The sequence below is a fragment of the Salvelinus alpinus genome, chromosome 12 (assembly GCF_045679555.1).
Source record: "Salvelinus alpinus chromosome 12, SLU_Salpinus.1, whole genome shotgun sequence".
Classification (NCBI taxonomy): domain Eukaryota; kingdom Metazoa; phylum Chordata; class Actinopteri; order Salmoniformes; family Salmonidae; genus Salvelinus; species Salvelinus alpinus.
In genome coordinates this window covers 15,254,687-15,326,775 of record NC_092097.1, presented here as the reverse complement: position 1 = coordinate 15,326,775, position 72,089 = coordinate 15,254,687, and the positions used below count along the sequence as shown (strand labels likewise).

General features: G+C 43.4%; 2 protein-coding genes across 2 annotated transcripts; one reads left to right on the top strand and one right to left on the bottom strand.

Moving 5' to 3' along the window:
• Positions 1 to 34,767: 34,767 nt before the first annotated feature.
• Positions 34,768 to 38,467, bottom strand: LOC139535594 (protein snail homolog Sna-like). Its single transcript, XM_071335165.1, has 3 exons — positions 38,173 to 38,467; positions 37,074 to 37,586; positions 34,768 to 36,304 (listed from the first exon to the last, which is right to left on the bottom strand). Exons 1-3 carry the CDS (start codon positions 38,246 to 38,248, stop codon positions 36,117 to 36,119), a joined length of 777 nt encoding a protein of 258 aa, XP_071191266.1. The 5' UTR covers positions 38,249 to 38,467; the 3' UTR covers positions 34,768 to 36,116.
• A 4,990-nt stretch (positions 38,468 to 43,457) lies between these two features.
• On the top strand, positions 43,458 to 48,785 carry LOC139535593 (tumor protein p53-inducible nuclear protein 2-like). The gene is made up of 4 exons (XM_071335164.1): positions 43,458 to 43,714; positions 47,281 to 47,565; positions 47,669 to 47,795; positions 47,955 to 48,785. The coding sequence occupies exons 2-4, from the start codon at positions 47,451 to 47,453 to the stop codon at positions 48,211 to 48,213; spliced, it is 501 nt and encodes a 166-aa protein (XP_071191265.1). The 5' UTR covers positions 43,458 to 43,714; positions 47,281 to 47,450; the 3' UTR covers positions 48,214 to 48,785.
• The last annotated feature ends 23,304 nt before the right edge of the window (positions 48,786 to 72,089 follow it).

Below are 72,089 nucleotides of genomic sequence, written 5' to 3'. Positions count from 1 at the left end.
CGATGAGAATGGGGGCGTCCTTGGTCCTCCTTTTCCTGTAGTCCACAATCATTTCCTTTGTCTTGATCACGTTGAGGGAGAGGTTGCTATCCTGGCACCACACGCCCAGGTCACTGACCTTCTTCCTATAGGCTGTCTTGTCATTGTCGGTGATCAGGCCTCTACCACTGTTGTGTAGTCAGCAAACTTAATGATGGTGTTGGAGTTGTGCTTGGCCATCCATTCATGGGTGAACAGGGAGTTCAGGAGGCGACTGAGCACGCACCCCTGAGGGGCCCCCTGTGTTGAGGATCAGCGTGGCAGATGTGTTGTTACCTACCCTTACCACCTGGGGGTGGCACATCAGGAAGTCCAGGATCCAGTTGCAGAGGGAGGTGTTTAGTCCCAGGGTCCTTAGCTTAGTGATGAGCTTTGAGGGCACTATGGTGTTGAACACTGAGTTGTAGTCAATGAATAGCATTCTCACGTAGGTGTTCCTTTTGTCCAGGTGGGAAAGGGCAGTGTGGAGGGCAATAGAGATTGCATTATCTGTGGATCTGTTGGGGCGGTATGCAAATCGGAGTGGGTCTCGGGTTTCTGGGATAATGGTGTTGATGTGAGACATGACCAGCTTTTCAAAGCACTTCATGGCTGCAGACGTGAGTGCTATGGGTCTGTAGTCATTTAGACAGGTTACATTAGTGTTCTTGGGCACAGGGTGGTCTGCTTGAAACATGTTGGTATTACAGACTTAGTCAGGGACAGGTTGAAAATGTCAGTACACGTCCTGGTAATCCGTCTGGCCTTGCGGCCTTGTGAAATTTGACCTGTTTAAAGGTCTTACTCACATTGGCTACGGAGAGCGTGATCACACAGTCATCCAGAACAGCTGATGCTCTCATGCATGCTTCAGTGTTGCTTGCCTCGAATTGAGCATAGAAGTAATTTAGGCTTGTGTCACTGGGCAGCTCGCGGCTGTGCTTTCCTTTTGTAGTCTGTAATATTTTGCAATCCCTACCACATCCGACGAGCGTCGGAGCCGGTGTAGTACGATTCAATTCCCCTCTCTTCCCCTTTTCTGTTGGCGAGGAGATTACAAATTCCAAACCCTTACTTTTCCATTCTAGATAACCCAAACCTAATGGCAGAGACACTGAGGTGGCCGTCCATTTTCTACTGTACATTTCATCGCCTGATAATTTTTCTGTAATCGTCCAGTGATTGCCTACAAAAGCTGACAGCAACTGTAGAAGCTCAAGTCTAGCCATCAATTATCAGAGAGGAGACACAAAGATGCGTCACACAGGCCAAAACCTCAATGATTCCTCTGTGAAAGCTCCCTCCATGCCCCCTCCTAGTCAACAGCTATAGCCCACACAGACAATAATATGAGCTAATCAGTCTTTTAGCAACTCGTTTGGATGAGATACCTCTGCCATTACCCCCTGGCTCCAAACAATGGTATGTCTTTCATTGTGCTAAGTCTCGGTTTCTGTCTGTGCGCCTGCCCCTGCCTGGGGTATGGACGCCCTCAGCTGTCTTTCTATTTCCAGAGCATGGAGGCATACCTCAGCCTCGCCGGGCTATCAGAGACAATGGGCATGCTGCCTTATCCAAACACAGCCCCGCAGACAATCTGACGCACTCCAGGATCCCACTGAGAGCCTGTTCCAGCCTCCAGCCCCCCCCCCCCCCCCCCCCATTAAGCACAGAGACTGACTAGAGGGGTTAACAAGGCAACACAAACACAAAAGCTGTTAAGTTATCTGTGGACACTAAACGGTCCAAAACAAGGAGTAGTCCACTGAGCCCAGTAGTCCACAATTTAGTTATTTTCAACTTTTCTTGTGTATTTCGGGCATAAATATGAAAATACCAAAAGATGCCTTTCCATAATATTGGAGATATCTTGATTTATTATTACGCTCCATTTAGTATGATATGTTACGTTTCATATGGTATGTATTCATTTGTGGATTGTCCATCACCCATTTCGTAATATATGTTACAAATTGGCTAAATGTACAATATGTTATGAACTTGCAAAATGTTTGATATGTCATAAATTCTAGCTAGGTGGCTAACGTTAGCTAGGCTAGGGGTTAGGGTTAAGGTTAGAGTTACGTTTAGGAGTTAGGATAAAGGGTTAAGGTTAATGTTAGGGGAAGGGTTAGCTAAAAGGGTTAAGGTTAGTGTTAGGGGAAGGGTTAGCTAAAAGGGTTAAGGTTAGTGTTAGGTGAAGGGTTAGCTAAAATGGTTATGGTTAGGGGAAGGGTTAGCTAACATGCTAAGTAGTTGCAAAGTAGCTAAAAAATAGTAAGTAGTTGAAAAGTTGCTAAAGTACTGAAGTTGTCCATGATGACATTCGAACTCGCAACCTTTGGGTTGCTAGACATTCGCGTTACACATCCACCCTACTTTTGTTTTTGCCATAAGTAACACCTGTCTTATGTAACCATACCAAACGTAACATATCATACTACCGTCAGTGTCACGGATTTACATTTATTATGTTACGTCTAGTCTATGAGACCAGGCTGTAAAGAAATGTTCTATACTGTGGGCCTTGGGTTTAGTTGCTCTGCATGGCCTAAAATAGAATTGGAGGTCATTTGTCTGGCTGCTTGTGAGAGCAGCATTATGTGACCCACGACATCTCATTGTCAGCGTAGACATATCTTAACCTAATTTACAAGCAGAAAGGCGTACCTTTGGGGACCTTGGGGGTCCTTTTAAAGATGCCCATGCGGTACCGGTGGCTACACAGGCTTGAGACAGTGATTTGGCCCCTGTGACATTTTGATATGAGATATGAAAGCTCCGGTGACAATGAGAGGCATGCCCGTGGGCCAGTGTCAGACCATACACCAACAGGAATGTGTGACTGATGCACAGGTTCTCTTTCACAGTTTACACTACATGTATCAAACTCATTCCACAGATGTCTGAGTGTCTGCGGGTTTTCACTCCTCCCTTGTACTTGATTGATCAATTTAGGTCACTGATTGTTTAGGTCTTAATTGAAAGGAAACAACAAGAACCAGCAGACAGTATGGAATGAAATGGAATGAGTTTGACACCCCTGGTTTACACAGTCCTCAAGCGCTGACCTATTTCTGCATACACACACACATATCCCACAAGACAACAGCACCTGTCTCCCATGGCAACTGTTTCACTGCCCAGATCCACTGTTTATACCTGGTTCTAACATGCATCCTTTGTCCTGATCTTGTCCACATTCTGTTTGTGCCCACGTTTTTAAACAGGTGTAAACGATTAAATGATGCATTGTGATCTGATCGTGATCAGATCACATTTCCGGAGGCAGTCAGACACACAATGTGTAGATGGATCTGGGCAGTGAAACTATTGAAATGTTCATTATCCTGCCCTCTGCAATAATTGACAGGCGGCACCATTGACTTATGGCATTAATATGTGTCTTAAAATAAATAAATAAATACATATTATTTTCAAAGAATGCCTGTCAAGTAATTTGCATACAGGGCGGGACGAGGAAAACTGGTCACAATGCTGACACAGTGCACTAATAAGAGATACATTTTACTACCATGTGTAGATGCTATGGCTTCAATATGGGCACAATCAGAAGGTGGCTAAGATCAGGACAAAGGACCAGTGGCAACCTGTCATTCAGGGCAGGTAGGGCAGAGCCACCTGTTTTGAGCCCCACCTTTCTAGAAAAAACAAATTATAAAAAAATAATCATAATTTGGGGGGAGATGCCTGTTTTGCATGTTATTTTGGCATTCATACATGTTACATATCAGTTTGCAAACAATAAATAAAAATTAAGATTGAGTTAATAAAGTTGCATACAAACATGGTCTCTTTTTTACTTTCTTGAGTAAGGCAGCTCCAAACTGCAGGTGTTTCAGTCTAGCTCAGCGCTTTCTGTGGTGGTGGGGCAATGGAAAATACGGAGCGTAGGGGTTGGTAATTTTTTCTAGTTGCGCCGTGATTGGCTCAGTGTTCTGTCACCCATGGTGACAGTGCGTCACCGCCAAATCTAAGGGTAGAGCTTGAACATTCAAGTCCCTTGGGTGCTGCCATAGAGTTACATTAGAAGTGCCCATCCAAGAAGGCGCAAGGTCATTGGCCACAGATAAAAGGATGTCAAATCACATTATCTAACATAGCTTTGATTGGACTGATCATGTCAACATCATACTTTCAAAATCTTAGCTAGCAAGCTAGTATGCAGTCATCATCATGAATCAAGTCGACAATCTACTGGCAAATCCTTTTCAATCATTTTCATATGCCTAGTTAAATAAAGGTTAAATAAAATAAATAAATAAAAATAACTAAACATGATAATAAATTATAGATAAAACGTATCAGTGCTCATCGGCAATTGGACATAAACATTACACAACAAGTTGGAAATTGCTATTCAACAATGAGTGGTTTGGAAGGAATTAGTGGCTAACTGCAAGCATTGCAAAGCAATGACTAGCTTGCTATTCAGTGGATTGGGTGTGTGGACCCATGTCTGGGTTTAAGGGTCTCTTTTCCAAGCTTAAAATTATAAACATTCAACATTGGCCATGCTGTCAATCCAGCATGATTTATGCCACGTGCTCAAAACAATCAGAACTGGGAAATCTGATTTCAGTGAGTTCAAGACAACTTCGAACTCGAGAAAAAAAAATAAGCTCCGACTGGGAAAATACGTTTTGAACAGTCATCCAACTCTGAATTGTAAGTCGGGAACTCAAGCCTCTTTCTAGAGGTCCGACCCGAAGATCACTGACATCATCATGATTAAACCTTGTTTTTTTCACAGTTCCCAGTTGTCTTGAAAGCACCATAAATCCAGAGGATGCCAGACTTTGATGACAAAGTTTGATGACAAATTTTGCCCGCTCATCGTTCCGTTATGCCATAGTTTGTACATCTCAACTGTCAGTAGAAACCACATTTGTTTAAGCAAGTTAGGCATATCAGCTATGCTTTTTTTTAGCAACATCTCTTATCACAATTATGGAATAGATGGAAAATATGAGCTATTTTGGAGGTTGATTGATATGCTACACTTTACAGTAATTAGGGTTTTGTAAAATTCCCTGGTTTTCCAGAAATCCTGTTTGGAGGATTCCAGGGTTCCCTACTAACAAAAAGTACGGGAAACTTCCAGCCAGGATTTCAGGAAAATCTGGGAATTTTGGAAAGGCTAATGGAATTTTGCAACCCTAATAGTAATCTATCTAAAATGACTAAAAACACCAAATGTCTGACAGATTGACACCTGTCATGTCAGTGGTCTAGCCAGTAGGGGGCACCTTAACACAACCTATTTTAATACTCTTCGTAAAAGTATTTATCTTCAACACGCAATCTGTAGATTCTATTCGATTAGATAGATTGAAATTGTACGTTAAACATCATAGCATAGTTGAAATATATGTGTTGCGTAGAAACACATAGTGGGTGGCCAGCAGAGATAGATGGGATGGGCTGAGGGAAGCTGAGGGTTGGTATGTGGAATTGAAGACAAGTGGGAGTGGAGTTGCTGTGTGAGAGAGAGAATGATGGTCAAAAGATAAAGGGGGAAAAAAAGTCAAAATAAAACATAATAAAAGTACATTTGAATGACACTAAGTGGCAGTGTTTTTACAACTAATGTCGGTTTGCCTGAGGCTGATGCCGTGCAGGTGTTTGCACACACTCTCATTCAAATAAACACATACAAGAACACACACATACATGTAATAGTGCCAGACATGCACACAAACATATACAGTTGGCATTGCTGTTATGATTTCAGTTGTCCTTGATGTCCTTTTTTTTAAATTAATTAATAATTTTTTATTTATTTTGCATTGTTGTTTGCTGTTTTCTTCTGTCTTTTCCTTTTTTTCTCTTTAGTTCATTCTCTTGGTTGTTGGTGCATTTGGGGGTTCTTGGGGGTGGGGAATGGAATTAACTGTATTTTCTTTTTTTTATCTTCCGGGGGGGGGGGACTGTGTGAGGGGTCTCAAATGGTTGAGGGACAGCTATTGCGTAACTGTGGGGGGATCTTGGAGGGTTCGGGTTTCACAAGATTGTGATCATGAAAAAGGAAACTATGACATATATTTTATATCACTATCATGCACATGCACCCTCACACATAAGGATGGCTCTGTTGCGGAAAGACTGATACATGTTTGATAGTGTCTTGATGCTGTATTGTTTGTCCTTCATGTTCTAATACTTTAATGTCACCCCTTACTTGTGTTTTTTGTAGTAAATAATAAAAATAATAAAAAATAAACTATTTTATTCTGTCAATGATCACAACAATATTCTGCTTCCATGGTTCTGTGAAAGAAGTCATCTTCTGTGAGTGGTAAATGGCTAATCTACGCTATACCTAAGCTATACTCTTGTTATATATTCTGGCTGTTCTGTGTGTTGTCCTAGTAGCAGGTGAAGTGAGTCCTGGGGGAAAGGGAAAGTCCTGCCCCACATCCCCCTGCTGGCATCCTGAGAAGTGCTACTTCCCGGCAGCAGGCCTGACACTTGAACAGCTGAGACCAGTGTGTCTCAATTCTCCCCCCCCCCCCCCCACACTCAATATAGCACACAATACCACATTATATTATCCTTTATAAAAAGTGAAGGTAAATTGTTTTCTTGATTGACAGTAAAGATTAGTATCCTGCACAAGGAGAACATTGAATTACTTATTTTACCTGTTGAGGTTGAGAGCATGATGCCTTGAAATGTGAGAGAGAGACAACTAGATCCAAAAGGTATTCTTTTAATATGATTTGTCAAACTTGTATTTGAATGAATAACCATACAGTCTAACAGAAGAGTTCTGAATGCAGCCAGCCACATGACAAGTCAGCAGAAAGAAAAGCAGGAAACTGACTCAATACTAATCTTGAGCAATGCTGCCCTCTACTGCAACAGTGGGCTAACCACATAATGATTTTTATACACACCACCCATCCATCCATCCACCCATCCACCCACCTGCTCGTCGAACATCTCATCCCAAAATCTCATCCTGAAATATGGAGTTGGTCCCCCCTTTGCTGCTATAACAGCCTCCACTCTTTTGTGAAGGCTTTCCACTAGATGTTGGAACATTGCTGCGGGGACTTGCTTCCATTCATCCACAAGATCATCAGTGAGGTCGGGTACTGATGTTGGGTGACTAGGCCTGGCTCGCAGTCGGCGTTCCAATTCATCCTAAATGTGTTCAATGGGGTTGAGGTCAGAGCTCTTTGCAGGCCAGTCAAGTTCTTCCACACCAATCTCGACAAACATTTCTATATGGACCTCGCCTTGTGCACGGGGGCATTGTCATGCTGAAACAGGAAAGGACCTTCCTCAAACTGTTGCCACAAAGTTGGAAGCACAGAATCATCTAGAATGTCATTGTATGCTGTATCGTTAAGATTTCCCTTCACTGGAACTAAGGGGCCTAGCACAAACCATAAAAAAACAGCCCCAGACCATTATTCCTCCTCCACCAAACGTTACAGTTGGCGCTATGCATTGCTGCTCGGCTATTGAAACCCATTTCATGAAGCTCCCGACGACCAGTTCTTGTGCTGACTTTGCTTCCAGAAGCAGTTTGGAACTCGGTAGTGAGTGTTGCAATACGAGGACAGACAATTTTGACATGCTACGTGCTTCAGGACTTGGCAGTCCCGTTCTGTGAGCTTGTGTGGCCTACCACTTTGCGGCTGAGCCGTTGTTGCTCCTAAACATTTCCACTTCATAATAACAGCACTTACAGTCGACTGGGGCAGCTCTAGCTGGGAAGAAATTTGACAAACTGACTCGTTGGAAAGGTGGCATCCCATGGCGATGCTACGTTGAAAGTCACGGAGTTCTTCAGTAAGGCCATTCGACTGCCAATGTGTGTCTATGGAGATTTCATGGCTGTGTGCTCAATTTTATACACCTGTCAGCAAAGGGTGTGGCTGAAATAGCTGAATCCACTCATTTGAAAGGGTGTCCGCATACTTTTGGCCATGTAGTGTATGTTAATGTCATATATTTGACATTTCCTTCAACGGGCAGCACTGTCTGACAAAAAATAACCCTAACCCAATTCAAGCCTAACCCAGCTATCACGTAATGAATGCTTGTTTCCTTTGAAGTAGGGTCTGTTTGAAAGGTCTAAAATGAACAGCTTGGTGTGAGTTTTTTTTTTAAACAGCATGGCATGCTAGCTCCATCCTGGTGGTGCAGTGGACTAATTCCATGGATAAAGAACAGAAGATTACAGGTTTGAATCTCACTGACGGCGTGCAACAATAATTTAAAAAAAATGTGTTTGCATGATTAATTCCTAAGCAAATGAATTCCCATGTGTTCTATCTGTGCTTGGAGTTCAACAGTTAACCTAAGCCAGCAGTCTTGTTAAAACATTCAGTGAAAGTTTTTTAGGAACTTTTTCAAAAACCTCAAAATGACCTATTATTTCCGTCGTTCTCAGGACATTAATAAAACCTCCCAGAAAAACTTTTATGGAACCATAGTAAAACGTTCTGAGAACCTCCCTGCAACTAAAAATGTAATCTTCCCAGAACATTTAAAAAACATTCAGTTTTACCGGTCAGGGCTAACTTCATCATTAGAACCTTCGTTGGAGCATCGTTAAATCTCTGAGCTGTTTCCCAAAACCATCGTTATCAACATTGCACTTGAAAATGCTCGGAATCTATCGCCTGCCTCAGACCACTCTTAGAACAGCTAAGTGCATTGTTAGATGCTTTTCTGCCCTCCCGAGTCACTTTATACACAGAAGATCTTCGCTAAACATTGAATAACATGGTTTATCACCCTCTGTAACCACCAATAACTTCAAAACAAAGTTGACTACAAATACAAAGTTGCCAATGTCTCTCTGCAATTGGTACAAACAATCAACGTTTAAAAATATAAAAACTGAGATGACTGCATTGAAATATATATACAGTAGGCTATAGGCCTATTTAATCATATTGAAATACATTTAAAGTTCAATCAATTCAGCTGTCATTTAGTTCATTACTATAGGGTAAGCATTATAATAAGCCGCCTCAATATTTGCAGCCATAGGTTATAATATCCTTATAGGAGCTGATCCATCATCAGTACTGTGCAATAATTCGAATGTTAAGGTAAGATTTTAATGAAGAAAGCTGACCCGAGAGGAGCGATCCTATCAGAATCGACACATGCCTCAATGACACACTTAGCAAACGTTCTCTCTGCATGGTGTTTTGGGAAACGTATGTCACATCTTCGGCCGTTGTAGGAAAGATGCGTTGTTAAAACACTCGTAAGCCTAAGTTCCATCGTTATCGGGAAACAGGGCCCAGGAAACGTATGGCTTCGTTCCCAGAAACAATGGAAAATCAAAACGTGCATTCCCCCAACTTCCAAGGAACCAAATGTGCTAGCTGGGAGCCCGGACCCTAACTAACACTAGCTTCATATCCACACCCAGGTTCAAACCTAACCTAAACTCTAGCTTCAAGTCCACACCCCAGTTCAACCCTAACCCTAGCCATAACCCTAACCCTAATCTTGGCTTGACCCTAGCCTTATGTTCAACCCTGGCCCTAGCCCCTTCAATTTTACATTTACATTTTAGTCATTTGGCTGACGTTCTTATCCAGAGCGACTTACAGAAGCCATTAGGGTTAAGTGCCTTGCTCAAGGGCACACTGACAGATTGTTCACCTAGTCCACATAGTCGGCTCTAAGTTTCGGTTACTGGCCCAACGCTCTTAACAGCTAGGCTACCTGCCGCCCAATCCAAATAGGGTTCACCTACCACCGAATTCTCTGACTGTAATGATGAAGTGTTGTGGCAGTATGTTGCTTTTGCCAGCAGAGGGATCCACACGGTGTTGCAAACAGCAGTGTTACCAGGTTTCACGTTAATCTATTGATAAACCAGATTTACAAAACCCTGCTTCTGCTCCTATTACAGAACTTGTGAAAATTGTGTTGTCAATGTGTTCTTATAAAACCCTACATTAAAAACAGGCACCCAGTCCATTTTATCCCACACTAGTAACATGCCAAGCTTGTGTGCAGAGAACAACTACATGTGGGTGAAATTATCATACTACGTGTGTGGTTGATGAACTACACAAATGTATCTGATAAAACTGACCAGTTCTATTAATGGCCACTCTTGGAAATAGTAATTCCACTGGTGTTTTCTTTCAATAGGTTTCTGTTGGGCTGTCATTTGGACAGGAAGAGTTTATCTGATAGGAAGTGGAAGTAGGAGCGTCCCCCCACCACTGTAGTCCTTTAGCTTCCCCATCCTGTAGCTGGGATTCTCTGAGCCAGGAACACCCCCTGCTCTCCAGGGTATGGCTGCCTGCTTGTATTTTGGTAATCGTCATCCTCAATGACCTGCTGCCCCGATCCTGGCGCCAGGAGTCTCTGTGCCTCCCACCCGTTCCCCGCCACCCCTGACCCCCTGGATAATTCAGACCAGCTGTTGCAAGGTGCCTTGACCACCCCCACCTCTGTCCACTCACACTTGCCATTTCCATAGCCCTCGGTTCATCAGGAAAATGCTTGCTGTGCTTTTGGAGGCCCTGACTTTGCATGAGGTCTCAGCAATACATACAGGAAATCAGATTAAACCAAAATCCTTATTTCCCATCTTACTGTGCACATTATACTCTTCTGTACATTTCCCCTCAAAATACGTTTCATTTGTCTTTGACCTGCACTGCACCCATTTTACGATCTCTGATCTTAAATTAGTATTATTGTAAAAAAGAATACAGAGCAGAGTATCTGTACAGTGTTTTTGGAGTCTTCATTGGAGTCACATGAAGAGCATGTGCACCATCAATAAACAAGTGATAGTAGGAATACTGTGTGGAGAATTACTGCTGTGGAATGTAAAGAGGCAAGCAAAACTGAAAGAGAAGTCTTCAACGTGCCGCAGATAACTTTCCTCCCGTAAGGAATTTGTGAAGGGAAACAGGAAGTGTGTGTACGTACACTTTTGGTGTATTATTTTCACTTTGCGTTTTTGGCATTTAGGGTCTCTGTTTACTGGAGGTGCATGTCTGTCTCAGTCCTAACCACAGTGGGACTGTGCTGGGAGACATTGGGGAACCCTGAGCTTTTGATCCCCCTCCCTACTGCTGTGTGTGTGTTGAGGGGGGGGGGGGGGGGTCTCACGGTGCTGCAATGTTTCGTGTTGGAAGTTGGTTGAGAGACGGGGGCAGGATGGAGGGGGTGGGGGATCGCTACAAAGGCTTGCTCTGGTAGAACTATGTAGAAGAAGTTCAGTTTGCAATGGGATTTCCTGTCTTTTCCCTGCCAGCCCCCCCACCTTTCCACCTCAATATCTCTCTTTCTTTCAGAGATGGAAACTAATCACAGAGTATTTCACCAAACTGTGATGGATGAGGTGACATATTTCACGTAATAAAAGGTACATCAGGGATTCTCAGTTGACGGTTGTTGGGTACTTACAAACAAACCAGTGCAATCCAGTTTCCATTTATTTATTTATTCAATTTCCATTGAGGATTTCCACCAAAATGTTGAGACTGATTGGTTTGACTGTGACGGGACTGATGCATTTCTCATTTGTGTCTGGTGCGTCTCTCGCTGACATATTATCTAGTTGAATTATGTTATCTGAGCTGACTTCACATCCAGATGGGAAATAAATCAATACAATCTGAAGGGGGACTTGTCAAGTTGGATCAGTCGACCTACACTACATTATTACTCATGTTAAACCTAGCGCCAGAGAGGACAGGTGCTTCCACATTTGGTCCCACAGACAGACATATCGTGTTGGTGTCAAAGAGGGGGTGGGGGGGACACTAGAGTGTAAAACACCCCCCTCCTTCACCTTGCCCCTGCCCCATGCTTTGATCTTAGGTGTAAGTGGCGGAGCTGTGGGGCATGTATCACCCATTAGTGTTCCGGTGAGAGTGGCAGTAGCCCAGCCAGGGAGACCAGCCCAGCCTAGCTCTGGGAATATTGCTTAAGCCATGTGGGGAGGGAGTCTGTGAAAGGCCTGCCAACTGTGTTCCTGCAAAAACAACAAAAACACAGAGCCATGAGGTAGGGGGGAATTGGGCCCTGGGCTGTGGGAAAGAGAGGCGGGGAGAGAGCAACACAACGGGAATATACACTGACTATCTAGTGTTTCCTATTCCAATCAAATAAAATTACATTTTATTTGTCACATGCACCACATACAACAGGTGTAGGTAGACCTTACAGTGAAATGCTTACTTAGAAGCCCTTAACCAACAATGCAGTTTTAAGAAAAATAAGTGTTAAGTAAAAAATAGATAAGTAAAAAATAAAAATAACAAATAGTTGGAGCAGCAACTAAATACCAGTAGTGAGGCTATATACACGGGGTACTAGTACAGAGTCAATGTGAGGGGGCACCGGTTAGTCAAGGTAATTGAGGTAATATGTACATGTACTGTAGGTAGAGTTGAAGTGACTATGCATAGATAATAACCAGAGAGTAGCAGCAGCGTAAAAGAGGGAGTGAGGGGGGAACAATGCAAATAGTCTGGGTAGCCATTTGAATAGCTGTTCAGAAGTCTTATGACTCGGGGATAGAAACTGTCTTAACCTTTTGGACCTAGACTTGGCGCTCCGGTACCGCTTGCCGTGAGGTAGCAGAGAGAACAGTCTATGACTTGGGTGGCTGGAGTCTTTGACCATTTTTAGTTCCTTCCTCTGACACCGCCTGTTATAGAGGTCCTGGATGGCAGGAAGCTTGGCCCCAGTGATGTACTGGGCCGTAAGCACGACCGTCTGTAGTGCCTTGCGGTTGGAGGCCGAGTAGTTGCCATACCAGGCAGTGATGCAACCAGTCAGGATGCTCTCGATGGTGCAGCTGTAGAACTTTTTGATGATCTGAGGACCCATGCCAGGTCTCTGACCTCCTCCCTTAAGGCTGTATCATCGTTGTTGGTGATCAGGCCTACCACTGTTGTGTCATTGGCAAACTTAATGATGGTGTTGGAGTCATGCTTGGCCATGCAGTCATGGGTGAACAGGGAGTTCAGGAGGGGACTGAGCACGCACCCCCGAGGGGCCCCCGTGTTGAGGATCAGTGTGGCAGATGTATTGTTACCTACCCTTACCACCTGAGGTTGTTTGAGTTTTTCTCATCTGATTTTTTTATACTCATGTAAACTATCGGTGATAATACAGTTCAATACAATAGACACAACCATTTAAAGGTACAATTGCCACCACTCACTGTTTTGAGTGAGGGGAAAATTAAGTACAGGTGTAGAGGATCCACTGTGAACACGTCAAAGCTCATGGACCGTGTCAGTTCCTCCAAGTCCCTCACGCACGATTGGGCCATCCCCATGGTCAGCACAGATCTTTCCGTGATCTACAGACAGGAATCTCAGAACATTAAAGCCAATTTCCCTGAAAGCACATTTTCTATGTTTTCCTAGTTTTCAGGCTTCGACCACATTCTTGGGATTTCAGTGTTACTTCCCATATCCTAAGGCCCAATCGGGTGGCAAATCTCTCAGCGCTCTCTCTGGATAGATTGCTTTCTCTCGGGTTGAGAAATAACAAGCTTCAGAGTAATGACTTAACAAGCTACAGTGTAATGGCTTCAACATGTGCGAGTGCAAGTGTGCATGTGTGTATGCGCTCGTGTGCATAATGTGAGTGTGTCTCCTCATTCCTCTGCGTGTGAAGAATTCTATTTGATCCAATTGTACTTTGTTTGACAGCTGTGCCGACCAAACCTCTTGAGCGTTATAGCAAAATGTAGATTTCCGCCTAAATAGACATACCCAAAAGTCATTATTTTTCATTAGATGGCCATAAACAATAACTAGAAATGCTGCATAGTTCTGGTATTCACCTTTTCAGGTATTTTTTGAAATATATAAATAGCTGAGTTGTTCTCACTTGTGAGGAAACAAGCTCAAGTACATAGTGCAAATGTTATGAAAAAAAAAAAAAAAACATAATTTCTTTCCTATTCAACAAAGATAGCACTTGAAATGCTCTCTATATATAGTAACAAAGAGGGTTGGGGAGCTACTGATGTTTTCTTTAACCTTTATTTAACTAGGCAAGTCAGTTAAGAACAAATACTTATTTTACAATGACAGACTACCAGGGAACAAGGTTACCTGCCCTGTTCAGGCAGCAGAATGTCACATTTTTACCTTGTCAGAGCAGGGATTTGATCCCGCAACCTTCTGGTTACTGGCCCAACACTCTAACCACTAGGTTACCTGCCACCCGAGCTACATGTAACGGATTACAAAAAAACTAGAACTAATCTGATACATTTCCAGAAAAAAATGTGTTATTGGATAACAGATACTTTTGAAAAACTAGATGATCACTTCCAGGATTACTGTTAAATTTAGAAGGGATGTTTGTGAGAAATTAAATCTTTCTGTTTTCCCAATAAAAAAAGGTGAAAGTTTAAGTTTGATTGGCCTGAGTGAGTCTGACCACAAGTCAGAGACCACCCAAAAACTATTTTGGCATTTGTTTCATTAGCCAATTGTTGATATAGTGCCAAAATGTTTTGCATGTCAGCAATCAAGTTTTCAAGCTATATATAACTTTCAAAATACAGAAATAGTGCTGGTATCATACTATCATACGTATTTCTGTATTTTGAAAGTTATATATCTAGAAAATGGATCGCTGACATCCGCTCTGTATAGAGCGGATCCCAGTAATAAAATATTGAGAAAGTTAATCCTTTATAAACTGGTATTATGTAAAAAACTTATTACAGTATTATCAAATATTATATTTAGAAATGAATGTGAATTTATGTGCAGTTACTAAAAAATATCCTTAGAGAAGTGGTATTATGCTCCACATACTTTAAGCAAAATTATATTTAAAAAGACCATGAGTAGGGCTTTTATTTGTGATGATTAAAAAATGATCAAGATATCAAAGTGTTACCAACAAAAACGTAAACAAACAGGCCTATAGCAAATTCAGCATATGACATACATTTTTCACATGCAAATAGCACTTTTTGTTAGTGCTCAAAGCATGCCATTCAGTCCTCCATGACAAAACAATCATGAACAACAGAGTAGGCTAATAAGCCCTTCGTTTTTAGGTTATGCTCAGGTAAAATAATTTTGGGTAAGCTATATTTCCATATTTCCAAGTCCTGTTCTTGAAGATCAAGGGGTATTAAATGAATTGGTTTGACTGGGTCAGAGACTGTTTTTTTGGGTAATCCAAACCGCTCGAGTTTGGGTAATCCAAAAATGACGTTACTGATTACAATTTTTGACAGGTAACTAGTAATTGTAACGGATTACATTTAGAAAGTAACCTACAGAACCCTGCAATGAAATTATAAACAACTTACTATAAGATTTCAACTTTATTATAACTGTAAAATAAATACGATCATATTTAGTGACAGTACAAATTTGGCCACATTTCATATAACCGACGACAGAGCATTTTCTGCCAAGTCTCCTCTGAGCGATGTAGAGACACCATTCGAATGTCTACTGACTTGTTACAACTTCTGATTTACACACAAAGTGATTTGATTTCGTCCCTTTGTCATCAAGAGAAAGTGGTCGTGTTTCCATTCTCAAAAATTATTTCTTATAATGTTTTATGTTGAGAGCTCTAAATCCACCTGGGAATATCCCTGCTAGATGAGGCCACACTTGCTGAAATCGCTAGACTGTCCCCTTTCATATGCCATCCTCCAGGCTGGGCTTTGTTGATCAGAGGGAGAGCAAATCGATTCACATTCAGATCGATTCACATTCAGAAAATGTGACATCTCACTCCCTATGCAATGATGGGGTGTGAAACCTGACACTTCAACCAGACAGATGGGGCTTTCTGGCGCTATAAGGCACTGGATCCTGCAACATTCACAGAGCGTTTTGAGTGTCTTGGGGGGAATGGGAAGAGTGTTTGATGGCTTGTGATGAAATATGACAGCTGTGGATTGGTCAGCGTTTGTTTGACTATCTGTAAAAGCGTTTTGAATTTATGCATCTGTTCCACCGCTCCAGCCCTTCAGCTGTTGCCAGTCTTAACTCTCTTTGATCTCTTCTGATTCTCCAGTTGGGAGGAGGTGCTCCGGCAACTTACAGTTAAATGGAACAGTGACAGACTGTGCACATGTTCCCACCGAACTCATCTCTCTATGATGAGAGCCCACTCATACTGGAGTGGGCTCTGGATCTGAGCAAGTACTTCATGCACCTGTGGGGCTGTTCATGGGACAGAGGCAGTGGTACAAGATGGACAGCTTCCTAAGTGAACCTATCAATTCCACTCTATCAATAAAATGCTCAATTGTATTGACACATGTACTCTCCTACATACAGAAATCTGTGTTTTGGCAAGTTATTACTTACACCCATGGTTGTCATGAAGTCAAATTCTAGGTCAAATGAATGCTTCATGTCAGTAATAATGTACCAAAACAGTATATTTCTCAACACACTCTCTCTAGTTGCTTACGCTCAATCTGACAAGTCCTGACAAGAGGACAAACATTTACATTGTTCTTTCACAATAATCTCCCATTGCCTCCAGCAACTGTTCAACATCCCCTTGCACCTACTCTGGGAAAATACACTCAGGTGCATTCCTCACATGGCTCGAGACCTTGGAATTAGAAGGTTCTATCTGACATTTTGGTCAAAATTCAGTTGTTTACATAGTTGCTCTATAGAAGGTCTTTCACATATGAGATCTGTCCGATTCTCACACATTTCTGGGTTTCCAATGAAAAAATAAATGCATGTAAGGGGATGTACTTGAGTCATAAAAACATCAAAAAACAGCTCTGAGATGTGGGAATTCAATAACCCTCTGTATCTCAACACTATATTTTGCAGGTAGAACCTTAGAATTCCAAGTCATTGATTATGCATATCATAGATTATGGCCCTCTTTTGCAATTATTTATATATATTTGTCACCACTTTTGCAGACGCATGCCCATAACCTCTGTTCTTTCTGTCCAAAATAAATGAATAAAGGCACCTTGGAGCATCTTTAAGGCCCATTGGAGAGGCATCTCTGTTTTTCTCTTGTTTTATGTCAATCCGAAAACCTCCATGGAAGGAGTATTTCACCAAAAATACAGACACATGGATAACTACCAAGTCGTTGGCTTACTCTGGGAATCAGAGACCAGAAAAATATATCAGTTTACTCCAGTGGCAGTCAGTGCCGTTTAAGAGGAGGATTCTTTTTTTGTTCATGAGCATGGCCTTATTTCTATTACAGCATATTGGATGTCATTCATATTCCGTTCACCCAGTTCAATGTAACAGCGATAGGTTTAGGCTACTACATGATACTCTAATTTTCCCTCTACCCATCATCAGGTTGCTACAACCTAGCCTATGAACGAAAGTTTAGGTGAAACATAGGTGAACACAGGTCAAGAGACAAATTTGAGGGGACAGACAGTGACATTCAATACCAACTTGCATGCTTTTGCCTGCATCTAGTTGATATAGGGTGTGATCATTGGTCCAACAGTTGCAAACAAGACTTTCTATTGGACAAATTCAGCTATGTTTTACCCATTTTGTTCCATTTGCTTCCGTTTAAGAAACTTTTTTCAACAGAATCAGCGGAATGAATACACCACTGATCACGCATAAACACTGTTCACTTTCAAAGCAGCCAAGTTGTATTCCTTCTTGCATCTCTCCTCCTCTCACCTCTTCCCTTCGCTTGTGGACTTGCACAATGCACAACACATCAGCTGTAAGTGAGCAGGATACAAAACCTTTCCAAGCCAAACCGCAACACACAGACTACATCGTTATCCCCATATTAGCTAAAGTAATGTCATAGTCAGCATACACATAGCACTAACATAAAATACATAAAACACATAGAAAAACACATAAAACACATAAAACACATAAAACACATAAAACACATAGAACTAACGCGTTAGTAAACCCGCTACAATCATACAGTAACTTTACAGTGTTAGTCTGTAAGCAGTAACACCGGTGGGCCCCGGTGACAATAAATTAGTAATACCAAAAGCTTACCTTGACTTGGAAGAGTTCCAGTGTTGTGTTGGAAAGTCATAGCCAGCTAGCTAACATAACATCCCTCTGTTTGAGCAGGGTGTTTCAGTAGGCTAAACTAGCTGCATTTGCTAGATAAGTAACTGAAACTGAAAAAAATGACAATCTCTCTATTTCTCTCTTACTTCTCCGTCATTTTGTAAGAAATTAATTTGTTCAAAACTGTTCAACTATTGTCTTTCTCTCTCTTTGAGTCAACTACTCACCACATTTTATACACTGAAGTGCTAGCTAGCTGTAGCTTATGCTTTCAGTAATAGATTAACTATCTGATCCTTTGATTGGGTGGACAATATGTCAGTTCATGCTGCAAGAGCTCTGATAGGTTTGAGGACGTCCTCCAGAAGTTGTCATAATTACTGTGTAAGTCTGTGGAAGTGGGTGAGAACCATGAGCCTCCAAGGTTTTGTATTGAAGTCAATGTACCCAGAAGAGGACAGAAGCTAGCTGTCCTCCGGCTACACCGAGGTGCTATCCTACAGAGTGCTGTTGAGGCTACTGTAGACCTTCTTCTTTGTGTTTTAATCAATTATTTTGTGACGTGATTATATTTAGTATAGTTTTATCTAATAAGGATAACTTTTTTAAATGTTTTACAATTTAAATGTTTATGAAATTCACTGAGGAGGATGGTCCTCCCCTTCTTCCTCTGAGGAGCCTCCACTGATTTACTCATCTAAAGCTAAGCTTTAGCCATGTTGCTAGTTATCCAAGGGATATTGTTGTAAGTGGAGATCATGCCTACATAGTTATTGTATGAGTGATGGCTTACCAGCCAATCACGTGAGAGTTGTTCAGTTATATTTGTTGCGTGCTGGTTTAAGGGTCAAATTCTGACTGTACGTAATGCCCCAGCACCAAACCAAGCTAGTTCTCGTGTTGGAGCTAGTTGGTCTAAATGCATTGTATTATTTAGAAGTTGGTAATAAAACACCCAAAGAGAGAAGCTTGTTGTGGCCTTCTTTCCACGCCTCCAAGCAATGAGGAGTTGATCACTGATCTAACTCCAGGAGTTGACAACGGTCCAGGATCACTGATCTAACTACAGAACAGAAGCTAGCTACCATTAGCCAACAACTGTAGTAAAGCCAATAGGAGATGGCTGGTCAACTCCACAGAGCACATACAACAATGTCATGTATTTGTCATTTTAGGGAACTATTACTTGAACAAATGTATGGTGAACATGAATTAATGTGTTTGATGACGTGGTTTGAAGTTAGGAAGGATATTATCTTTATTGAATCATTAAATGGCTTTACTTTTCTAATAAAATGAAACAGAACCTTTTGGTTTAACCCAGATCGACATCTGCGATTTACAGGGTTCTATCTGCGATTGCATTCCCCTAAAAACACATTTACAAATGTCCCAGGATTTTAAGTACCTTTAAGGTTATGAAAGAGGAATTCCCTACAGTTTTCAGTACTGGCATGTGAAAACTTTGATGCTCAATACCTCACATCTAGACAGCGCAGATATAACCTATCCAAGGTCAAGAAAAATTAAGTTGCGAATACCAGTTTGTAGAGTAGACTGCAGAGCCTAGTCTTGACAGACTGCTTTAAACAGATTTTGAACAGTTCCTTGAGATGTAAAGGCTGGATGAAGAGTTTCAATTAATTTGCATCAAGTTAAGAATAGAAAGCTCCATGATATAAAAAACAAAAACATGTAAATATATTTCACTTCCTTGGATGTTGATTTACATCTTCCTGAGTTCGCCATTGTTTACTTTATATCAATAACATTGGTTAGAACAGGGGTCTCCAACAGGTCAATCGCGAGCTACCAGCCAAACATTTCAGAAGCTACATGACATTTTCAAGTGTTCCATCGCAAACTGTCATAAACAAATGTAACAATTATCAGACACCCCAAGCTCCCAGCTACTATCTAATCAACCCAACTTTGGCATGATCCCACCCCTGGTTGGTCACTATTGGCTTAAAAAGCCAAACCTAACACAATATCTGCCAACTAATTTCAAGCAATATTGCCCCTGTCTGTCTGTGTGGTGCACGCGTTTGTTATCACTTCCGTGTGTAACCATTTTGTGGGTTGACAGAAATACTTTCCACAAAACCTTCTCAATAAAATGTTAACTGCAGAGTAGGCTTACCTTGCAGAAGTATATCATGAGTAAGTATATCATTTGTATGTAAATGTAAATCTCGGTGGGGCAAACTGGCATTTTTTGTTGATGTTGGTGCATGCCAGCCACCAAAGCCCCTACACAACACAATGCTAAACAATACATTAATTACACTATAATGGTGACAAACGGTGCCCAAAAACTGTTAGGGCCCACATAAAGCTGTCCCAACAGCAGAGCTTTCTTTTCAGCACAATGGAGTGAATCCTTACCACCGCTACACCTGGCTGTCAGTGGAGCCTTGTCTGGCAGCGAAACAGTTAATTCAGCCTCATTTACTGCCTTTTTAAAAAACATAGCTGATATGGCTGACTTGCTTAAACAAATGTGGTTTCTACTGACAATTGAGATGTACAAACTATAGCATAAGGGAACGAATAAGCGAATAAGAGGCAATCCATAATTTCAATTAAGACATTCATGAGCGAGTTAGGATGGACGTAGTCAATATAACTATTTGTTCAGCACTTTTGAAATGTACAGCGACAGAATTCAAAACAATGGCCATTCTTACAGTATTCTCCCTGTACACCAGGTCAGAACCGTAGGATAAATAAAGGGGCATTTAAGCAGACAATTAAAGCTGTTACAATATTCAATGATTACATTTCTCTAAAATAGGCTACATGTGCACCACCAACTCAGAAAAGTAGGCTAAGTTATGAGAAGGAAAGGGACAAAATTATTAGGGTGAGGCACATGGGCTACTAATAGCTTACTACACAACAAACACTTAGTATTACTTTCTTAGCTGCGGTATACATATCCTCATAGCATATTACATAATTTATGCAGCAGCATACAAGACATTTTTGGACTGACCTTGTTGTGCTGTGCTCACTTGAACAGGAAGATGGTGAGGCGGGCCATTTGCAAGTAGATTGTTGACTTGATTCATGATGATTCATGCTGATGACTGCTTGTCTAGCTTGCTAGCTAAGATTTTGAAAGCATAATGTTGACATGATCAGTCCAATCAAAGCTATGGTAGATATAACGTGATTTGACGTCATTTTATCTGTGGTCAATGACTTTGAGCCTTCTTGGGTGGGCACTTCTAATGTATATCTATGGCAGCACCCAAGGGGCTTGAATTTTCAAGCTCTCCCCGTAGATTTTGTGGTGACATGGTGTCCCAATGAGTGGCAGAACACTGAGCCAATCACGGCGCAACTAGAGAACATTACCAACCACTACGCTCCGTATTTTCCGCTGTCTGCCCCACCACAGAAAGCACTGAGCTAGGCTGAAACACCTGCATTTTAGAGCTAACTTACTCAAGAAAGTAAAAAAAAAAAAGACCATTTATTTTTATTAACTCAAAGATAATTTTTTTTACATTGTTTGCAAACTGATATGTGACACGTATTAATGCAAAAAATAACATACAAAACAGGCAACAAGAAAATGTTTAGCTACATTTTTTAGTAGCTAAACAGGTGGGGTTCAAAACTAAATGATGGGTCTCCACTGAATATTTATTATTGCAAACTTTGCCATGAAATGAGCCGCAGCAGTACAGAACCATCGCTAGACGGCACATTCTTCACTTGCTAGATGCACAATTAAAGTGCCAGATGTGCAATTAAAGGGGAATTACACTGAAAAATCAACCATTTTTTTTACATTTTTTTAAAATTCTGATGTGATTTAAGATTTGGAATGGACTCAGAACATCAAATTTGGTTGTTTCTCTATGAACAGTTGTAATTTTGAGAGTGATCAACAAAACTAAAACTAAAACGAGGAAAATTCAACTGAGAAATAATTTGGAAAATATAAAACAGAATTTGTTAACCACCTAGAGTTGTTTATATTTTAACCATTATTTTACAAGGTATATTGACAGCAACCATTCTCCTGTACACTAAGGACTAGGGGAAGAGTTGCAGGGGGAGAAGAAAAGAAGGATGTGCCTATTTGAAAGTTAGAAACAAAATGAGTAGCTCACAATGTTTCATTAACTCTCATGCTAGAAAAGGTTGGTGTAACGTGGGTTAGAACAACAGAAGCGGCACTCCTAGTGGCCGGTGATTTTAATGCATGAAAACTGAAATCCGTTTTAATTCATATCTACCAGCATGTCACCTGTGCAAATTGAGGCGAAAAAAATGTAGATCACCTTCACTCCACACATAGAGAAACATACAAAGCTTTCTCTTGCCCTCCATTTGGCAAATCTGACCATAACTCTATCTTCCTGATTCCTGCTTACAAGCAAAACCTCAAACAGGAAATGGTCTGATGAAGTGGACGCTAAGCTACAGGACTATTTCGCTAGCACAGACTGGAATATGTTCTGAGACTCATCCAATGGTATTTAGGAGTTCACATCAGTCACCAGCTTCATTAATAAGTGCATTGACGACGCCATCCCCACAGTGCCCGTACGTACATATCCCAACCAAAACCAAAAACTATGGATTACAGGCAACATCCGCACTGAGCTAAAGGCTAGAGCTTCTGCTTTCAAGGAGCAGGACACTAACCTGAACCCTTATAAGAAATCCTGCTACGCTCTCCAATGAACCATCAAACAGACAAAACGTCAATATAGGACTAATATCGAATCCTACTACACCACCTCTGACACTCATCAGATGTGGCAGGGCTTGCAAAGTGACAGAAGCCTACCAGACAAGGTAAATGCCTTCTATGCTCGCTTCAAGGCAAGCAAAACTGAATCATGCATGAAAGCACCAGCGGTTCTGGACAACTGTGTGATCATGCTCTCTGTAGCCGATGTGAGTAAGACCTTTAAACAGGTTAACATTCACAAGGTCGCAGGGCCAGACAGTTTACCAGGGCGTGTACTCAGAGCATGCGCTGACCAGCTGACAAGTGTCTTCACTGACATTTTCAACCTCTCCCTGACCCAGTCTGTAATACGTACATGTTTCAAGCAGACCACCATAGTTCATGTGCCCAAGAACGCCAAGGTAACCTCACATCTGTAGCCATGAAATGCTTAGAAAGGCTGGTCATGACTCACAACACCATCATCCCCAACCTAGTCTCAGAGCATTTCGTATTAATCTGTACATAAATCTGAGAAACTCCATTTAGTATGATATGTTTTACGTTTCGTATCGTATGTATTCATTTGTGGATTTCCATCAGCTACTACGTTTTATGTGATACGTATTACAATTTCTATTATACTTTACGAATTTGCAAAATGTACAATATGTTACGTATTTGCAAAACGTACTATATGTTACGAATTTGCTAAATGTATGATATATTACAAATTCTAGCTAGGTGGCTAGCTGGCTTACTTAACTAGGCTATGGGTTAGGGATTAGGGTTAAGTTCAGGAGTTAGGTTAAAGGGTTATGGTTAGGGAAAGAGTTAGCTAAAAGGATTAGTGTTAGGTGAAGGGTTAGGTAAAAGGGTTATGGTTAGGGGAAGGGTTAGCTAACATGCTAAGTAGTTGCAAAGTAGCTATAAAGTAGTAAGTAGTTGAAAAGTTGCTAAAATACTAAAGTTGTCCATGATGAGATTCAAGCTCGCAACCTTTGGGTTGCTAGACGTTCACGTTATACATCGACCAGGGTTGGGTAGGTTACTTTCTAAATGTAATCAGTTACAGTTAGTAGTTACCTGTCCAAAATTGTATTCAGTAACATATCTTTTGGATTACCCAAACTCAGTAAAGTAATCTGATTACATTCAGTTACTTTTAGATTACTTTCCCCGTAAGAAGAATTAGAAGAAGACAAAAATGTATGTTACCAATTGAACGACATCTATTGCAGGATAAATCAATGTTAAAGTTTGCATAGCTGGCCATGTACGGATGTTACATTTTACCTTATGGGTTGGTTATGTAGGCTTCTTCTAACCTATCGCTTTCTACTACATATAATAATACGATTCAATTATATCTTTACATTAAAAACCAAAGTCTATCAGAATTCCAGTCATTCCAATAAATGTTATACCCCTTGATCTTCAAGAATAGAACTTGGAAATATGGAAGTATAGATTAACCCAAAAAAATTCCTGAGCATAACCCCAAACCTAAGGGTTTATTAGCCAGCCCTACTCTGTTGTTTATTATTTTGTTGTCATGGAGGACTGATTGGGCTCATTGATTGGAGTATAAAATAAATGCTGCGCTCATGGAATGGCATGCTTTGAGCACTACTGAAAAGTGCTATTTACATGTGAAAAATGAATGCCATATGCTGCATTTGCTATAGGCCTATTGTTAACTTTTTTGTTGTTGACACTGTGATATCTTGATAATATGCAGCTGTTTAAAGGGCAAATCCACAGATGAAACAATAACAAAATGGCCACCCCGCCTCTGTTTTGGTAAAAAGCTGAGGGATGGGCCTGGAAAAATGTAACCACTCTCAGATTAATAGACAGAGCTATGGATGGAAGGACTGAGCAACCATGATATCAACATTATTATTTTAACCATGTTATGAGGCTAAACAGTGTTTGTTTACATTTACAATGTTTACAAACATTGGAGAAAAACAAGTTTATATTTTGGGATCCCATGGAGTGTGACAGTTGAACTGAGTTCATGAGGCATTTCTAAGTTATATTCTTCAAGAATCAATGGATATACACCAATGTTCAAAAATTTGGGGTCACTTAGAAATGTCCTTGTTTTTTAAAGAAAATCTCATTTTTTGTCCATTAAAATAACATCAAATTGATCAGAAATACAGTGTAGACATTGTTAATATTGTAAATTAATATTGTAGCTGGAAACGGCAGATTTTTCATGGAATATCTACATAGGCGTACAGAGGCCCATTATCAGCAACCATCACTACTGTGTTCCAACGGCACGTTGTGTTAGCTAATCCAAGTTTATAATTTTAAAAGGCTAATTTATCATTAGAAAACCCTTTTGCAATTATGTTAGCACAACTGAAAACTGTTGTCCTGATTAAAGAAGCAATAAAACTGGCCTTCTTTAGACTAGTTGAGTATCTTGAGCATCAGCATTTGTGGGTTTGATTACAAGCTCAAAATGTCCAGAAACAAAGAACTTTCTTCCGAAACTCGTCAGTCTATTCTTGTTCTGAGAAATGAAGGCTATTCCATGTGAGGAATTGCCAAGAAACTGAAGATCTCGTACAACGCTGTGTACTACTCCCTTCACAGAACAGCACAAACTGGCTCTAACCAGAATAGAAAGAGGAGTGGGAGACCCCAGTGCACAACTGAGCAAGAGGACAAGTACATTAGAGAGTTTTCTAATGATCAATTAGCCTTTTAAAATGATAAACTTGGATTAGCTAACATAATGTGCCATTGGAACACAGGAGTGATGGTTGCTGATAATGGGCCTCTGTACCCCTATGTAGATATTCCATGACAAATCAGCCGTTTCCAGCGACAATAGTCATTTACAACATTAACAATGTCTACACTGTATTTTTTTATGGACAAAAAACGTCCTTTTCTTTCAAAAACAAGGGCATTTCTAAGTGACCCCAAACTTTTGAACAGTAGTTTTGAACAGTAGTGTATATAAGTCCAAAAATGGATGTAGCAACTAAAGATTGCCCCTTTAAGTCAATCGAAAGTGTGCGAGTTTGAGCATGTGTCCATTAGGCCTATGGATTTTTTATTTTATTAGCATTAATTAGATTGAGCAATAAAAGCCCTAGTTTTATTCCATAGGCTGGGATCTGCTCTATGCAGCTGTTGCAAGAGCACATTTTTCACTGGCTGTACACTGGTTTCAAAAACAATGATTGATAGGCAGCTTAAACTTGTTGAATTCAACCATTATTGAGTTCAAATACACATTTAGATTGGTGAACAGCCATGCACAACAACCACAATCTGTAAGGCGCAAATAGCTAAATGAGAGAGCAGCAGTGTGATTCACATCAACGCGCTATGTAGATATCAATAATAAGTGATATCCATATCGCCATGAACTACACCACTGTTGTCATCCTTACCTTCAAACGTTTATTCAAGTTGGATAATCTTTGGATGCCGACAGCAGTCGCACCATTGGAAGACATAGCTTGGACTGTAGCCTACAAAAGCCTATTCCTGCTCTTCTCCCTCGATCCATCAAACACATTTGGTGTGTCATCATAGTGGTTGGTCTCTGACTTGTGGTCAGACTCGCTCAGGTGGAACAAACTTAAACTTGCGCCTTGTTTCAATGCTGATTTAAATGTCATTGAGAAAACAGAGAAGTGTCAAATACTTTTTCCCCCCGCAAACCTCCTTTATGATTTTTAAAGTAATCCTCAAAGTAATCATCTAGCTTTTCAAAAGTATCTGTAATCTGATTACAACATTTTGGATGGTAACCAGTGGTGGAAAAAGTACCCAACTGTCATACTTGAGTAAAAGTAAAGATACCTTAATAGAAAATGACCAAAAGTAAAAGTCATCCAGTAAAATTCAACTTGAGTAAAAGTTTAAAAGTATTTGGTTTAAAATATACTTAAGTATCAAAAGTAAAAGTATAAATAATTTCAAATTCCATCCAAACCAGATGGCACCATTTTCTTGTTTTTCTAATTTATGGAAAGCCAGGGGCACACTCCAACACTCAGACATCATTTACAAACAAAGCACTTGTGTTTAGTGAGTCCGCCAGATCAGAGGCAGTAGGGATGACCACACACACCACAAGTGTGTGAATTTGACTAATTTCCTGTCCTGCAAAGCATTCAAAATGTAACGAGTACTTTAGGGTGTCAAGGAAAATATTTTTCTTAAGGAATGTAGTGAAGTAAAAGTAAAAGTAGTCCAAAATATAAATAGTAAAGTAAAGTACAAAAACTAGTAGTACTTTAAAGTATGTTTTACTTAAGTACTTTACACCACTGCTGGTAATGTAACGGATTACAGTTAACGTTTTTTGTAATCCCTTACATGTAACGAATTACATGTAATCACTCCCCAACACTGACGCCGATACATCCACCCCCACCAACTACCCTACTTTCATTTTTGCCTAAAGTAACCATCTGTCTTATGTAACCATACCAAGAGTAACATATCATATTCATTTGAGTGTTCATTGACTACAGTTTAGCGTTCCATAACATAGTGTCCTCTGAGCCGAGCTCATAACTAAGCTAAGGACTCTGGGATTGAACACCTACCTCTGCGTGGCTGCACACGTCTCAAACACCATCATTAAGTTTGCAGAAGACGTGATGGTGTTAGGCCTGATCACGACAAAGATTAGACAGCCTATAGGGAGGAGGTCAGAGACCTGGCAGTGTGGTGCCAGGACAACAACCTCTCCCTCAATACAAAGGAATACAAAGGAGCTGATAGTAGACTACAGGAAACGGAGGGCAGAGCTCACCCCCATTCACATCGACAGGGCTGTAGTGGAGCAGGTCAAGAGCTTGAAGTTCCTCGGTGTCCACATGACTAAGGATTTATCATGGTCCAAACAAACCAACACAATTGTGAAGAGGTAACGACAATACCTCTTCCCCATCAGGAGGCTTAAAAGATTTGGCATGTGCCCTCAGATCCTCAAAAAGTTCTACTACAGCTGCACCATTGAGAGCAACTTGACTGGCTGCATCACGCCGTTGTATAGCAAAGGCTTGGCATTCGTCCGCAAGGCGCTACAGAGGGTAAGGTGTACGTCACAGTACATCACTGGGGCCGAGCTCCCTGCCATCCAGGACCTCTATACCAGACAGTGTCAGAGGAAGAACCTAAAAATTGTCAAACTCTAGCCACCCAAGTCATAGACTGTTCTCTCTGCTACTGCACGGCAAGCGGTACCGATGCACCAAGTCTGAAACCAACAGGACCCTGAATAGCTTCTACCCCCAAGTCATAAGACTACTAAATAGTTAGTCCAGGTAACTATAATGGTTCAGGTGGCTACTATCCTGAACAAAAACATTAACATGCAACAATTTCAAATATTTTACTGAGTTACAGTTCACATGAGGAAATCAGTCAATTGAAATAAATAAATTAGACCCTAATCTTTGGATTTCACATTAACGGGCAGAGGTGCAGCCATAGGTGGGCCTTGGAGGTCATAGGCCCACATACGTGGCAGCCAGGCCCAACCACTGGGGAGCAAGGCCCAACCACTGGGGAGCCAGGCCCAACCACTGGGGAGCCAGGCCCAACCACTGGGGAGCAAGGCCCAACCACTGGGGAGCAAGGCCCAACCACTGGGGAGCAAGGCCCAACCACTGGGGAGCCAGGCCCAACCACTGGGGAGCCAGGCCCAACCACTGGGGAGCCAGGCCCAACCACTGGGGAGCCAGGCCCAACCACTGGGGAGCCAGGCCCAACCACTGGGGAGCCAGGCCCAACCACTGGGGAGCAAGGCCCAACCACTGGGGAGCAAGGCCCAACCACTGGGGAGCCAGGCCCAACCACTGGGGAGCCAGGCCCAACCACTGGGGAGCCAGGCCCAACCACTGGGGAGCAAGGCCCAACCACTGGGGAGCCAGGCCCAACCACTGGGGAGCCAGGCCCAACCACTGGGGAGCAAGGCCCAACCACTGGGGAGCCAGGCCCAACCACTGGGGAGCCAGGCCCAACCACTGGGGAGCAAGGCCCAACCACTGGGGAGCCAGGCCCAACCACTGGGGAGCCAGGCCCAACCACTGGGGAGCCAGGCCCAACCACTGGGGAGCAAGGCCCAACCACTGGGGAGCCAGGCCCAACCACTGGGGAGCCAGGCCCAACCACTGGGGAGCAAGGCCCAACCACTGGGGAGCCAGGCCCAACCACTGGGGAGCCAGGCCCAACCACTGGGGAGCCAGGCCCAACCACTGGGGAGCCAGGCCCAACCACTGGGGAGCCAGGCCCAACCACTGGGGAGCAAGGCCCAACCACTGGGGAGCCAGGCCCAACCACTGGGGAGCAAGGCCCAACCACTGGGGAGCAAGGCCCAACCACTGGGGAGCCAGGCCCAACCACTGGGGAGCCAGGCCCAACCACTGGGGAGCCAGGCCCAACCACTGGGGAGCAAGGCCCAACCACTGGGGAGCCAGGCCCAACCACTGGGGAGCCAGGCCCAACCACTGGGGAGCCAGGCCCAACCACTGGGGAGCCAGGCCCAACCACTGGGGAGCCAGGCCCAACCACTGGGGAGCCAGGCCCAACCACTGGGGAGCCAGGCCCAACCACTGGGGAGCCAGGCCCAACCACTGGGGAGCAAGGCCCAACCACTGGGGAGCCAGGCCCAACCACTGGGGAGCAAGGCCCAACCACTGGGGAGCCAGGCCCAACCACTGGGGAGCCAGGCCCAACCACTGGGGAGCAAGGCCCAACCACTGGGGAGCCAGGCCCAACCACTGGGGAGCCAGGCCCAACCACTGGGGAGCCAGGCCCAACCACTGGGGAGCAAGGCCCAACCACTGGGGAGCCAGGCCCAACCACTGGGGAGCCAGGCCCAACCACTGGGGAGCAAGGCCCAACCACTGGGGAGCCAGGCCCAACCACTGGGGAGCCAGGCCCAACCACTGGGGAGCCAGGCCCAACCACTGGGGAGCCAGGCCCAACCACTGGGGAGCCAGGCCCAACCACTGGGGAGCCAGGCCCAACCACTGGGGAGCCAGGCCCAACCACTGGGGAGCAAGGCCCAACCACTGGGGAGCCAGGCCCAACCACTGGGGAGCAAGGCCCAACCACTGGGGAGCCAGGCCCAACCACTGGGGAGCCAGGCCCAACCACTGGGGAGCCAGGCCCAACCACTGGGGAGCCAGGCCCAACCACTGGGGAGCCAGGCCCAACCACTGGGGAGCAAGGCCCAACCACTGGGGAGCCAGGCCCAACCACTGGGGAGCAAGGCCCAACCACTGGGGAGCAAGGCCCAGTCAATCAGAAGGAGTTTTTCCCCACAAAAGGGCTTTATTACAGACAGGAATACTCCTCAGCTGCCCCCCCCCCCCCCCTCAGACGATCCCACAGGTGTAGAAGCCGGATGAGGAAGTCCTGGACTGGCGTGGGCTGCGGTTGTGAGGCCGGTTGGATGTACTGACAAATTCTCTAAAACGACGTTGGAGGTAGCTTATGGTAGAGAAATTAACATTGAATTCTCTGGCAACAGCTCTGGTGGACATTCCTGCAGTCAGCATGCCAATTGCACACTCCCTCAAAACTTGAGACATCTGTGGCATTGTGTTGTGTGACAAAACTGCACAGGTGTCCTTTAATTGTTCCCAGTACAAGGTGCACCTGTGCAATGGTCATGCTATTTAATCAGCTGCTTGGCAAAGAAGAAATGCTCACTAACAGGGAGTTAAACATATTTTTACACAAAATTTAGGAAAAACATACTTTATGTGCATATGGAACATTTCAGGTATTTTTTTTCAGCTCATGAAACATGGGACCAACACTACATGTTTATATTTTTGTTTTGTGTATTGACCCTTTATTCACAAACTTTTTTGACTCATCACATATGCTGCTGATACTGTTTACTACCTGTCACTTTATTCCTAGTTACAGTATACATACACTGAACAAAAATGAACTGTAACTTAGTCAAATCTTTGAAATTGTTGCATGTTGCGTTTATATTTTTGTTCACTGTACATATATACCTCAATTACATTGTACCCCTGCACATCGACTCGGTACTGGCACCCCTTGTATATAGCCAAGTTATCATTAATCATTGTGTATATATTATTACTTCTATTATTATGTGTTTTCCTTTTCTATTATTTCTGTATTTTCTTTCTATCTGCATTTTTGGGAAGTGCTTGGTTTGAGTAAGCATTTCACTGTTAGTCCACACCTGTTTACGAAGCATGTGACAAATAACATTTGATTTCATACTGTCTGTGTAGTAGATGTGAAACTCCCTAGTAGCATGTTGGCTGGAGTACATCAGTGGCATCACCCTGAGATCTAATGCCAACCGTTGATCAAGGAGTTGATCAAGGACCGAATCATCTCTTAAAATCAAAAATCAAATCAAATCTTGCTCTGTTACCTAAGGCAGTTGGCTTTGAGTTACAAGTGTTGCTATATAGAATGTTACTAGTTCGATCCCTGTTCGGGGCAGAACCAAATGCACTCTGTTACATCTGCACTGTTCAGAGCATTTAGCCCTTTCTATGACTATGCAGTCAGGATTTCATCATTCTTGATTCTTCATAGAGAGTACAGTTAGAGTATCCTGACCCCTTAGTGAAATCTGACATGAGATAGGTTGTCAATTTCCCCGGTCAAACCAAGCATTTGTCCTGTAACTAAAATTTTAATTTAAAGCTCACATGGGGGAGAAGCAGACAGTCAGCGGACGTGACCTTTTTTCTACAGTAGTTATTTTTTGTCCACTTTTCTCGACATCCTTTCTCCTTTCAATCGCCAAAATCACTTTCTCTCTCGCCCGTGGATCACATGTTTCTTTGGTTGCCTTCCACTGAAATTCTGGAAAAACGTATCATTTTGGGAACTGAAGAAAGTGACTATTGATAAGGGATAATGGGTCCATTTATTGCAAAAGTTAAGGTTTAAGTCTTTGGACATGGAAAAGGGGGGAAATTAAAAAAGAATTTAAAAAAATTACTGGTTCAAGTGAGGCTGAACAGGCAATGAAAACTTCCCTTTTGGATATAATTCAATAATTGTTCGGCAATATTAGTTATGTACACAAACTCTCTCACCCTCAATCTTTCTCCCTTCTCCCTCTCCCTGAGTGTGTTTGGAGAAGAGGATGGTAAAGGAATTGATGGAGTTAGGTCAAGATGCTCACTGAAGATCCCTTGTTTCCTGTCCTGGCCTAAAAGGCTGGGTTTATTTTTCCCAGAGTGGGACGGGACAACCCTCCTCCCCAATCTCACAAGCATCAGTGTGAGGCAATGCCCAGGAGGGAGAGAAAGAGAGAGGGAGAGGGCTTAGGCGCCATCCGTCCTTCCACCTCTCCCCCTCTCCTTGCTTCTCACTGGCACAGAGTCCACAGCAACACATGTCTCTGATCAAGTGCAGCCTGCGTCATCAGTTAGTAAACTCCAGACTCCAGGAAAACAGAGAGCACATTCATCCACGGCGACCCTGTGACTGAGTGTGTGATTCATTACTCTTTAATATGCACCCCCCCTCCCCCCCAACCACTCAACCACCTCTCCAATCCTGGCCTCAGGCAGACTCCAAACCCTGATGAAATCCATCATTAGGCATACTTGTGGTGTTACTGTTGTTGGGTTCTTTATTTACCAGATGCAGTGGTTGTCCTTGGCCTATTTGCAGACAGAGGAGACTTAACAGGCTAGATTTTTACATCTGGGTGAGTTCGTTGGTCTGAGCTTCCTCTCCACAGGCAACAGGCAGAGAGGAGACTATTATGAAGACTTTATATAGGATACGAGGGTGGGGGACGAGAGGTGCTTAGAGAGCTACTCAGGAGGAGATTATAACTTTATTGCAAGTAAAACACACCCTAGTTAATTTTAAAAAGACAATCAACAGAAAATATTTCAATGATACTTTACATTTCTCCTGAGAACTACTACTTTTAGTCTGTTCCCTCTGCTGTTGAGTTTATATTTCTCAGCACGGCACCACATTGAAAAAACAGCGTAACGGCTCCCTGAAATCAGCGTACTTCACTGCTGTGTAGGAAAACATGCAGAGAAGATAACCACAGACGGGGACCGGCGCCTGAAGGAAAGCCCCGTAGGAATCCACAAGTCTGGAACTTAGCAGCACACAGTGTAAAACTGCGGGTTGGCAGCGGGGTGGCCGGGGAGCGCTACCCCCAAGCCCTCTGTGTCATCTGCGCAGGATGAGTCGTGTTTATGGGAGGCTGACAGCTCCTTCCTGTATCCCAGGCCCTGAGCCCACTGTGAGCCCTGGCTGCTGCTGCACTGAAGGCCGCTGTCTCTCTCCCCCTGACTGGGACTGGGCCTGGGAGCGGGTGTGGGTGGGACAGTGGAGAACAGTGGGGGGATGGGATATGGTGTAGTGGCAGTAAGCAGTGAGGGTTAGCGCTTGAGCTCCTCGGCTCCTAGCCTGTCTTTTTTGGGTGAAGTAGGCCAATGTAAACTCCCATTTCCTGCCGGCCTGTCTCTGAGGAGGAGAGCTGAGCCTCCTGTGAAGAGAGAGAGAGAGCTGCTGCTCTGCAGGGACACTTCACGCTCAACACATATATGTACATAAATAGATATACAGCCAGAGGCAGGGAGAGAGAGAGAAGAATACACAAACCCAGTGGGGCTCTGGAATGTTAAACACTTAATGGCATAAATAGCAGCCCCTTTGGTAAATTACAATGAGTGTTCTGGCACTGGGAAGCGTGCAGCAGGAAAAAGTTCTCACATTTCAGAACCAGGCATTCTAATCTCCCAAAGGAGTGAGTGGGGGAGCAAGTACTGTTTTAATTTCCCCCAAAAAGATTCATATATACACTAACTTGGAGTGTGGTGAGGGTTATGATATGTTGGGGGTTCAACTGGTGGCTGGATTTCAAAAGGGTAGGCCTACTATATAAGCTTTGTGGCAAGAAAGAAGTTCAACTACAGAGACATTATTCATACAGCAGAATGAGTGATTCCAATGTAGTATTAATAAGTTAACTAGAGAGCATAATCTGACTCAAACCGTTACTCACTTCAACTTGCAATGCTATGTGATTTTATTAGCCGAGCCGACACCCTCGCCTGAGGACACGCTAACAATTTACATCATAAAACCACTCTGAATTAATTCCAAGCAGCTGGAACTTAATATGCCTGCTGTATAAGAACATCCAGGTCAAAGGTGCAATGGTAACAACCAAATGACTGAACTATTAATCCATCTCCCAGACCTGTCACTCCATATCGGTCCATATCGGACTCTTTGTTAGCTCACAGCAGTATGACCAAATGTCTAGAGCTCGCCACAGAAGTCTTATCTCCTGCTCAATGACTATTTCCCTGACTGAGAAGAAAACGTGTAGTTTAAGAACCATGTGGCTAGAAGCTCCAGCAGACAGAGAGGCTGAGTGGAACAGCCCACGCACCCTCGCTGCTCTGTGACCAGACCTGGGCTAGGTTTCCCAAAAGCATCATAGCACTAAGATCTTAATTCAATTTAAACTAAATCGACGAAAGATGATCTTTGTGCTACGATGCTTTTGGGAAACCCAACCCTGATCACTCAGAGAACCATGGGAACTTAGACTCTCCTGGCTAAACAGACTCTGACTCACTGTCTGGGCTACAAAGTAGGAGCTTCAACTCCCTCAACTAAGGAAATACAGACCTGGAACAAGTTTAAATAAGATGAATGTTGGCCAACAAATCTATTCTCTCTTTCACACTTGCACACGCACACACACTGTTTGCACAGTGGCTGCAGGAGGCGGTGGCAGGTGGAGAGATGGAGACATTGAGCCGGTGTACGCAGTAGTCCTTGTCCATCACTCAGTGTGTTCACCTGCACACCTGCCTCCCACTAAACGTCACAATGGGCAATTCAAACTGCTCATTCACTCCCAACAGACTACATTTCCAGTTGTTGAAAGAGAGCCCTATTCCAATTAACAGTCTCTAACCAAACATGCATATATGGTTGTTGTATAAGTAGTGCTAGACTCTCGTTCAAAAAAAGGTAAAACAATACTTTTTATAAACATAAATTATTTTATTGAATGCAAATCCATCTGCTATGAAATAATTGAAATAGAAGTGAAAAACACAAACAGTAAAAATAAAGACTACATACAATCTGGACACCGCACTGTAAACCATAAAAGGTTTAGGAAATGTAAAATTGACCTCTGTACAGCCAGGGCTGTGAAACCATGCCTCTATGATGTAAACATTTCAGACATGTAATTTGGTCCCCTCCTTCCCCACAGTTCTGACTGTTTGATGCATAATAGTAATCCTACCAGCTGAGACAAGAAGGCACATCTTTGGTTTAGAAATAATACATTTCATAAAACAAGTTTATATCTTACAAAAATGGCATGGGAAAGACTGTTCTCTCTATCATTGTAGAGAACAATGGCAATAATTAACACTGTGGTAACCTGGAGTGCATGGCTTAGATTATCATTCAGGAATTAAAACGACATTGAAAGCTGAGAGCTTCCATAAGGAATAACAACAGAAACAAATGGCTTTATCCTGTCATTGAAACACATCAGATTACATCTGGGCTTGATGTAGTCAAAGTAAAAGCTTAAGACGGACCCACTGGAGACATGCATACAAAGGGACCAACGGACCCCATCCTCTTTGTGATGATGACATACTTCCTCTTTCTGGGGGAGGTGGAAGTCACCTGTTATCAGCCCAGTGAAGGTCAGGGCCAGAGCACCTGTTAGCACCTTGTCTATCTACACCACGCTACCAGGGACGTGTGTGTGTGTGTGTGTGTGTGTGTGTGTGTGTGTGTGTGTGTGTGTGTGTGTGTGTGTGTGTGTGTGTGTGTGTGTGTGTGTGTGTGTGTGTGTGTGTGTGTGTGTGTGTGTGTGTGTGTGTGTGTGTCATGCTGAGAGATGTATCTCGCACACGCACCCCTACCTCTCTCAGCAGCTGTGTCTAGGCCACGATGATCCTGAGCTTGTCTGGCCAGGACAAAGGCCGGGATAGACAAAAACAATGGCACCACTAACCCTCATGAATCCACTACTGTATATGAGGAAAAAACTAAGTTGGGACTGGGAGAATGGCAGGAGTACAGAGTTACTTACAGTGCAAAACATTTACCAGACTTGAAATGGGAGGAGTTTGAAAAATGTTCTTCTTCTTCTTTAAATGAGATTGAAACTGAGATGGCTGTGGAAGTTCCATCCAAAGAGATACGAGTCAGGGTCAACTTCCTCTCCTACTAGTTAACGGTGAGTTCATGGTCTCTGTTGGCAGATTGGTTCAGGCTCCTCTGGTCTTGCTGGTGATATGAGTCTGTAGACTCCCCTACCGCCATGAGGTCTCTGTGGGGATAACTCCATGGCCCCTTCCTGCTCATGCTGTGGAGGAGGTGGAGCAGCTGACTGCGCTGTGTTTCTGGAGGAGGGACATGCGGCTGAAGGTACGAGAACACACGCCACACTGGTACTTCTTCACCTCAGCGTGGGTCTGCAGGTGCGCCCGCAGGTTGGAGCGGTCGGCGAAGGCACGGTTACAGTGTTGGCAGGAGAATGGCCGCTCACCTGAGAAGGAGGAGATGGTTGGAGGAGCATTGGATAGAGATGCATGACACTAACTGATGTTGCAGGGTGGCAGGTAGCCTAGTGGTAAGAGTGTTGGGCCAGTAACCGAAAGGTTGCTGGATCAAATCCCCGAGCTGACAAGGTAAAAATCTGTCATGACAGTGTTAACAAGACAGTTAACACACTACTCCCCGGTAGGCCGTCATTGTAAATCAAGAATTTGTTCTTAACTGACTTGCCTAGTTAAATAAAGGAACAAATAAAAAAATTGTAAGCCTGTGTATGAGACGGGTTCTGTGAACCTTTGCTTTGATTAGCAATACACACAACTACATCAATTTGGCTGTCTCTGAGCTCACCAGAGGGGTTAATTAACACCTCTTTGAATACAGCTCATTTAAAGGGTAATATGAATCTGGTGTCAGGATCAGGACCACACTTGAATTAACATGATTAAATCAGTGCCAAATTAGATTACTACTTTCAAGTTGCTGCTGGTAGTAAGTGGGCAGTTTGAAAGCTGAAAGATTCCTTATGTTCTTTGTCCCCTTCATCACAATGTTATCATGCATTCTGTTGTCTCGCAGAGTAGCCAATGATAAGATAATTCTCAGGGAGTCATTGTTACAGTGTGGTAGAAAACAATGAGTGATCAATACAAAGCCCTTTGGGCTTGTTGGTCAAACTGCAAGTGTTGATCTAATTAACTGAATAATTGCCCCTGTCTTCTACCAAAGTAATACCCAATGGAAAGTGTAGGAGTTCTTACCTGTGTGTGTGCGAATGTGGCCGCGCAGCAGCCAGGGCCTGGAGAAGGCCTTTCCGCAGGTGGGGCAGACACAGGGTAGTGTGTGCGAGCGGATATGCATCTTCAGAGCCCCCAGGCTGGTGTACTCTTTAGGGCAGTGCTTGCAGAAGAAGGCTGGCCTTGCTGCAGTGACTGGGGCCACTCTCTCGTCCTCGGTCAGGGCCCCATGGCTCTTGATGCCTGTGCGTTTGGGGCGCTGGGGGGGGTGGTAGGTGTCTGTGGGCTCAGGGCTGGGTGGGTCAGAGGTGCGCCCCTCATCCTCCTCTCCACTGCTACTGGCACTGCTGCTGAGGCTAGATGGGGAGCTGAGGTCCAGGGGACCAGGGGTGGGAGAGGCATCAGTGGGGGATGTGGGGACGTAGAGGGCTGGAAGGAAGCTCACGTCCCATACCAGTCCTGTTGTGTAACAGGTGGCAGCTGAGTTATTGTCCCCTGCTGGAAGCTCAGCTAGTGGGTACCTCTCCAGCGAGGTGGCTGAGGGATGAGGAAGAGGGTTAGGTTATAGAGATACATTTACAGCACAGCTAACAGATACTGAGACGTTTTCATCATGGACATATACAGTAATTAATGTAACTGGAACACAACATAATGAATAGATAACATGAAGTTTGGATAGGCCATATATTTTCAACTTGTAAAGCAACAACTGCCTGTCAGGTTTCTCTGTGATATCTTTATAAAATTCCAGAGCATTTTACACCAGAAACATTAGAGATTCAACCAAGCAGAGATTTCATGTGCCATTTCCTCCCACGTATTCACATGGGGTAGAAAAAAATGTATTGTAGCTCTGTGCAGTTTAGGGGGAACTACCTTTTTTATAACGAGCCTTAGCCTACTTGAAAAAATCGAATATGATTTGTAAAGGTTGCCAACGTGGAGACAGTTTATGTTTGGGCAACACAAGTAAAAGTGGATCAAGTAAAACATATCCCCAGAGGTTTATTGTAAGGAAGAATAATAGAGAAAACAGGTGGCTACCTATTCTGTAATGTTTTATGTATTTATGTAATGCATTCTACGTCATACAATTAATAAATAACGTAAAGCTACTCACCATTTTGACACTCCAGTTCACTATAGTTGGGTTTTTTATTGGCGAAATACTTTTTGACCAAGAAAGAACGAGGCATTTTTCCACTGCGAAATATGTTCGTAAAATATCCACCAGTCACGGGTTCAAACTTTGGAAATATGATTTAGATATGACTATTCCCACATGAGAATAGCGGTATAAAAAGAATAATATATCCCTGAAACTTATAGTCTACCCGTTTGTCTCAACCTGCTCAACTGTGGACCACTGTGTGACTGTCTAAATAACGGACTGTCTCCAAAATGCTGCTCTCTCCTCTGCTGAAATACTCTGACGCCCTGAGGGCACACCCCACCTCCGCATGAGCGCAGGATGATACCACTCGCTTACCCATTCCTAAACACAAACATGTTCCCCAAAGCGTTCACCCGGCCTTGATCGCATTGACCTGCAGATAACACACATCACGCAATAGTATTGGCTATTCCAATTATGCAAATTAAACACTCGTGCATTAACACGTTGTCCTATTTGCTCCCGAATGGCGCAGTGGTGTAAAGCACTGCATCTCAGTGCTAGAGGCGTCATTACAGACCCTGGTTCGATCCCGTGCTGTATCACACCTGGCCGTGATCGTTCTGACTTGCCAGGTTAAATAAAAGTTAAATAAATATATATTTTTTTTTTAATTTGACCTTGTATGGAGACTTGCGCAACCTTGTCAGATCACTATACAGACAAGCATTATTGTCTCTTATTCGACTTCAAGACAATAATGCGTGTTCTTTAAGACGTCAGTATGTCTAAAACAAAAGAATGATGGTTTGGTGTGTGCCGATTCCATCAATGCTAGCCTACATAGGCGTTATAGGCCAGGTCACACAGGGTGCGACTGGCCTTTCTAATGGTTTTGTTCAGCATGTTCAACATGCAACATTTGGATAACAGACCCCTTATTCAGATACGAAAATTGTTTTAGTATTGTGTGAATACTAACTATTGTGTGAATACTAACACTTGGCAAGCACGCATTATGTCAAGTAAAAACACCTGATTTACCGGTACCAGTGCCTCATTTGCTGCTGGTAGTTTCATGACGCCACCTTTTGGGTGGAATTGGTATCTGAATCAAGTTCAATATCAGCAGGTTTCAGTTCGACAAGTTCACAGAAGATGTCCTACCTGTCCCAGACCTGCTGTTTTCAGCTCTCTAGAGACAGCAGGAGCGGGAGAGATACTCTGAATGATCGGTTATGAAAAGCTAACTGACATTTACTCCTGAGGTGCTGACATGTTGCACCCTCGACAACCACCGTGATTATTATTATTTGACCCTGCTGGTCATCTATGAACATTTGAACATCTTGGCCATGTTCTGTTATAATCTCCACCCGGCACAGCCAGAAGAGGACTGGCCACACCTCATAGCCTGGTTACTCTCTAGGTTTCTTCCTAGTTTCTGGCCTTTCTAGGGAGTTTTTCCTAGCCACCGTGCTTCTACACCTGCATTGCTTGCTGTTTGGGGTTTTAGGCTGGGTTTCTATACAGCACTTTGAGATATCAGCTGATGTAAGAAGGGCTTTATAAATAAATTAGATTTGATGTCCTACATCTGCATTGAGCTTGCAGGTGTTTCAAAAAACACGTGCTTTCTGTTGTGGTGGGGCAGCCAGTGTAAATGACAGAGCCTAAGGGTTGGTAATGTTCTCTAGTTGCACCATGATTGGCTCAGTGCTCTGTCACTCATGGGGACACTAGTAAGCACAACATCTACAGGGAGAGCTCGAAAATGTAAGCCTCTTGGGTGCTGCCCATAGACTTACATTAGAAGTGCCCATCCAAGAAGGCTCAAGGTCATTGGCCACAGATAAAAGGATGTCAAATCACGTTATCTAACTTAACTTTGATTGGACTGATCATGACAACATCATACTTTCAAAATCTTAGCTAGCAAGCTAGTATGCAGTCATCATCATGAATCAAGTCGACAATCTACTGGCAAATCCTTTTCAATCCTTGTCATATGCCTAGTTAAATAAAGGTTAAATAAAATAAATAAAAATAACTAAACATGAAAATAAATTAGATAAAACGTATTAGTGCTCATCGACAATTGAACATAAACATTACACAACAAGTTAGAAATCGCAAATTTAACAATGAGTGGTTTGGAAGGAATTAGGTGCTTCTACACCTGCATTGCTTGCTGTTTGGGGTTTTAGGCTGGGTTTCTGTACAGCACTGAGATATCAGCTGATGTACGAAGGGCTATATAAATACATTTGATTTGAATTAGTGACAAACTGCAAGCTTTGTAAAGAAATCACTAGCCCGCAATTCAGTGGAGAGGGTGTGTGGTCCAAGACAGGGTTTAAGGTTCTCTTTTCCAAGCTTAAAAGGATTAATAATAACTCGCAACACACCATGGGCCAGAAAAGGTTCAATACATTGACCATGCTGTCAATTCTGCCACGTTCAAAACAACTGGAAATTCAGAACTGGAAAATCTTAGACTTCAGTGAGTTCAAGACAACTGGGAACTCTGAAAAAAAAAAATCAGACTGGGAAAATAAGTTTTGAACGGCCATCCAACTCGAAATTCCAAGTCGGGGACTCGGGCCTCTTTCTAGAGCTCCGACCTGAAGATCCCTGACGTCATGTTTCAACCTAGTTTTTTTCAGAGGTCCCAGTTGTCTTGAAAGCACCATAAATCCAGAGAATGCCAGACTTTGATGACAAAGTTTAATGACAAAATGTGTCCATAAGAAGGACCGCCGCACCATCTTCCTGTTCTAGTGAGCACAGCACAACAAGGTGAGTCCAAAAACGTCTTGTATGCTGCTACATAAATGATGTAATATGCCAGGGAGATATGTATACTGTAGCTAAGAAAGTAATACTAAGTGTTTGTTGTGTAGTAAGATGTTAGTAGCCCATGTGCCTCACCCTAACAATTTGGTGCCTTTCCCTCTCATAACTTAGCCTACTGTTCTGACTTGGTGGTGCACATGTAGCCTATAGCCTGTTTTAGAGAAATGTAATTGTCAAATATTAGAAGAGCTTTCATTGTCTGTTTATATGCCCCTTTTATTTATCCTAATGTTCTGACTTGGTGTACAGGGAGAATACTGTAAGAACGGCCCATGTTCTGAATTCTGTCGCTGTACATTTCAAAAGTGCTGAACAAATAGTTATATTGACCAAGTCCGTCCTAGCTCGCTCATGAATGTCTTAATCGAAATTATGGATTGCCTCTTATCTGCTTGTCATCCCCTTATGCTGTAGTTTGTACATCTCAATTGTCAGTAGAAACCACATTTGTTTAAGCAAGTCAGCCATATCAGCTAGTTTTTTTTTAAAGGCAGTAAATGAGGCTGAATGAACTGTTTTGCTGCCAGACAAGGCTCCACTGACAGCCAAGTGTAGCGGTGGTAAGGATTCACTCCATGGTGTTGAAAATAAAGCTCTGCTATTGGGACAGCTTTATATAGGCCCTAACAGTTTGTCACCGCTATAATGCAATTAACATGATGTTTAGTGTCGTGTTGTGGCTTTGCAGGCATGCATCAAAAAATGTGTTTGTCGTTTTGCCACACCAAGATTTACATGCTATAATCTCCACTGGTTATTTGCTTTTGACGTAGCATATTCTGTATGGAACCAATGGATGAGAGAGGGAGAATGACTCATAGGCCTGTAGTAGACCTATGCTATGTGTTTTATTACATACATGTTAAATAAACCAGGACAAAGTAATGGATGGGGGGGGAGGGGGTAAAATGAAACAAAGCCAGAACCCATATGGCCATTTCTTGTGGCTCAGATCAGGAACAAAATGTTGTGTTGTGTACAGATGATCTTAGTTTGAGGTTAGGGTTAGGCTTAAGGTTAGCAGTGAGGTAAAGGTTAGGGTTAGGTTTAAAATCAGATTTTAAGAATTGAAATTGTAGAAATAGGCAGGGTTTTGCGATAATTATGACTTTGTGGCTGTGGTTTAAAATACTTAAGTAAAAATACTTTAAGGTACTACTTAAGTAGTTTTTGGGGTTCTGTACTTTACACTTTTTTTTTACAATTTTTTTTTTTTTTACTTCACTACATTCCTAAAGAAAAGTATTTACTTTTTACTCCATACATTTCCCCTGACACCAAAAAGTTACATTTTGAATGCTTAGCAAGACAGGAAAAGGGTCCAATGGACTCACTAAACACACATGCTTCGTTTGTAAATTATGTCTGAGTGTTGGAATGTGCTCCTGGCTTTCCGTAAGTAAATAAAACATACAAGAAAATGGTGCTGTCTTTGAAATTATTTGTACTTTAACTTTTAACTTTTGATACTTAAGTATATTTAAAACCAAATACTTTCAGACATTTACTCAAGTAGTATTTTACTGGATGACTCACTTTTACTTGAGTCATTTTCTATTAAGGTATCTTTACTTTTACTCAAGTTTGACAATTGGGTACTTTTTCCACCACTGGTGGTAAGTAGTGTCAACCCCTTCCACCGCAGATGCGGAATGCCGATTTCAAAAGATACAATATCCCTAACAGAAGGATTTTGATGTGGATTTTATTATTATTATTTATTTATTATGCATTAAGCGGACCTTGGGGGGTGCGCCTCAAGCGGATATTTTTTATTATTATTATGACCAACTCACGAGGCCCCTTGATGATGTGATGATGTAAGACCTGAGGCAATTGCCTCTTCTGCTGCCAGTGTGTGTGTGTGTGTGTGTGTGGAGTATAGAGGCAAATGTACCCCTCCCCCCCCCAGCATCTGCTGCATCAGATGACCTGACCTCCACAATCACCGACCTCATTCCAGGTGAAGCTGTTTGATAGAATGCCAAGAGTGTGCAAAGCTGTCATCAAGGAAAACAGTGGCTACTTTGAATATTCTCAGATATAAAATATATTTGTTTAACACTTTTTTGGTTACTACATGATTCCATATGTGTTATTTCATAGTTTTGATGTCTTCACTATTGTGTGGTGGCAGCTGCAGAGAGGTATTTGGGTGTGCGAGACTTGACGTCAGAAGAGTTGCAGGGTGTGTTAAGTGGTGGTGTCCCATCCTTGCAGATTGTTGGCCTGAGGTAGGACTAAATAGTGGAGTGGTGGGGTGTAACTTGTAGTGTTAAATGCTAGGGTATTTGTTTATTTATCATTTTTTTCAAGCAAAGTATAAGGGAGTTATACTCCAGTCTAGTAGATGGCGGTAATGCAACATTTATTGGATGCCAACTGCCGTTAAACCTCATCGAATTATTAAGATGGGCGGGGGAAGAGGTGGTGCTACGGCTACTGCGATATCACGATCAGCTGTTTTTGTTACATTTCGAAAGAAACAGTTGCAAAGACCAGCCAGGGAATCAAGAACCGATGCAGATATTTTGGAGAAAAAAATTTGTGCAGGGTTTCAGTTCTAAACCGATGCCTCGTCAAAGGAAAATGCATTGATCAAGGAATCGGTTATAAAACCTCATTCAAACGACATTTTGGTGTTAACATAAAATGAATGTCCTACCCAAACACAAATATTCTCCGAATAAAGGTAAACTACGTTTTATTTGCCTCTAGTTATTTCTATTTAGCTTTAACCTGTCGTATTTGATTCGGCATGTATCCAAATCGGTCCCTTATCAATAAGGCTTGCGTAAGTTGTTCACAGGTCTGCTGCAAACTGTTTGTTTTGTATAGTCCTTATAAATAGCTTATGGAGCCCAGCCCTAACATTCATTCACAAGAGGCATCTTTTTTTTAATCCCGTATTTTCTATAGCTGACCTACTGCTGGCTGTCATTACAGACGCCTCCATTTCATATCAGACTGAGTTTGTCACCTTCACCACACCAGTACGCTTTCATATCCAGTTATTCATTTCAAAGTTATTTCTCTGTTGATATAAGGCTAACGTTCAAGTTTTATTTTGTAGTCATCGTGAAATTGTCTCGTTTAGTCTTGCAGTGGTACCCCAACCCTGTTCTCTGCTCAAGCTGTTTAGGTTTTGAATAGTGACGCCAGTTGCTAACACATGCGACGCTTTCGGGGATGTTGTTTTTGTTTTTGGAAACCATTCCCATAGACCACATCTTTGCTCAGCTGAGTAGCTGCCATCATCAAGTTCATAGGTAGAATGCCTGAACATCACATGGATCGTTCCATTTCATTTCAGCAAGCCATGACACCCACCATCTCAGATTGTTCTGAAATAGTTTGTGTAGTTAGAAACATAAGATAAGCATTCAAGCCACATTATTTTGTTGAAAGACAATTTGAACTATAAGAAATTAAGCTAATTGATTAAACACAAATTGGCAATTTCAATGTATAGGATTCATATAATATTCAATAAATATAGTACCTAACATCTGATTTGTACCAAATATCTTCTTAAATGATTAAGAAGTGAGGAATCCAAAGAAATGGTCAAAAGCCACTTGCATTCCCCCCATAAATGAGTGTGAAAGTACCAGGTTTTGGCCAATAGATGCCGCTGTTCCTGTTTCTGCCACATACCTTTATCAATTCTGCTGGTCTCGTGTTTATCAAATGGATCACAATATTTACTTTGCAACTTTGGGTAGAAAGCAAATAGCTTTTGCTCATGATGAAAATCAATTGTGTTCTTATTCTCACATGTCTAGTAGTCTGAATATTGACGTTGATCTCAGGCCCTTATGAACAAGTCTTTATTTTTATGAACAAGTCTTATAAATTGATATTATTTCTACAGCTTATTAGCATACACCTAATGTTCCACCTGTTGATGATGCTTATTATGCATTAAGGTTGAACCAAACGATTACATGTAACAAGTATGAAATGGGAAACAATTAAATGTGAAATTCAATTAAGCAATAATGTATGTTGATGCTAATATTATGTACAATATTTAATATGCCATAAACTATATATTTTTAAGTGTCACTTAATTCATTCTAATAAACTTCATCATTATGACACATCCCACACTATTGTCATTGGTTGCATTAATTGGACTGTTTGTCTACATAACTTGGTTCAAGTATTCATGACATTACTCTGAAGAAGGCACAGTGATGCCGAAACGTTGGTGATTTACCCAACATATTACTGGGAGTTTATATATGGAGTGTGCGACTCGTTATTTTTATAGCATGTCCTCCATGAAATAAATGACACTCTTCTTTCTCTTAGCAACCTAATGCTTCAACCCAGCTCTCATTGAATAGTCCAACAAGTGGCAGCTCTCTGAGATGGAGAAATTAGATGACTAAAATATGACAACCCTACTAAAATAATACAATTATAAACCATTGCATGGCATTCTTATGATTTTCAATAAAATGATTAGAAAAAAATCTCTGTGTCTGGATTACGTACTGTAGACATTGAAACCATTAGACCTGCTGTAGCCTAATTGTCTAACTCAGGGCTCTCCAACCCTGTTCCTGGAGAGCTACTGTCCTGTAGGTTATCTAGCACACCTGGTTCTAATAATTAGCTGGTTGATAAACAAAATCAGGTTAGTTACATCTGAGGTTGGAGTGTGAACCTACAGGAGGGTAGCTCTCCAGGAACAGGGTTGGAGAGCCCTGGTCTAACTAATCTAGACCTATTTGAAAGGGAATAAACCACAAACACACACAGGCTGTTTCCTGGACACAGATTAAGCCTAAAAGAAGGAAAAACCTAATTGCTTTCATGGAGGACCGGCTTGAATTATGAGGACAATTTAGTTTCATAATGAGCAAAAGCTATTGGTTTTCTACCCAAAGTTGCTAAGAAAATGTTGTGATCCATTTAATAAACACAGCAAAATGGATAAAAGGGTGTGGCAATAGCATGAGCAGTGGCATTTAGTGTGCAAAACCAGATACTTTCACATGCATTTATGGGGAAAAATGCAAGCGACTTAAATGACTAGTTTCTCTGAACAGGGGGGGGAACATCACAAAATAAGTACTCCGAGCCGCAGAGTCATACTACTTGTCAAACAGTGAACTGATACTGTATACTGGCAGTGGGCTCGGGGAGTTTTTTTTTGGGGGGGGGGGGGGGGGGCAGTGGTTTATGACAATTTAATTTGAATCCTCACATTTGCATCATTGTTAAGAAGAGGTTTGGTCCAAATCGGATGTTGGGTACTATATTTATTGAATATTATACAAATCCCAAAAATGTAAATGGATAATTTGAGTGCAATCAATTATCTTAATTTCTCAGAGTTCAAATTATCATTCAGCAAAAGGTTGCAGGAATGCTTATCTGTTTCTAACTACAGAAACAATTTCAGACTAATCTCAGATGGTGGGTGTCAATCTTCTTTCTTGTGCTTTTTGCAGTGGAATGCCTTGCTCAAGGGAACATTGACAAATTTTTCACCCTGTTGGCTCTGGAATTAGAACCAACGACCTTTCAGTTACTGGCCCAGCGCTCTAACCTCGAGCCTAATACCACAGTGGACTCTGCAGCCATGGGCCTCGTGTCACTAGATCTGCTCGCTTATTATCTATCCCAAAACTGTTCTCATAAGCTGAATGTGGGACCTTGTGCATGATAAGCCCCAGTCACATTGATCAAGGCTACCATAAGAAACCATGCTTTCTCTGCTTGGGGTGGGGAGATTCCCTGTGTGCATGAAAAAATGGCACAAGTGTTCAATTCGGAGACCGACAATTATAGCCGTTTTCCAATAAACAGCAATATCAGAAAAAGAACATCTGAAAAATGTGTCCTATCATTTTATTAAAGCTGAAAGAATCTCCACTATATTTAGAGGATTCTATGGGGATGCTACTATACTGTTGCAGAGTATAGACTGGCCCCTCCCCAATAAGTTTAATAGCAGATGGACTCTGACAATGGAGCTCTGCAGGGGGTGCTGATTATTTAGGCCCTGTATATTCATAAAGGGCTCATTGGCCAATCAATGACCACCATGGTCAGTTGACCTGAGGTTGCATTAATTACCATGGGCCAGTATGGATGTGTGGGGTCTAGACATCACTCCTAATTCATCACTGGGCGGGTTGTTTTCAAAAGAGGATGCAAAATTATTAAGAAGACAATGTTGTTACAGCAGGTTTGAGTTATAGGAACCAGACTTGATTTTTTTCTAATCTCTTGATCAACCAGGTCTTTGTGAGAAGTATTTCCACAACCAAAGCCTCTGCTGCTACGTCTGAGCCTCCTGCCAAATACCAGAAAGGACAAGAGAGAGAACACAGCAAACGACCTCACAACACCAAATCACAACCAATTCTGAGACCCAGAATCTAAGTTAAAACTTTGAACAGAACCCAGTCATGTTCCGAAGGCTCACCAGTCTGTTTTTTGGACGAGAGGACATCCCTACAGACCAGAGGACATCCAAGCCTGCGGAAATGCTTGAGGAAGGGTGGTTTCTGGTAAACAATCAAGGTCTGTTTCTCACAAGAAGTAGTGATTGGACTGTACATAGTAGGGATCGGTTTGCTCTGCTGGACATAATATGGGTAACCCTAGCTCTCTTGTTCCTTTACAGAAGCTGTCAATGAAGTGAGCTTAGTGGAGGAGCCAGTGGTGGACTGTGCCAATACGTCTATCTACAGATGTCCCTCCAACCTAACTGTCACTGAGGAGAGTGAACCCATCTCAGAAACTGACGTCAGGTGAGAGAAACAGACTGTTGTGTGTTTGACACAGGAAGTTGTCAAAAGCATTTTACAATGTCAATGTTCTACCACTGATTCCACATTTTGATTGTCCGCCCTTTTGTGAACAATTGTGGGTGTGCATTTGTAGGCTTACAATTGTGTGTTTCTCTGCAGGATGTCAGAACCAGAGCTCCCAGTCCAAAGAAGCGCCTCCAGCCCCAGCCGAATCATTCGTGAATCAGTGTCCATGGCTGGACAGCTGGCTAAGGTCACGCAGGTGGCCCGTGTCCAGAGGGCTCAGACCCGGGGGGACCGCCGCCACCTCACACGGAGCTGCATCCAGCGGCAGAACAGTGTCTGCCTGAGAACTCAGCGCCACTCTTCCCACACAACCTACCTCCAACAGCCAGGACACCGCAACTTCAGCCACTGAAAACCCAACAGCAGTTTTAACACAAGAACAACAGGAACCTTCAATCTGCTCGCACCACACACACACACACACACACACATATATGCTTAGACACACTCACAAATGCAACATAAATTGATTGACAGCATGCTTCAGCACAGCGAAATACAGTCATACCTAGTGTAGATTAAGCTATTCCCCCAAATGAATCCTAATCTACCCCATTTGATACAAAACACTAAGCTTGTTAGTCAGAATTGTAACGTGTTCACTGGCAGCTAAAATTACTTTTGAACCTGCACTATATATGACAAGAGATGGTAAACCCCATATCAAATGAGATACGTTTGTAGGCGTGATAGTGTGTGGCCAGAGAAAACCACTGTCAGTAGCTAGGTTTCCATCCAAATGGCAACAAATGTAAATGCGAATATTCTAAAATCCGTATAAAAACAATATGCACATTTTCCCACTAGAGATGTTTCCATCAAATTGACTTGTTGCAGATACGTCTGTGCGTGATGACATAGTGCACATAAAGATACCTTTTGCGGTTCAATTTCCATGTACCAAATAAAAAAATACAAGTTAAATGGGTTTCCATCGCATTTAACTCTACTGATGTTTTTTTTCACAAAAGATACTACGATATATCCGCAGAACTCAGATTGCGGGTTTTTGGCAAGAGCGCATGTATAATTTACATGATGAGACTATTGAGGACAACAGATCGAGATTCTTTTTATTTTTAAAACGGTAGACAAGCATCGATCATCATGTCACCAGAATAAGATTCTCGATATTTATTGGAAAGGAGCATCAAACTCATCACCTTGCACTTTCACCACCCTGTGAAGTTCATCATAATTTATCTGTAGCCTAATAAACTGTCGTAGTGGGAGGACCACACTACATGCCATCGCGTGATATGACGGTTAGGCTTTTATATCAATATTTAAGCATAAAAGCGTTTCCACTGACATTTCTTGCATACTTAATTTTACCGACACAAAAAGATATTATCTTGTCTGGCGTATTTTGTTTAGTCAACATTTGGAAGGTTTACCGAAAAATGTTCTGTTTCCATCGGGCCTGTCATGACATTTTTTAACCGACAAACATTTTACTCGCATAAAAAGGTTGGATGCAAACCTGGTTAGTGACAAGCACATTTCTGTGCAAAGCCTATGCAAAAAATGTTTTTTTGAACATATGTTGAGGGAAATGAAAAGGTGTTGTATCATTACATGTACAGGATGTATTTTGTCAGATTGTCGTGTGGGGGTTAAAAACATTTAATATAGAAATAAAAACAATGAAAAACAATAAAAACATGATTGCACCATTGTTCCTTTATTCGATTATAATGCCAAAGCGAGTCAGAAATGCATGATCAGGGCTATTTGGTGACCAAATAGTAATGTTATCCAATTATTAAATGTTATGTGAAACAGTGTGAAAGAAGGTTATAAAAACAGCTGGGTATAGGTTAAAAAAAAAGCTGATCATTTGGATAATGAATGGCCAATCTGATTGGCTGAGTAATTCTTAACCCGTTTGACATTATTGAGGTGTTGTAAATTCAAGGGGAAGTGTATGGAACGCCGTTTAGAAGTGCAGGCAAGAGGGAAGCTAGCAATGGAGAGCTCATTAAACGGTTATACTTTCTGTTCCACTAGATTAGTAACATAGTGGAACTGTTTTTGTGCATCTAAATTATCCCTGTCTGAATATAGACAAGATGTATCTGAGTCAGAGGAGGCTGGTGGGAGGAGCTATAGGAGGATGGGCTCGTTGTAATGGAATAAATTGAACAATATCACACACAAACACATGGAAACCATATGTTTGACTCCGTGCCATTAATTCCATTCCAGCCATTACAATGAGCTCGTCCTCCTATCGCTCCTCCCACCAGCCTCTGATGTGTCCTGAGCCTTAAACTTAGCAGTGGTCAATCACAAGTTGGTTACAAGAGCTTTGAGGGCTTACCTCAGTTGACCATGGATGACACATTGACTAAAGGCTAAAATGGAAACTTTCCGAAAGAGCATAACAAAAACACAGGTAGTTGGTTTGGCAGCAACTCAATGCCACTTACCTGATGTGAATAAAATCTTGCTTGTGTCAACCACAAATTGCCACACATACAGTTGCTTTTTATCCCACCTTCACTCTAAGGTCACCTTCACAATAAGGCCAGGGTCTAAACCCCCCTTCCAGGTCTCCATGGCATTTGAGAGATGACTTAACAATGACAACAATAGAAGGTGAACTATCTATGTGGCATAATGATTTTCGCTGAAGATTATCCAGAGGTGATCAAGTGGATGGACAGGACATCATGGTCCAGCTGACTTCATTCATGTCTCTGTCTGTAGTGGAAGGGTGACGCTGGTTCATGACATCCTGAAGAATTTGAGGAAGGTGATTAATTTACAGGAAACAGCACCCTCTGGAATCCAGCTAGCTAACTAGCACTCCGGTAAGGTTACACAGGCGGGAGGCATGGGCGACACTGGTAGACAGTGTCCTTTGACCCTGCCTGCCGAGCACTGCTTTCCAGCGGTTCTGTTAACGTTACGGCGAGGGCAGGTGTTCGGCAGGCGAGGGTGAAGGATACTGTGTACTAGCTAGCTAGTACACCGGTAACGTTACACAGGAGGGAGGCATGGGCGACACCGCTAGCTAGCTAGAACATCAGTAGACAGTGTCCTTCACTCATGCCTACCGAGCACTGCTATCCTGCAGTTCTGTTAACATTAAAGGCGAGGGCAGGTGCTCGGCAGGTGGGGCCAAAGGACACTGTGTACTAGCTAGCTAGGACACCGGTACACAGGCGGGAGGCAGGAGCGACACCGGTAGCTAGCTACCTAGGACAACAGTAGACAGTGTCCTTTGCCCCCGCCTGCCAAACGCTGCTTTCCCGCAGTTCTGTTAACGTTACGGCGAGGGAGTCTGTTTATTTATTACATCACTTTCTCACAGCTTTGGTAAAAAGAGGGGTGGGAGCATTCCTGCAGATGTAGGAATGCCCACATGCAGAAACGCCCCGATTTGCTGGCCACAATCACACACTATTATCTATTGGTGCTGCTCTGATCTCAGCCCTCAACATTTTGGATGACTTCCAACTCGTTGGGAATAGCACAACGTATAGCTCCACAATGAAGTAGGGTGCAGGCCAGGCAGCAGGCTGTTAGCCAGCCTGCCAGCTTAGTGGAGTCTGCCACTAGCACAGTCAGTGTAGTCAGCTCAGCTATCCCCATTGAGACCGTGTCTGTGCCTCAACCTAGGTTTGGCAAAACTAAACATGGCGGTGTTCGCCTTAGCAATCTCACTAGAATAAAGACCTCCTCCATTCCTGCCATTATTGAACGAGATTGTGATACCTCACATCTCAAAATAGGGCTACTTAATGTTAGATCCCTCACTTCAAAGGCAGTTATAGTCAATGAACTTATCACTGATCATAACCTTGATGTGATTGGCCTGACTGAAACATGGCTTAAGCCTGATGAATTTACTGTGTTAAATGAGGCCTCACCTCCTGGTTACACTAGTGACCATATCCCCCGTGCATCCCGCAAAGGCGGAGGTGTTGCTAACATTTACGATAGCAAATTTAAATGTACAAAAAAAAAAAGACATTTTCGTCTTTTGAGCTTCTAGTCATGAAATCTATGCAGCCTACTCAATCACTTTTTACAGCTACTGTTTACAGGCCTCCTGGGCCATATACAGCGTTCCTCACTGAGTTCCCTGAATTCCTATCGGACCTTGTAGTCATAGCAGATAATATTCAAATTTTTGGTGATTTTAATAATCACATGGAAAAGTCCACAGACCCACTCCAAAAGGCTTTCGGAGCCATCATCGACTTGTCCAACATGTCTCTGGACCTACTCACTGTCACAGTCATACTCTGGACCTAGTTTTGTCCCATGGAATAAATGTTGTGGATCTAAATGTTTTTCCTCATAATCCTGGACTATCGGACCACCATTTTATTACGTTTGCAATCGCAACAAATAATTTGCTCAGACCCCAACCAAGGAGCATCAAAAGTCATGCTATAAATTCTCAGACAACCCAAAGATTCCTTGATGCCCTTCCAGACTCCCTCTGCCTACCCAAGGACGCCAGAGGACAAAAATCAGTTAACCACCTAACTGAGGAACTCAATTTAACCTTGCGCAATACCCTAGATGCAGTTGCACCCCTAAAAACTAAAAACATTTGTCATAAGAATTTAGCTCCCTGGTATACAGAAAATACCCAAGCTCTGAAGCAAGCTTCCAGAAAATTGGAACGGAAATGGCGCCACACCAAACTGGAAGTCTTCCGACTAGCTTAGAAAGACAATACCGTGCAGTATCGAAGAGCCCTCACTGCTGCCTGATCATCCTATTTTTCCAACTTAATTGAGGAAAATAAGAACAATCCAAAATGTATTTTTGATACTGTCGCAAAGCTAACTAAAAAGCAGCATTCCAAAAGAGAGGATGGCTTTCACTTCAGCAGTAATAAATTCATGAACTTCTTTGAGGAAACGATCATGATCATTAGAAAGCAAATTACGGACTCCTCTTTAAATCTGCGTATTCCTCCAAAGCTCAGTTGTCCTGAGTCTGCACAACTCTGCCAGGACCTAGGATCAAGAGAGACACTCAAGTGTTTTAGTACTATATCTCTTGACACAATGATGAAAATAATTATGGCCTCTAAACCTTCAAGCTGCATACTGGAACCTATTCCAACTAAACTACTGAAAGAGCTGCTTCCTGTGCTTGGCCCTCCTATGTTGTATATAATAAACGGCTCTCTATCCACCGGATGTGTACCAAACTCACTAAAAGTGGCAGTAATAAAGCCTCTCTTGAAAAAGCCAAACCTTGACCCAGAAAATATAAAAAACTATCGGCCTATATCGAATCTTCCATTCCTCTCAAAAATTTGAGAAAAAGCTGTTGCACAGCAACTCACTGCCTTCCTGAAGTTCTGGCCTGGTTTAGATCTTATCTGTCGGAAAGATATTAGTTTGTCTCTGTGAATTACTTCCGGCGCCGACAGAGATGGCCGCCTCGCTTCGCGTTCCTAGGAAACTATGCAGTATTTTGTTTTTTTACGTGTTATTTCTTACATTGGTACCCCAGGTAATCTTAGGTTTTATTACATACAGTCGGGAGGAACTACTGAATATAAGAGCAACGTCAACTCACCATCATTACGACCAGGAATATGACTTTCCCGAAGCGGATCCTGTGTTTTGCCTTCCACCCAGGACAATGGATCTGATCCCAGCCGGCGAACCTAAACAACGTCGCCGTAAAAGGGGCAATCGAAGCGGTCTTCTGGTCAGGTTCGGGTGACGGACACATCGCGCACCACTCCCTAGCATACTTCTCGCCAATGTCCAGTCTCTTGACAACAAGGTTGATGAAATCCGAGCAAGGGTTGCCTTCCAGAGAGACATCAGAGACTGTAACGTTCTTTGCTTCACGGAAACATGGCTCACTCGAAAGATGCTATCGGAGTCGGTGCACCCAGCTGGTTTCTTCACGCATCGCGCCGACAGAAACAAGCATCTTTCTGCTAAGAAGAGGGGCGGGGGGGTATGCCTTATGATTAACGAGACGTGGTGTGATCATAACAACATACAGGAACTCAAGTCCTTCTGTACACCTGACTTAGAATTCCTCACAATCAAATGTCGACCGCATTATCTACCAAGGGAATTCTCTTCGATTATAATCATAGCCATATATATTCCCCCCCAAGCAGACACAGCGATGGCCCTGAACGAACTTTATTTGACTCTATGTAAACTGGAAACCACATATCCTGAGGCTGCATTCATTGTAGCTGGGGATTTTAACAAGGCTAATCTGAAAACAAGACTCCCTAAATTCTATTAGCATATCAATTGCGCAACCAGCGCTGGTAAAACCCTGGATCATTGTTATTCTAACTTCCGCGACGCATATAAGGCCCTCCCCCGCCCTCCTTTCGGAAAAGCTGACCACGACTCCATTTTGTTGCTTCCAGCCTACAGACAGAAACTAAAACAAGAAGCTCCCGTGCTCAGGTCTGTTCAACGCTGGTCCGACCAATCTGATTCCACGCTTCAAGACTGCTTCGATCACATGGATTGGGATATGTTCCGTATTGCGTCCAACAACAACATTGACGAATACGCTGATTCGGTGAGCGAGTTCATTAGAAAGTGCATCGGCGATGTCGTACCCACAGCAACTATAATAACATTCCCAAACCAGAAACCGTGGATTGATGGCAGCATTTGTGCGAAACTGAAAGCACGAACCACTGCTTTTAACCAGGGCAAGGTGACCGGAAACATGACCGAATACAAACAGTGTAGCTATTCCCTCCGCAAGACAATCAAACAAGCTAAGCATCAGTATAGAGACAAAGTAGAGTTGCAATTCAACGGCTCAGACACAAGAGGTATGTGGCAGGGTCTACAGTCAATCACGGATTACAAAAAGAAAACCAGCCCCGTCGCGGACCAGGATGTCTTGCTCCCAGTCAGACTAAATAACTTCTTTGCTCGCTTTGAACACGGCCCGCTACCAAAACCTGCGGACTCTCCTTCACTGCAGCCGACGTGAGTAAAACATTTAAAGGTGTTAACCCTCGCAAGGCTGCAGGCCCAGACGGCATCCCCAGCCGTGTCCTCAGAGCATGCGCAGACCAGCTGGCTGGTGTGTTTATGGACATATTCAATCAATCCTTATCCCAGTCTGCTGTTCCCACATGCTTCAAGAGGGCCACCATTGTTCCTGTTCCCAAGAAAGCGAAGGTAACGGAGCTAAACGACTACCGCCCCGTAGCACTCACTTCCGTCATCATGAAGTGCTTTGAGAGACTAGTCAAGGACCATGTCACCTCCACCCTACCTGACACCCTAGACCCACTCCAATATGCTTACCGCCCCAATAGGTCCACAGACAACGCAATCACAACCCCACTCTACACTGCCCTAACCCATCTGGACAAGAGGAATACCTATGTGAGAATGCTGTTCATCGACTACAGCTCAGCATTTAACACCATAGTACCCTCCAAACTCGTCACCAAGCTCGAGACCCTGGGTCTCGACCCCCTCCTGTGCAACTGGGTACTGGACTTCCTGACGGGCCGCCCCCAGGTGGTGAGGGTAGGTAACAACATCTCCACCCCGCTGATCCTCAACACTGGGGCCCCACAAGGGTGCGTTCTGAGCCCTCTCCTGTACTCCCTGTTCACCCACGACTGCGTGGCCATGCACACCTCCAACTCAATCATCAAGTTTGCGGACGACACTACAGTGGTAGGCTTGATTACCAACAACGACGAGACGGCCTACAGGGAGGAGGTGAGGGCCCTCGGAGTGTGGTGTCAGGAAAATAACCTCACACTCAACGTCAACAAAACAAAGGAGATGATTGTGGACTTCAGGAAACAGCAGAGGGAGCACCCCCCTATCCACATCGACGGGACAGTAGTGGAGAGGGTAGTAAGTTTTAAGTTCCTCGGCGTACAAATCACGGACAAACTGAATTGGTCCACCCACACAGACAGCGTTGTGAAGAAGGCGCAGCAGCGCCTCTTCAACCTCAGGAGGCTGAAGAAATTCGGCTTGTCACCAAAAGCACTCTCAAACTTCTACAGATGCACAATCGAGAGCATCCTGTCGGGCTGTATCACCGCCTGGTACGGCAACTGCTCCGCCCACAACCGTAAGGCTCTCCAGAGGGTAGTGAGGTCTGCAGAACGCATCACTGGGGGCAAACTACCTGCCCTCCAGGACACCTACACCACCCGATGTCACAGGAAGGCCATAAAGATCATTAAAGACAACAACCACCCGAGCCACTGCCTGTTCACCCCGCTATCATCCAGAAGGCGAGGTCAGTACAGGTGCATCAAAGCAGGGACCGAGAGACTGAAAAACAGCTTCCACTAACCACCACTAACATTGAGTGGCTGCTGCCAACATACTGACTCAACTCCAACTCACTTTAATAATGGAAATTGATGGGAATTGATAAAAAAATGTATCACTAGCCACTTTAAACAATGCCACTTAATATAATGTATATACTGTACTTTATCATCTACTGCATCTTGCCATCTTTATGTAATACATGTATCACTAGCCACTTTAAACTATGCCACTTTTATGTTTACATACACTACATTACTTATCTCATATGTATATACTGTACTCGATACCATCTACTGCATCTTGCCTATGCCGTTCTGTACCATCACTTATTCATAGATCTTTATGTACATATTCTTTATCCCTTTACACTTGTGTGTATAAGGTAGTAGTTGTGGAATTGTTAGGTTAGATTACTTGTTGGTTATTACTGCATTGTCAGAACTAGAAGCACAAGCATTTCGCTACACTCGCATTAACATCTGCTAACCATGTGTATGTGACAAATACAATTTGATTTGAATGGTTTGTCCTCTGACAAATCAACTGTACATTTCGGTGTTCCTCAAGGTTCCGTTTTAGGACCACTATTGTTTTCACTATATATTTTACCTCTTGGGGATGTCATTCGAAAACATAATGTTAACTTTCACTGCTATGCGGATGACACACAGCTGTACATTTCAATGAAACATGGTGAAGTCCCAAAATTGCCCTGGCTAGAAGCCTGTGTTTCAGACATAAGGAAGTGGATGGCTGCAAACTTTCTACTTTTAAACTCGGACAAAACAGAGATGCTTGTTCTAGGTCCCAAGAAACAAAGAGATCTTCTGTTGATTCTGACAATTAATCTTGATGGTTGTACAGTCGTCTCAAATAAAACTGTGAAGGACCTCGGCGTTACTCTGGACCCTGATCTCTCTTTTGACGAACATATCAAGACTGTTTCAAGGACAGCTTTTTTCCATCGACGTAACATTGCAAAAATCAGAAACTTTCTGTCCAAAAATGATGCAGAAAAATTAATCCATGCTTTTGTTACTTCTAGGTTAGACTACTGCAATGCTCTACTTTCCGGCTACCCGGATAAAGCACTAAATCAACTTCAGTTAGTGCTAAATATGGCTGCTAGAATCAAAAAAAAAAATCATATTACTCCAGTGCTAGCCTCCCTACACTGGCTTCCTGTTAAGGCAAGGTCTGATTTCAAGGTTTTACTGCTAACCTACAAAGCATTACATGGGCTTGCTCCTACCTATCTTTCCGATTTTGTCCTGCCATACATACCTACACGTACGCTACGGTCACAAGACGCAGGCCTCCTAATTGTCGCTAGAATTTCTAAGCAAACAGCTGGAGGCAGGGCTTTCTCCTATAGAGCTTCATTTTTATGGAATGGTCTGCTTACCCATGTGAAAGACGCAGACTCGGTCTCAACCATTAAGTCTTTACTGAAGACTCATCTCTTCATTAGGTCATATGATTGAGGCGTAGTCTGGCCCAGGAGTGTGAAGGTGAACGGAAAGGTTCTGGAGCAACGAACCGCCCTTGCTGTCTCTACCTGGCCGGTTCCCCTTTCTCCAATGGGATTCTCTGCCTCTAACCCTATTACAGGGGCTGAGTCACTGGCTTACTGGTGCTCTTCCATGCCGTCCCTAGGAGGGGTGTGTCACTTGAGTGGGTTGAGTCACTGACGTGATCTTTCTGTCTGGGTTGGGCCGTGGCGGAGATCTTTGTGGGCTATACTCGGCCTTGTCTCAGGATGGTAAGTTGGTGGTTGAAGATATCCCTCTAGTGGTGTGGGGGCTGTGCTTTGGCAAAGTGGGTGGGGTTATATCCTGCCTGTTTGGCCCTGTCCGGGGGTATCATCGGATGGGGCCACAGTGTCTCCTGACCCCTGCTGTCTCAGCCTCCAGTATTTATGCTGCAGTAGTTTATGTGTCGGGGGGCTAGGGTCAGTCTGTTATATCTGGAGTACTTCTCCTGTCTTATCCGGTGTCCTGTGTGAATTTAAGTATGCTCTCTCTAATTCTCTCTTTCTCTCTCTCGGAGAACCTGAGCCCTAGGACCATGCCTCAGGACTACCTGGCATGATGACTCCTTGCTGTCCCCAGTCCCCCTGGCCGTGCTGCTGCTCCAGTTTCAACTGTTCTGCCTGCGGCTATGGATCCCTGACCTGTTCACCGGACGTGCTACCTGTCCCAGACCTGCTGTTTTCAACTCTCTAGAGACAGCAGGAGCAGTAGAGATACTCTTAATGATTGGCTATGAAAAGCCAACTGACATTTACTCCTGAGGTGCTGACTTGTTGCACCCTCGACAACTACTGTGATTATTATTATTTGACCATGCTGGTCATTTATGAACATTTGAACATCTTGGCCATGTTCTGTTATAATTTCCACCCGGCACAGCCAGAAGAGGACATCTTGGCCACCCCTCATAGCCTGGTTCCTCTCTAGGTTTCTTCCTAGGTTTTGGCCTTTCTAGGGAGTTTTTCCTAGCCACCGTGCTTCTACACCTGCATTGCTTGCTGTTTGGGGATTTAGGCTAGGTTTCTGTACAGCACTTTGAGATATCAGCTGATGTAAGAAGGGCTATATAAATACATTTGATTTGATTTGATTTATAGCACCAACCATTGATTGCTGAGGTACTGCATCTCAAGCTCTGAAGTGAGACCCATGTACAGTATGTAGTTTACAGCGTACAGAAAAGGTTCCCCTAATAAAAGTGGGTAACACTTTATTTGGATAGTCCATCTATAGATGCTCTACAAACTATTAGTAACATTTCAACTAACTATCTACTAACCCTAACCTTTATCCTAACCCTAAACTTAACCCTTACCCCAACCATAACTCTTATTCTAACCCTAATCGTAACCTTGCTTATCAACAGATAGTTTGTTGATGGTATGACCATCTGTAGAGCATCTACAGATGGACTGTCTGGACCATTCACATTCAGTCACTGAAAGCGGCGCTGGCTATGGCCAGTGGGCTAGGATATCCGCGTATACCCCATCAGTCTCCGAGCTCATCTCCAAGGTCCCGAGGTAAACTTTAACAAGGGTGCATTCACTTCCTCACTATGTTCTAAGTAGATTAGCAATGCAATTTAAGTCCCTGTGAAATGCAATGTCATGAATATCTGTGAACAATTGATGTGTATGTATTCAAATCAAATCAAATTTTATTAGTCACATACACATGGTTAGCAGATGTTAATGCGAGTGTAGCGAAATGCTTGTGCTTCTAGTTCCGACAATGCAGTAATAACCAACAAGTAATCTAACCTAACAATTCCACAACTACTACCTTATACACACACAAGTGTAAAGGGATAAAGAATATGTACATAAAGATATATGAATGAGTGGTGGTACAGAACGGCATAGGCAAGATGCAGTAGATGGTATAGAGTACAGTATATACATATGAGATGAGTACTGTAGGGTATGTAAACATAAAGTGGCATAGTTTAAAGTGGCTAGTGGTACATGTATTACATAAAGATGGCAAGATGCAGTAGATGATATAGAGTACAGTATATACATATGAGATGGGTAATGTAGGGTATGTAAACATTATATTAAGTGGCATTGTTTAAAGTGGCTAGTGGTACATTTTTACATAATTTCCATCAATTCCCATTTTTAAAGTGGCTGGAGTTGAGTCAGTATGTTGGCAGCGGCCGCTAAATGTTAGTGGTGGCTGTTTAACAGTCTGATGGCCTTGAGATAGAAGCTGTTTTTCAGTCTCTCGGTCCCTGCTTTGATGCACCTGTACTGACCTCGCCTTCTGGATGATAGCGGGGTGAACAGGCAGTGGCTTGGGTGGTTGTTGTCCTTGATGATCTTTATGGCCTTCCTGTGACATCGGGTGGTGTAGGTGTCCTGGAGGGCAGGTAGTTTGCCCCCGGTGATGCGTTCTGCAGACCTCACTACCCTCTGGAGAGCCTTACGGTTGTGGGCGGAGCAGTTGCCGTAACAGGCGGTGATACAGCCCGACAGGATGCTCTCGATTGTGCATCTGTAGAAGTTTGTGAGTGCTTTTGGTGACAAGCCGAATTTCTTCAGCCTCCTGAGGTTGAAGAGGCGCTGCTGCGCCTTCTTCACGACGCTGTCTGTGTGGGTGGACCAATTCAGTTTGTCCGTGATGTGTACACCGAGGAACTTAAAACTTTCCACCTTCTCCACTACTGACCCGTCGATGTGGATAGGGGGGTGCTCCCTCTGCTGTTTCCTGAAGTCCACAATCATCTCCTTTGTTTTGTTGACGTTGAGTGTGAGGTTATTTTCCTGACACCACACTCCGAGGGCCCTCACCTCCTCCCTGTAGGCCGTCTCGTCGTTGTTGGTAATCAAGCCTACCACTGTAGTGTCATCCGCAAACTTGATGATTGAGTTGGAGGCGTGCATGGCCACGCAGTCGTGGGTGAACAGGGAGTACAGGAGAGGGCTCAGAACGCACCCTTGTGGGGCCCCAGTGTTGAGGATCAGCGGGGTGGAGATGTTGTTACCTACCCTCACCACCTGGGGGCGGCCCGTCAGGAAGTCCAGTATTGTATCTGTGTCTCTGTTAAAACAAGCCACAGGCTGCAGTGCTGCGTCAGTTGATCAGTGACTCGCAGGTGTCTCCTCCTAGACACTACTCTACTGTCTATCCCTGCAGAGTGGAGCGGTGACTGCCAGGTGGTGGTCGTGGGTCTCGATGACATCGTGTTTGTCATCAGGTGCTGTGATAATAGAGCCTACCTGAAGGAGATAACAGTAACTGTCTGCACGTGTACATTAGCATGATGCATATGGGGTGGGAATAGCTTAAGACAAGTCTTACAGTGATCTGATGTTTCACAGGCCCTTTGGAGGTAGAATTTTAACCCCTTCAGGCATTCTCATGAGCTGCCAGATCCTGGACTTTCCAGGCCAAATAAAACCAGTGGTGGAAAAAGTACCCAATTTTCATACTTATTAATTAAAGATACCTTAAAAGAAAATGACTCAAGTAAAAGTGAAAAAGAAGCCCTGCAAAATGACCTCCAGCAGGCCACAAATGTGCATGTGTCAGCATATGGTCTCACAAGGGGTCTGAGGATCTCATCTCGGTACCTAATGGCAGTCAGGCTACCTCTGGCGAGCACATGGAGGGCTGTGCGGCCCCCAAAGAAATGCCACCCCACACCATGACTGACCCACCGCCAAACCGGTCATGCTGGAGGATGTTGCAGGCAGCAGAACGTTCTCCACGGCGTCTCCAGACTCTGTCACGTCTGTCACATGTGTGTGTGAACCTGCTTTCATCTGTGAAGAGCACAGGGCGCCAGTGGCGAATTTGCCAATCTTGGTGTTCTCTGGCAAATGCCAAACGTCCTGCACGGTGTTGGGCTGTAAGCACAACCCCCACCTGTGGACGTCGGGCCCTCATACCACCCTCATGGAGTCTGTTTCTGACCGTTTGAGCAGACACATGCACATTTGTGGCCTGCTGGAGGTCATTTTGCAGGGCTCTGGCAGTGCTCCTCCTTGCACAAAGGCGGAGGTAGCGGTCCTGCTGCTGGGTTGTTGCCCTCCTACGGCCTCCTCCACGTCTCCTGATGTACTGGCCTGTCTCCTGGTAGCGCCTCCATGCTCTGGACACTACGCTGACAGACACAGCAAACGTTCTTGCCACAGCTCGCATTGATGTGCCATCCTGGATGAGCTGCACTACCTGAGCCACTTGTGTGGGTTGTAGACTCCGTCTCATGCTACCACTAGAGTGAAAGCACCGCCAGCATTCAAAAGTGACCAAAACATCAGCCAGGAAGCATAGGAACTGAGAAGTGGTCTGTGGTCACCACCTGCAGAACCACTCCTTTATTGGGGGTGTCTTGCTAATTACCTATAATTTGCACCTTTTGTCTATTCCATTTGCACAACAGCATGTGAAATTTATTGTCAATCAGTGTTGCTTCCTAAGTGGACAGTTTGATTTCACAGAAGTGTGATTGACTTGGAGTTACATTGTGTTGTTTAAGTGTTCCCTTTATTTTTTTGAGCAGTGTATATAATTCTTTTTAAAATAAGGATAGCCAGGGGCACAGTTCAACACTCAGACATAATGTGTTTAGTGAGTCTGCCAGATCAGAGGCAGTAGGGATGACCAGGGATGTTCTCTTGATAAGTGTGTGAATTAGACCATTTTCCTTTCCTGCTAAGCATTCAAAATGTAACGAGTACTTTTGGGTGTCAGGGAAAATGTAAGGAGTAAAAAGTACATTCTTTTCTTTAGGAATGTAGTGGAGTAAAAGTGGTCGAAAATATAAATATAAAGTTAAGTACAGATACCCACAAAAATTACTTAAGTACTTTACACCACTGAATAAAACCCAGGGACTGCTAAGATCCAACCTGGTAACAACATACCACAGTACATCCCAAACATTGTACCTTTAGGCTGTATAATGTATTAACATAACATTCTACTCTTCAATCTGAGTCCCAGATAGAGAAACAACCATTTTGTAAAAATATCCTATTTCAACATTTGTTTGCTTTGCAGAGGAACAAGGTCCAGCCAGGCAAGCGGCCTCTCATTTATGCCCATAACTGTGATACCGTCTCTAGGTAAATGTGGATCCTATGTGGCCCTGGGATCTTCTAATGGAGAGCACAGCCTCAGTGGTATCACCCAGGTCTGACAAAGTTCTTTTTTAAGCCGAGCAGCCTAATGCTGGACTGTGAGCATTTTTGCTGTGTTTCTTTATCTGCACCTCATTGTGGGTGGGAAATCAGCTTTAAAATGGTTTGAAACCTCAACTCACTTTTTCTTATTCCTATCTTCCCAACTGGCTCCCCTCAGCTGAGTTCCTGGAGGATGTAAAGGTGTTGCATCTGAAAGGACACCCTGTCCACAGGGTGGGGCTTCTGTCCCAGGTGCAGGATGCCCAGAGGACCAACGACATCATTAGAGGCATTGTTGACCCTCATGCTGTGGATGGCTCTGTCTAGCGTTCTGAAAATATGACTTTATTTCAATGTGAACATAAGAAGATTAAGTCATATCTGACTTGTATGTTTATTAAATAATGTATTAAAATTGTAGATTAAAATTGTAGATTTTCCTAGTGTGATGATAGTGTACACCAAACATTAAGGCAGATCTAATGGAAAGGTGGTAGACATGAATGTCATCTCAGATCATGTGTGTGAAGATGTGAGTAGCCTATACCCATTAGCCTAGGTCACAATAGTATTGGTTGTCCAATAGGGGACACTACTTTTACAGAAATAGATAGTTTGGCCTAATGTTCGGTACAGGTTGGAGGCAAATACATTGTCTCTCAATCTCTTTACAAATCGGACATTTGTTGTCACTGCTGTTTAGTTTGAGTAAAGATAAGACATAGCCACCAGCTATATCTCCAGGAATGCACTGCACTTCGCATGTTTCAAAGTTGAATATCAGGGACTAAGCGTGGGATAGGTTGAAATTGCAAATAAAGGCATGGGTCTCTGTTTCCATTGTTGCTTTTAGCTCTTTAGCTTGTTTATCAGCAGCAGCCCCTACTCACAACTTCCTACAACACATACTCTCCTCGAGTAGAGAATGTGCCAAAGGGCTGAAACCATAGAAAACTGACATAGGAAAGTTTACAAGTCACTATACACATCCAGTGCCACTATAAGACAAAACATTATCCGAAAGGTTTGAGAACACAATTTTATAGCACTTTTTGTTATTATTGAGAACCATACAAACATTTAAAACCATAATGATGACAGATGACTACCAAAGATGGCTAAGAACAGGGCCCATATCCACAAAGTGTCTAAGAGTAGGAGTACTGACCTAGGATCTGTCCATACAAACGTATTCATTATGATCTAAAAATCGAAACTGATGCTAGATCAGCACTCCTACTCAGAGACGCTTTGTGGATACTTCACGTGAGAAATGATAGCGTACATATTCCTGGGTAATGGACAATGTCACTGCTCAAGTGGCTGGCCAGGTTATGAACAGGAAACGGCAGATATAGGATACATTTTCTAGAGATTGACCACATTTTTATCTGTTTGACGGGTGGATATTTTTTTGTCAAACTTTCTTTATTGCGACAAATGAATGTGTTTTTCGAATAAATGATGATTCCCGAATACTTTTGAAGGTAGCCTATGTGGGGCACGTGATGTAATCATGTATAAGCTCCAGCCTACATTTAATTCTAAATGCCTTTTGCTTGCTAAGTCGATTCTTTCAACAAAAAAGTATGTTTCTTTGCAGGACAAGGATTGTCTTGACTGTCTAGAATCCCTGAATTGCTTTACCTTGCTTTTCTGGTTTGACTGACACATTTCACCATCCAATTATTTTAGACCTACAGTAGTGCAAGTTTCACCATGGCATGGACCATGGCAGACAGCTCTCATAGACTAGATGTAACATAGTAAACGTAAATCCGGGACACTCAAATAGTATGTTATGTTACATTTGGTATGGTTACATAACACAGAAGCTTACTTTAGGGTTGGGTGTTTGGTTGGGGTGGGTGGATGGATGGATGGATGGATGGGTGGGTGGATGGATGGGTGGGTGGTGGGTGTGCATCTAGCAGCGTATGCTAATCTCATCACAGAAAATGTAAAAGCATTTTAGCTTCTTTGCAAAAAAATCACTGCATGATGACGTAGTGCACAAAAAATTAACTTTTTCGCTTAAATTTTCATGTAGCGAATACAAATCTAATGTGTTTCCATCACAGTTTCAACTATACTGACATAAGTATTCAGACCCTTTACTCTTACTTTGTTGAAGCACCTTTGGCAGCGATTAAAGCCTCAAGTCTTCTTGGGTATGACGCTACAAGCTTGGCACAACTGTATTTGTGGAGTTTCTCCCATTTTTCTCTGCAGATTCTCTCAAACTTTGTCAGTTTGGATGGGGAGCGTCGCTGCACAGCTATTTTCAGGTCTCTCCAGAGATTCAAGTCCGTGTTCAAGTCCGGGCTCTGGCTGGGCCACTCAAGGACATTCAGAGGCTTATCACAATGCCACTCCTGCGTCGTCTTGGCTGTGTGTTTAGGGTCGTTTTCCTGTTGGAAGGTGAACCTTCGCCCCAGTCTGAGGTCCTGAGCGCTCCGGAGCAGGTTTTCATCAAGGATCTCTCTGTACTTTGCACCGTTCATCTTTCCCTCGATCCTGACTAGTCTCCCAGCCCCTGCCGTTGAAAAACATCCCCACAGCATGATGCTGCCACCGCCATGCTTCACAGTAGGGATGGTGCCAGGTTTCCTCCAGACGTGACGCTTGGCATTCAGGCCAAAAAGTTCAATCTTGGTTTCATCAGACCAGAGAATCTTGTTTCTCATGGTCTGAGAGTTTTTAGGTGCCTTTTGGCAAATTCCAAGCAGGCTGTCATGTGCCTTTTACTGAGGAGTAGCTTCCGTCTGGCCACTACTAAGGCCTGATCGGTGGAGTGCTGCAAAGATGGTTGTCCTTCTGGAAGGTTCTCCCATCTCCACAAAGGAACTCTGGAGCTCTGTCAGAGAGACCATCGGGTTCTTGGTTACCTCCCTGACCAAGGCCATTCTCCCCCGATTGCTCCATAAGGCCAGGTCAAGGAAGAGTCTTGGTGGTTCCAAACTTCTTCTGCTACTGTGTTCTTAGGGACCTTCAAAGCTGCAGATTGTTTTGGGGTACCCTCCCTTCCCCAGATCTGTGCCTCGACACAATCCTGTCTTGTCATTATGGGGTATTGTGTGTAGATTGATGAGGAAAACATGTAATTTAATCAATTTTAGAATAAGGCTGTAACGTACATTTTTGGGGAAAAAGTCAAGTATACTTTCCGAATGCACTGTATAGTGCGGCTTGGCTGTGCGGGTGGGCTAATCTACATGATGAGATAATTATGGATAAGAGCGAGAATCTTTTTATTTGTCAAACGGCAGTCACGCATTGACCATGTCGCCAGAATAAGACCCTCGATATTTATTGGAAAAGAGCATCAAGTTCATCATAATTTATTTCTTCTGTAGCCTAATAAACTGCATTGTTTCCTGAGTTGTAGTGAGAGGACCACACACCATGTCATCGCGTGACTCCAAGTTTACTTCGATATGATGGTTATTATATCAATGTTTGTGCATAAAAGCTTTTCCACCGCCATTTCTCGCATAATTCATTTGACCAGATCCCACCATGCCGAACGTACAAATTATCTGTCGGCATTTATAAAATTGTTGTGAAACTTCCTTTTTCCATCACAGCTGTCGTGATGTTTTTTTTTTTTAATATGCTATGACTTTACTATAAAAACTGTCGATGGAAATGTGATTACTCAACAACATCAAAAAAATCACTGGACAAGAACATGGAAACATATGATGCATCTTGTGTCACGTTCGTTATACGGATCGGACCAAGGCGCTGCGTGGTATGTGTACATTCTTATTTATTTAAAGATATTTAAAGATATTTTGAACACTGAACAAACAAAATAACAAACCGAAACGTGAAGCTATACAAACGAGTGCTGACAGGCAACTACACATAGACAAGATCCCACAACAGAAAGCGGAAAACAGGGCTGCCTAAATATGATCCCCCATCAGAGACAACGATAAACAGCTGTCTCTGATTGGGAACAATATCAGGCCAACATGGAAATACAAAACCCCTAGACATACAACACTAGAGTACCCACCCTAGTCACACCCTGACCTAACCAAAATATATAGAAAACAGAGATATCTAAGGTCAGGGCGTGACAGTACCCCACCCCCAAAGGTGCGTACTCCCAGCCGCAAACCTGAACCTCTAGGGGAGGGTCCAGGTGGGCATCTACCTTCGGTGGCGGCTCCGGTTCTGGACGCAGTCCCCCCTCCTTATGCTGATCCCTCCGCTTTTGTGGAACCAGACCGTGGATCATCGCCGGAGGCTCCGGACTGCGGATCGTCGCCGGAGGCCACGGACTGGGGACCGTCGTCGGAGACCCCGGACTGTGGAACGTCGTCGGAGGTTCCGGACTGTGCCCCGTCGAAGGAGGTTCCGGACTGTGGCCCGTCAAAGGAGGTTCCGGACTGTGGCCCGTCAAAGGAGGTTCCGGACTGTGGACCGTCGTCGGAGGTTCCGGACTGTGAAACGTCGAAGGAGGTTCCGGACTGTGAAACGTCGAAGGAGGTTCCGGACTGTGAAACGTCGAAGGAGGTTCCGGACTGTGAAACGTCGCGGGAAGCTCTGCACTGGGAATTGTCGCCGGAAGCTCTGGACTGGGAACTGTCGCCGGAAGCTCTGGACTGGGAACTGTCGCCGGAAGCTCTGGACTGTGGAGGCGCACTGGAGGCCTGATGCGTGGGACCGGTACTGGTGGTACCGGGCTGATGACACGCACCTCAGGGCGAGTGCGGGGAGGAGGCACAGGACGTACTGGACTCTGGAGGCGCACTGGACATCTGGAGCGTAGAGCTGGCACAATGCGTCCTGGCTGGATGCTCACTTGAGCCCGGCAAGTGCGGGGCGCTAGCACAGGACGCACTGGGCTGTGCAGACGCACCGGAGACACAGTACGCAGAGCCGGCGCAGGATATCCTGGTCCAAGGAGGTGTACTGGAGACCAGGAGCGCTGAGCCGGCACCATCCGTCCTGGCTGGATGCTCATTCTAGCCCGGCATTTGCGAGGAGCTGGAATAGAGCGCACCGGGCTATGAATGCGAACTGGAGACACCGTGCGCATCACTGCGTAACACGGTGTCTGACCAGTCACAAGCTCCCCACGGTAAGCACGAGGAGTTGGCTCAGGTCTCCAACCTGACTCAGCCAATCTCCCCATGTGTAACCCCCCAAAAAATGTATGGGGCTGCCTCTCGTGCTTGTCTCGTTGGTACAACTCCTCGTAATATCGCCGTTCCGCTTTTGCTGCCTCTATCTCCTCCTTAGGAAAGCGATACTCCCCAGTCTGCGTTCAGGGTCCTGCTTCATCCAAAATCTCCTCCCAGGTCCATTCCTCCTGAACACGCTGCTTGGTCCTTAGGTGGTGGGATCTTCTGCACGTTCGTTATAAGGATCGGACGAAGGCGCTGCGTGGTATGCGTACATTCTAATTAATTTAAAGAATGATCACTGAACAAACTAACAAAATTACAAAGCCAAACGTGAAGCTATACAAACGAGTGCTGACAGGCAACTACACATAGACAAGATCCCACAACAGAAAGTGGGAAACAGGGCTGCCTAAATATGATCCCCAATCAGAGACAACGATAAACAACTGTCTCTGATTGGGAACCATATCAGGCCAACATAGAAATACAAAAAACCCTAGACCTACAACAACCCTAGTCATACAAAACCCTAGACATACAAAACCCTAGACATACAACACTAGAGTACCCACCCTAGTCACACCCTGACCTAACCAAAATATATAGAAAACAGAGATATCTAAGGTCAGGGCGTGACATCTTGCCATAGACATCCCGCATTTAAACAATTATACTTATTGGCCCAAGGCAGGAGCTATAGTAATTAACAAGCCACCAGGGTCTGGCAACCTGAATGGAAAATTACTGAAGATAATAGCGGGGGATATAGCCACTCCTATTTGCTATCTCTTCAAATGTAAGCCTACTAGAAAGTGTGTGCCCTCAACCCTGGAGGGAAGCAAAAGTCATTCCGCTACATACGAATAGTAATGCCCCCTTTACTGGCTCAAATAGCCGACCAATCAGCCTGTTACCAACCCGTAGTAAAAAATTATGTTTGACCAGATACAATGCTATTTTACAGTAAACAAATTGACAACAGACTTGCAGCACGCTTATAGGGAAGGACATTCAACAAGCACAGCACTTACACAAATGACTGATGATTGGCTGAGAGGAATTGATGATGAAAAGATTGTGGGGCCTGTTTTTTTAGACTTCAGTGCTGCTTTTGACATTATCAATCATAGTCTGCTGCTGGAAAAACTTATGTGTTATGGCTTTACACCCCCTGCTATATTGTGGATAATGACTTACAGTGGGGAGAACAAGTATTTGATACACTGCCGATTTAGCAGGTTTTCCTACTTCCAAAGCATGTAGAGGTCTGTAATTTTTATCATTGGTACACTTACACTGTGAGAGACGGAATCTAAAACAAAATTACAGAAAATCACATTGTATGATTTTTAAGTAATTCATTTGCATTTTATTGCATGACATAAGTATTTGATCACCTACCAACCAGTAAGAATTCCAGCTCTCACAGACCTGTTAGTTTTTCTTTAAGAAGCCCTCCTCTTCTCCACTCATTACCTGTATTAACTGCACCTGTTTGAACTCGTTACCTGTATAAAAGACACCTCTCCACACACTCAATCAAACAGACTCCAACCTCTCCACAATGGCCAAGACCAGATAGCTGTGTAAGGACATCAGGGATAAAATTGTAGACCTGCACAAGGCTGGGATGGGCTGCAGGACAATAGGCAAGCAGCTTGGTGAGAAGGCAACAACTGTTGGCGCAATTATTAGAAAATGGAAGAAGTTCAAGATGACGGTCAATCACCCTCGGTCTGGGGCTCCATTAAAGATCTCACCTCGTGGGGCATCAATGATCATGAGGAAGGTGAGGGATCAGCCCAGAACTACACGGCAGGACCTGGTCAATAACCTGAAGAGAGCTGGGACCACAGTCTCAAAGAAAACCCTTAGTAATACACTACGCCATCATGGATTAAAATCCTGCAGCGCACGCAAGGTCTCCTTGCTCAAGCCAGCACATGTCCAGGCCCGTCTGAAGTTTGCCAATGACCATCTGGATGATCCAGAGGAGGAATGGGAGAAGGTCATGTGGTCTGATGAGACAAAAATAGAGCTTTTTGGTCTAAACTCCACTCGCCGTGTTTGGAGGAAGAAGAAGGATGAGTACAACCCCAAGAACACCATCCCAACCGTGAAGCATGGAGGTGGAAACATCATTCTTTGGGGATGCTTTTCTGCAAAGGGGACAGGACGACTGCACCGTATTGAGGGGAGGATGGATAGGGCCATGTATCGCGAGATCTTGGCCAACAACCTCCTTCCCTCAATAAGAGCATTGAAGATGGGTCGTGGCTGGGTCTTCCAGCATGACAACGACCCGAAACACACAGCCAGGGCAACTAAGGAGTGGCTCCGTAAGAAGCATCTCAAGGTCCTGGAGTGGCCTAGCCATTCTCCAGACCTGAACCCAATAGAAAATCTTTGGAGGGAGCTGAAAGTCTGTATTGCCCAGCGACAGCCCCGAAACCTGAAGGATCTGGAGAAGGTCTGCATGGAGGAGTGGGCCAAAATCCCTGCTGCAGTGTGTGCAAACCTGGTCAAGAACTACAGGAAACGTATGATCTCTGTAATTGCAAACAAAGGTTTCTGTAGCAAATATTAAGTTCTGCTTTTCTGATGTATCAAATACTTATGTCATGCAATAAAATGAAAATTAATTACTTAAAAATCATACAATGTGATTTTCTGGATTTTTGTTTTAGATTCCGTCTCTCACGGTTGAATTGTACCTATGATAAAAATTACAGACCTCTACATGCTTTGTAAGTAGGAAAACCTTCAAAATCGGCAGTGTATCAAATACTTGTTCTCCCCACTGTACCTGTCTCGCAGAACACAGCGGGTGTTCTTTAATGGAAGTTTCTCCAACCTAATTAGTCCTAAATAGCTCAAAAACTGAAATCATTGTATTTGGGACAAATCATTCACTAAACCCTAAACCTCAACTAAATACTGTAAAGAATAATGTTGAGGTTACTAAACTGCTTGGAGTAACCCTGGATTGTAAACTGTCATGGTCAAAACATATTGATTCAATAGGAGCTAAAATGTGGAGAAGTACTGTATGTCCATAATAAAGCGCTGCTCTGCCTTCTTAACAACACTATCATCAAGGCAGGTCCTCTGCCAAGGCAGCAGCTACTCTTCCTGGGGTCCAAACACATTATTAAGGCACTTACATTACATATAAAACAGTGCATCAAATAACATTATTACACCACTACATATCTACAATACAAAAGGTATAATACCACCATACAACAATATTACAATGTACATGTGTGTAGAGTGAGTGTGCTAGCGCTTGTATGCGTGTGTCTGTACATGTGTGTGTCCCTTCACAGTCCCTGCTGTTCCATAAGGTGTATTTCTTTTTTTGCTTGCATCAGTTACCTGATGTGTAATAGAGTTCCATGTAGTCATGGCTCTATGTAATACTGTGTGCCTCCCATAGTCTGTTCTGGACTTGGGGATTGTGAAGAGACCTCTGATGGCATGTCTTGTGGGGTATGAATGGGTGTCCGAGCTGTGTGCTAGCAGTTTAAACAGACAGCTCGTGTTTCTGTATGATATGTCGGATTAAGGAATAAAGACAGACACCAATGTTAAGTTCAATAGCCTTGTTAAGCATTGTACAAATCCCTACGCGTGGAGTCTGGGGAACAGTCCAACTAGTCGATTACCTATCAACTAGACTCCGTAACATCATCCTTTTCAATAGAAAGTGCAAACATAACGGCATAACATTGAGTTCTTAACAGTCAAGTCATAACAATTGAAAAGCATGACATTTTCTTTTTACTTCAGCTGTCATCTTCCTTTTTTTAATAAAAAAAAAAAAAGTTTAATATTTTTTTAATTAACAGACAACAAGTTAAGTCTCTTGCTTACAGAGTAAGCCTGTCCGGTGGCTTGCACAGCCGACCCACCCGTGAGTAAGTATTGGCTCTGACAGGGGTAGGATTAGGGCCACGAGCTGGAGAGTTTGGTGGGGTAGAAGCTTCACCTTCAGTTGGCTCATGTCTCAATTCTGCACCCCTTACCCTTAGGCCTGGACTGTGATCCAGCTCATCTAGGTGAGTGTATGGCATGTTCTGGTTTGTCTGCTCTGCTACGCGCAGATCCACACGATTGCGACGATAGAGGGAGCCACCAA

Coding starts and splice junctions, on each gene's coding strand:
- LOC139535594 (XM_071335165.1), bottom strand. CDS start 38,248: ATGCCTCGTTCTTTCTTGGTCAAAAAGTATTTCGCCAATAAAAAACCC. Junction 37,587..38,172: donor TGAACTGGAGTGTCAAAATG/GTGAGTAGCTTT, acceptor CTCATCCCTCAG/CCACCTCGCTGGAGAGGTAC. Junction 36,305..37,073: donor CCACATTCGCACACACACAG/GTAAGAACTCCT, acceptor CCTCCTTCTCAG/GTGAGCGGCCATTCTCCTGC.
- LOC139535593 (XM_071335164.1), top strand. CDS start 47,451: ATGTTCCGAAGGCTCACCAGTCTGTTTTTTGGACGAGAGGACATCCCT. Junction 47,566..47,668: donor GTTTCTGGTAAACAATCAAG/GTCTGTTTCTCA, acceptor GTTCCTTTACAG/AAGCTGTCAATGAAGTGAGC. Junction 47,796..47,954: donor ATCTCAGAAACTGACGTCAG/GTGAGAGAAACA, acceptor GTTTCTCTGCAG/GATGTCAGAACCAGAGCTCC.